The sequence below is a fragment of the Coffea eugenioides genome, chromosome 4 (assembly GCF_003713205.1).
Source record: "Coffea eugenioides isolate CCC68of chromosome 4, Ceug_1.0, whole genome shotgun sequence".
Taxonomy (NCBI): domain Eukaryota; kingdom Viridiplantae; phylum Streptophyta; class Magnoliopsida; order Gentianales; family Rubiaceae; genus Coffea; species Coffea eugenioides.
In genome coordinates, this window is record NC_040038.1 from 11131527 (window position 1) to 11202752 (window position 71226).

General features: G+C 35.5%; 6 protein-coding genes across 11 annotated transcripts in view; 2 read left to right on the plus strand and 4 right to left on the minus strand.

Annotated features, from left to right (window-relative positions):
• The window catches only part of LOC113769014, a 2310-nt gene extending 603 nt beyond the window's left edge, over positions 1 to 1707 (minus strand). Inside the window, exons 1-2 of the mRNA XM_027313504.1 lie at positions 256 to 1707; positions 1 to 123 (exon numbers count right to left, since the gene is read on the minus strand). The exon at positions 1 to 123 is cut by the window's left edge and continues 603 nt beyond it. Of these exons, the coding sequence (XP_027169305.1) occupies positions 1 to 123; positions 256 to 1707 (1575 nt within the window). The remainder of the gene's footprint in view (positions 124 to 255) is intronic.
• A 5745-nt stretch (positions 1708 to 7452) lies between these two features.
• Positions 7453 to 9208, minus strand: LOC113768378. Its single transcript, XM_027312715.1, has 4 exons — positions 8567 to 9208; positions 8268 to 8338; positions 7979 to 8126; positions 7453 to 7842 (listed from the first exon to the last, which is right to left on the minus strand). Exons 1-4 carry the CDS (start codon positions 8675 to 8677, stop codon positions 7687 to 7689), a joined length of 486 nt encoding a protein of 161 aa, XP_027168516.1. The 5' UTR covers positions 8678 to 9208; the 3' UTR covers positions 7453 to 7686.
• Positions 9209 to 11860: 2652 nt separating this feature from the next.
• LOC113768467 (lysine-specific demethylase REF6) lies at positions 11861 to 23322 on the minus strand. Its single transcript, XM_027312839.1, has 7 exons — positions 22091 to 23322; positions 17007 to 17085; positions 16529 to 16596; positions 16267 to 16417; positions 14627 to 15312; positions 13651 to 14367; positions 11861 to 13363 (listed from the first exon to the last, which is right to left on the minus strand). Exons 1-7 carry the CDS (start codon positions 22947 to 22949, stop codon positions 12078 to 12080), a joined length of 3846 nt encoding a protein of 1281 aa, XP_027168640.1. The 5' UTR covers positions 22950 to 23322; the 3' UTR covers positions 11861 to 12077.
• Positions 23323 to 27178: 3856 nt separating this feature from the next.
• Positions 27179 to 35924, minus strand: LOC113768127 (DNA-(apurinic or apyrimidinic site) lyase). The gene is made up of 9 exons (XM_027312372.1): positions 35563 to 35924; positions 34451 to 34543; positions 33628 to 33772; positions 31861 to 32062; positions 30614 to 30692; positions 29708 to 29769; positions 28705 to 28791; positions 28459 to 28562; positions 27179 to 27621 (listed from the first exon to the last, which is right to left on the minus strand). Exons 1-9 carry the CDS (start codon positions 35812 to 35814, stop codon positions 27551 to 27553), a joined length of 1095 nt encoding a protein of 364 aa, XP_027168173.1. The 5' UTR covers positions 35815 to 35924; the 3' UTR covers positions 27179 to 27550.
• Positions 35925 to 38932: 3008 nt separating this feature from the next.
• On the plus strand, positions 38933 to 47904 carry LOC113767453 (exosome complex component RRP45A-like). 5 transcript variants are annotated; one of them, XM_027311555.1, is made up of 10 exons: positions 38933 to 39139; positions 39747 to 39889; positions 41059 to 41268; positions 41786 to 41881; positions 41990 to 42104; positions 44304 to 44384; positions 44488 to 44676; positions 45447 to 45706; positions 46164 to 46222; positions 47161 to 47904. In XM_027311555.1, the coding sequence occupies exons 2-10, from the start codon at positions 39753 to 39755 to the stop codon at positions 47376 to 47378; spliced, it is 1365 nt and encodes a 454-aa protein (XP_027167356.1). In that variant the 5' UTR covers positions 38933 to 39139; positions 39747 to 39752; the 3' UTR covers positions 47379 to 47904. The 5 variants fall into 5 exon arrangements, with proteins under 5 accessions (XP_027167356.1, XP_027167357.1, XP_027167358.1 ...); XM_027311556.1 differs by having other exon boundaries at positions 46164 to 46180; XM_027311557.1 differs by lacking the exon at positions 44304 to 44384.
• Positions 47905 to 48433: 529 nt separating this feature from the next.
• On the plus strand, positions 48434 to 53348 carry LOC113768259 (CBBY-like protein). 2 transcript variants are annotated; one of them, XM_027312537.1, is made up of 8 exons: positions 48435 to 48920; positions 49171 to 49241; positions 49352 to 49510; positions 50842 to 50908; positions 51514 to 51609; positions 51931 to 51977; positions 52137 to 52217; positions 53088 to 53348. In XM_027312537.1, the coding sequence occupies exons 1-8, from the start codon at positions 48564 to 48566 to the stop codon at positions 53209 to 53211; spliced, it is 1002 nt and encodes a 333-aa protein (XP_027168338.1). In that variant the 5' UTR covers positions 48435 to 48563; the 3' UTR covers positions 53212 to 53348. The 2 variants fall into 2 exon arrangements, with proteins under 2 accessions (XP_027168339.1, XP_027168338.1); XM_027312538.1 differs by lacking the exon at positions 51514 to 51609 and having other exon boundaries at positions 48434 to 48920.
• Positions 53349 to 71226: the final 17878 nt, after the last annotated feature.

The following is a 71226-nucleotide window of genomic DNA, read 5'->3' on the forward strand; positions in this document are numbered from 1 at the left end:
TCTCCAGAACAAGTTACTAAGCAGAATATCAGGAAATTGAGCTTTAAAATTACTGCAGATATGCCTACAGCAATGTCTTCCACTAGCAACAGGCACTCTCTCTTCATAAGCTATATTCAGGCCCTGAAATGATCACCAAAACATGCAAACAAGTTACACTAAAAAATACAGAATCATTGACGAGTACATAACTATTCCAGAATCTGGATGCATAACAGAATCAGAATAATGTTCAAGGCTTGTTGTGAAGCTCACCTTTTGCCTGTCACTCATGAAGGTTAGAGGACCATGAAAACCATTTTCTGAAGTAAATGGTCCAAAAAACTCCTCAAAGTAATGAAAAAACCAACTCCAGGTTTCTTTATTTTCAGCTTCAGCCACAGTAAATGCAATAGGAAAAATGCTATTGTTAGCATCTAATGTGACTGCTGTGAGAAGCACACCACCATAAGCACCTTTTAAAAAACATCCATCAAAACCAACAAAAGGTGTACAGCCTTCAACAAATCCACTTCTTTGAGCTTTGAAACTAATAAACATTCTGAGAAATCTAGGCTCAACAAGAAGAGTAGGCCTATCATAATGTATTTTGCAGATACTTTGTGGGTTGTATTTCCTGATCAGCTCTGCATACTTTGGCAATTTGGCGTACGATTCAATGTGATTGCCTTCAATCTCATTTCTTGCTTTAGTTAGTGCTCTATACATCTGCCATTTGCTTGGATGCACACCATACTTAATCATCTCAGCTTCTACCCCTTTGGTGGACATGTTGGGGTGAATTCTCATGACTGGAACTAGTTTCTTGGCAATCCAGTCAGCTGTAGCTTCTGTGTTCTTCCTGTCCATCACACATGTGTGTTCACCTTGATAAGTCTTAATCATAAAGGTCATGGAATCTAAAACTGGTGATGCATGGATTCTCCATTTGCACCCTTCAACACCACAAACAGCAGTGACTCTGCTCTTCTCATTCTTCAGTCTCATAATTGGAAATCCTTTCTGAATTACATAGTCCTTTAAAGCTGCTCTAAATGCATCGACATTAGTAAATAGTTGACCTTTCTTAAACTCTATCTCTACTTTTGGGTTGTACGTCCACAGTTTTGATTTCAAAGCTTGCTGAACAGGGTCAGTTTCTTCTTCATTTTCAGAATAAGGAACTAAGGCACCCTCCTCATTGTCATCAAAATCAGAAAATGACATGTCAGATTCATCACTATCGCTATGAACATCTAAATCTTTCTCATTGTCACTATCCATGCTGTGCAGCCAGCTTGAATCAGAGCTGGAATCACTATATTCACCCTCAGAATCATCAATGGCAACAACACATACCTTGTCCTTTCCTTTTTCTCTTAAGTTCAAATCAGTGTTATGACCATTTTCATTTATCTGATTAGCTTTATAAGATGGAATAACATCCATATCCTGCACATGCACATTAATCATTCTTCCAGACTTATGCATTTCAAACATTTCACGTACACTATCATCATCTGTAATATCAAACATATGATCTGTCTTAGGAATCTGACACCTCATATGTATTAACTTATTCAGATGCCCAGGGACTTCACCGAACACCTTCTCAGCAACATCAAATAGTAGATTAAGGTAACAGTAACCAATTGGATCGATATTTGGATTTCTCACTTGTTTCTCCTCATAGTGAACAACCATATCATAAGTAGAAAAAAGAGCCATCCTAGGTTTCAAAAGTGACAGAAACTTAGCAATGTAAGTAGAAAATAGCAGACAACTGTATCTAGTTTAGACACTTATGTCTACACTGATGACTAGTCATGAACTCAAGACTATTGTAGCATTCACTGAGTTGATACAAGTCTTAAAAGATCGAAAAATAGATCATGATCAAAACATCCATTGATAAACATGTCTAAAATAACATGAATAGCAGAGTACAACAGCTCGTCTAAAACCAGCTACAATATCATCATATTTGGCATTGATCATTACTGACAATAACATCACATTTGTTTCTGATCATTACTAACACATTCAACTCATGATGGAACAACAAACATGCATTCACTGCACTCAGTATTCAAAAACATGATCATACAAGAGCTAAAGTACAAATTTATTTACCTACTCCACTTCAGTTCTTGCAAATTAACTGCAGTTGATGCTCAAAATTGGTTCCTAGCTCACGGTCACATATGTTGTTTATCTCTCACGGACAATCAGCCTCCCATGAACTAAGCCAGAGTTCCAATTTTCTTCTCTTATGTTTCCTTCTCTCAATGGTCAGAATTTTATCTGCAAGGCACACTCTCTTATGCTGCAAGTAGGCAGCTTGTCACCTCAAGAGCAACTTGTAACAAATTGGCGCCAATTCATGGCGCCATCTTCCTCAGCAATTGCCGCCCTGTTCTTGCCTCTAAAACTAGTCTCACACTAAAGCATACTCTTAATCAAAGCTGGACGGAGACTACAGCTTGAGTTAGTTAGTTAGTTAATTAAGAAGTTAATTAACTAATTAGATAATTAGTTAAGCATCTAAAGTTAATTAGTTAATTATCTATTTATGTCAACAGATAATTAGTTAATTAATTAATTAGATTATTAGTTATTTAGTTATTTAGTTAAACTATGCATAAATAGTTAATTTAGTGTAAACTACAATTATCAAAATGACAAACATTTTATTGGGTTTAAGTCATCACATTCTTTGGTAAAATTAAATTTCAGTGAGGGTATGTTAGTAAATTGACCATGAAGAATCTATTAAATTGTGTCCGCCTTTTTTTAGGGAGGTGATTGCTATTTCAAAATTCATAGGGGAGGTCAATGCTATTACCATAAAACTCAGGGGAGGTTTCTGCAATTATCCCTTAAAATATTTTTCCCGATCATTAGTCGTCATTGACCCTTGAACACTGAATCAGAGAAGTACAAAAATTCAGTCACTTCTCTTGAGATTTTGCTACGGATATGTCAACCATTGATTTGACGAGCCATTCACCAAAGCTACTTCAAAAGTTGAATATAGTCTTCTTTCCTTCCAAAAATACAACACAAATTGTCTAAAACATATAATCTCCGTACGTAAGAAGAATGTTATATATGAATTTTTTTTTGTTTTCCTTCTTTTTTAAGTTAAACTGGTTGATTTTTAGCAATTTTTTAGAAGTTTTGTGAGTTTCAAGTCGTCTTTTTTTACTATCTCAATAATAATTATGCATTAGTTTTTCACTCACGGTGTAAAGATTTCTTAAGACGAGTATGTAGCAAACAAAATTTTATAATTTTTTTAAAAGAGATTATGCGCCGCACATGTAAGCTAACTCATCTAAAGAAATCTGATACTGTTAGTGTATAAAATATTAATTTTAAACTATTAATGAATCATCATTTTTTCCATTTTACTTGCATGTTCTGCTTTTCATTTCTCCGCAATATTCCTTCTTTGCATGTGTTTTTTTTTTTTTTGGTAGGATTTTGTGTATGCGTTTGAGTGGAAAAGAGTACCTATGTTATTCTGACACTGAAAACGATTCTCCATCCCTCCAAAAGACCGAAAATTCAAGAAATCCCAAACATGCAACGGCTGGTAAGTTGCTTATATCCTCTAATTATTTTCATCTTAAAATCTTTCCAAATTCACTCGATTGTTTTTCTTTTTTTGTTGGGGGGGGGGGGGTGGGGTGGGGAAGGTGTGTTTCTCTCCTGTGCAGATGCAAATTGATTGTCATCGATCACTTGTAAGATTTCGTGTCAATTTTTCCACGGTAAGTAAATTCAATTTCCATAACACTTACTAGTGTTATATTATCAAATATTGTTTGTGCTAACTTGTTATGTATAAGGGTCAGTTGCAACAATGAAGGGAGACATTTTGGCAGAAAGATTAAGTTAGCATTGTCAACTTATGACCGCAACGAATTTACTGTTCCACTCCCTATACCACTCTCTATCATATTTTTTATTATATTATTTATTCTCTTTCATAAATATCTTATGTTAATTCTTTTTTGTTTTCTCAAAATCCAACAACTATTCATTGAGTAATACACAAAATTTAACAACTCAAAAATGAAAAATCTAAAAAAAAGTTTAAAAAAACGATGAGCAGCTGACACCTCATTTTTCCTTTATTTTTTGTGGGGGAAGGGGTTGGGAAAGAGTTGGACCCACAGTTTGCTTGCACTGTCATTTATTATAGAGCACTTTCGAAATAGAAAAAAAAAAATTTCCTTATGAAATAGATAAGCTTTTTTATTAAGGAGAAGGGTTGGGTTGAGTGATATGGGAGAGGGAGGATAAGTAAGAGATCCTAGGTTCACGACCTCTCACTCACACTAAAAAAAACTAAAAAAAGAAAAGAAAAGAAAGATAAGCTTTTTATTATCTCTTTTGTGCTAAGGAAGCCCAAGGGCCCTTTACAATGGTACCAATTGAGGGATAACAACTTCCATAACATCATAACTGAAGGGAATTACGCCTATTTTCTACTCCATCTCATTCAATCCGAAACGTCAAAAAATACTAGAAGTGTGATATATCTTAAATACTAAAATAATTAATAAATTATAAGTCTAAATACCTCGTAAATAATCTAAAAAATTAAAGAAATTTGAAAAGGATTTCAAATCTTTCGTGAAATCCTTCGTTCCAAATGCAGCCAAAGAGAATTTTTTTTGGGTGGTAGAGACAGCTTATCAGGGGTGAAGCAAGAGCTCTTCAGCACAGAGAGGCAAAAACCTACATTTTCTTTTTAGAATTTAAGGTACTGTGATACTTAATATTTTTCCATGAATATTCTAAGAACTTGATTTTGAATTTGGCAAGAAGTTGCATTCAATTAAATGTCAAGATTTGACTGTAGGCAAGATTACAGTGTAAAAAATACTAGGAGTAGTGATAATATATATACATCTAGAAATGCCACTAAACTAATAATTTATCATAGAAAATAAAAACCAGCAAAATTCACGACCAAAAAAAACATGATTTGCATATGATGGTGGGAGAGGGAGAAGGCAAGAATTTGTCATCCATAACTTGCAAAAGACCATTTTAGTTTCTTTTACTGAATCAATAAATAATGAGAAAACTTTTACAGTTACTGATCGCATGTCAGCTTCCTCAGTAAAAAATTTTAACTCCATTGGGGTGATGATCCTATCCTGCACTTTTGTCTAATGAAATGGGATCCTTAACTGCTCATATTTAGAAGCTTTAGATATCTATTTCCATACCTTTTATAACTTCATGTCATTAGAATATTCATCGGCTTGGGTAATTTATACTTCACCAAGCAACATTTTTTTTTATTGAGTTTTTTCAGGTTTAGATATTAGTCGGACATTTTCTCCAATCACAATTTCTTTAAATATTTGACAATTTCCTAATATGACAACGAAAATAAAAGCCTTAAAAAGAAAAACCAAATTCCAAATTGAAATTACTTATTATTTATCTAAATCTACTAGTGTCTATGAAAAAATTTCAAAAATAATTATGCCTGCATGTCTTTCATCCCTATAATATTATGGACTAGTGTAAATATTACTACTACTAGGTACAGAAATATTATGTGAAATAATTCAGCAATCCAAACACAGGCATGCCTGAGAGTGCAAAAAGACGAACAAGCAGCAAACAAGTAACCTGAATCATAACTGTCTTCGAAACTTAAAAAAAAAAAAAAAAAAATTACAGTATATGGTCCTTTGGTTAACTCAAAACTTGTCGACTCCTAGTTGCTCAATAGATACTCTGTTATTAAGGGGAAGAGATGAGGTAGTACATAAACTTATTGCAGGCAAAGTTGCATCAATCAGACATCTATAGTAAATTCAAAGAATTACCATGTTTTTGCTTGTTATCAGGTCAAAGTTAGTAGGCCAACATCTAATTCAGCTGAATGGATTCATCCCGCAAACATATTAACCTACTCAAGATACTATAGAGCAGATAAGACTTATGAGCAGCAAATTTCATTCTTGTAGTTGTATACCCTGTCTATGAAAAGGTTGCTCAATGATCAGCAAGTATCCAGTTGCAGATCAACATGGAATCACTTAAATTTCGGTCAATGTCTATACAATGTACAAAACCTTAATCCAACCTTCAGCAGAAAAATACAAATAAAGAAGACTAAAGAAGGAATACAAATAAACGATGCCAAAACAGAAAATTAAACAAATTACTCATCATCTTCATTGCCAGCCATATTATGCAAATCAACAAGGTCCATGTAGCACAGTAAATATGCTATGGATGTAGGTGTCTAAACTATCATAGGAAGAATGTAGACATAGGATTGTTAGTACACAAGTACAATCCACTAACAGCACCTGAGAAGGTGCTTAAGATCTCTTCGTCTAAGCTTTATTCTAATCCTACTTTCGAGTAGCAACTTCAAGCATGAGCTTTCGTGGCATTCATGTTCCACTTTCTATTTACAGTCATGAACAAGAAGGGATTATACAAAAGCAAGAATACTGGGAAAAAGATAGTAACATTCAAGGGGATTGCATGTTGATACTGGATGGAAAAAATAGGAAGATAATTTACGGAATCATTCAGGGCGTTTATAGGTCTTCTTTATCAATATCATGGCTGTTTAGAGTTTTAAGGAACACCTAATGTTTGCTGAAACTTAATAGTAGAAAAGAAGATTTAGTCTAGAAATCACTCATTCCAGAATCTGTATTATCCAAAAAGTATAAATTCAAATAGACATTAAGAGAACTCCTCAACATACAAAACAATAAATACTTGACTTATACACCATCTTATATCTTTTTTCCCATATCTTCTGAATCTGGAAAAAATAAAAAGCTATACATTGCAAAAATAAAGAGATAATAATTGCATATGAATTAAAGAAACTAATCGTTACACTAAACTATTCAAGATTCCAAAGAGTAATTACCACCAAGCATCATCCAGATGTTGGCTGAAACTAAAGCTTCAGTTAGAGTTTCAAAAGCCTTGGAGTTAGCTTTTTTGTTAAAACCATCAGTCATGTCTTAGTCAGATATAATAAAGGTGAATATGGCACCAAAAAGTCCTGAAGAGACACAAGTTCTCGATCTCATTGTGTTTCACTAGCCTTCACATGAAATGAAGCCTTTTAGCAACGCATGTAAAGAGTAAACACCATCAAGGTCTCATCTTTACTTCAGATTTGGCAAAGAACAGAGAATAATTAGGTTACTGGATTTCTAATAAGATGGAATTGTTATGCTGGGGAATAAATGTGCCTTCTGGCAGGACTTTCCCCAGACTCCATGTAAAACTGAAATACAAAATGCAGAGAAAGTCAACTACTAGAATGATTCAAGGCAAAGAGCAGGCTGAACATTATGAAGCAATAACAAATAACAATACATTATCACTGCAAAAGAGATTTTCACATACAGCAGCTTAACCAACTGATCTGTAAAGCAAGCTGGAGATAAAATATAAGCACGAATATGAACTTGATCTGATAAATGGTATTCAAAATTTTTCATATTAACATACCTATCTTCTATTCTATATTATTGGAGTTCATAAAAATCCAACAATCAGAGGTGGATAAAGAGAATAAAAACAAGACCAGAACATATATCACTATTAATAGGAAAGGAAAAAAAATAGACTTTAATCTGAATAATGTTTTATTGTCAAATGCTAGCTAGTGCTACTGAACAGTCAAATGCAGAAGATTTATGCCTTAACAGTCAGTTGATCACGCCATGAGATTTTCTTCTTGCCGAGTCCTTTAGCGTCAATAAAGTATTTCCTTGGCATCTTCTCTGTTCTTGATGCCTCTCTAACAACTTGTTCACCTAGTCCTCTTCCTCCCAATGCCTCTTCATATCTCTGTAATAAGAACTAAAGATCCATGAGTTCAAATTACAAACTAAAAGAAGACCGTATCACCACTTGCCATCAACATCTTGTCCACGTTAATTCAATTACCAAAGTCAAACTTTACAAAAGATGGAGAAATATTTACCACTGCCGTTTCACTGGTAGCATGCTTTCTTTCCTCTTCAAGCATTGCTCTTTCTGTATCCACATTTTGCAAGTCAACGAGATCGCTTCCCAGTTCAGCAGGCGTATGTTGACAGTTCAACAAATATCTCCGCTTTCGTCTCAAAAACCTGATTGTCAGACAAGTGAATTATCAGTACACTCTAAGCTTTACACATTTTTTCTCCTCTAACATGATGCACCTCAACAGAGGTACTTAAATAGAAGATGAACGGCACTTTCAAACTTTTAAAAGGCAAAAGAATTCTTACTTGACTATAGCGACAAGGTTGTCTCTCTTCTGCTCTGCAGTCTGAAACTTCCTCTTCTTTGAAACAAATTCCTGTCGAAGATGGCCCCAACAAAAATTATATCCTCATCATGGATGTCAAAAAAAAAGTTCCCAATTGAATTTCAGGCCAGAAGAACCACCAAAACAAATTAAACCTTTAAATTCGAAGTATAGAACAGCATTAATTGAATTAAATTTCCTAACAAAGTAGACAGCAATCCTCAGACATTTATAATTGAAACCGTATAAAATCAATCAAAATTTTTAGAATAAACGAACCTTTTGCAGTTGCAAGTATTCTCTCAAGAGGGCTTGATGCTTGAGCCTTGCCCGATTAGCCTCCTCATCCACACCATTACATTCTTGCAAATTTACGGAAGCCCTTTTCATCTTCAAGTATAACAACCAAAACCCACCCGCCAAATCAAACAAATATCTCAAAAACACCACCAGCCCAGATCAAAAAAATCAGATCTTTATACAAAACAGAGAAAAGGGTTGGCAATAATGTTGAAAAAAATAAGAGGGCTGTTGAGTGGTCGTCAATATGAGAAGCCTAAAAGGAACCCCAAAAGGGAAGAGGGGTATTTGAGAGAAGTTGGAGGGGCATGTGTGGTTGGAGAAGATTAGAAGATGTTTCCTCTTCTCAATGGGATATGTTGCCATAGTTGTGGACTCGTAGAAATAAAAGTAATTTTTATTCTTTTTCTTTTTTGTTTTGGATTTTGTCATGTGTGCAAAATGTGTAGTTTTTTTCTGCAACATAATTTCTAGGCCAGCTGGGCCATTGGAGATAGGGAGAGATAATTTGTTTGCGTTTGTTTCCTTGGAGAGTTGGGAGATCAGATAGATAGGGGGTATCAGGAATGAGAGAAAGTGGTCTTAGATACGGTGCAGAAAAGGCAGGTGATAACTGGCCATTGTTCGTTTATGGCTATGGCCTCACGGGTGGGATTGCAGTTTTCTTGAGTCGTAAAAGGAATGACATGATTGATGGAGGGGGTCTAAGGTGTCTAACACAAATCAACTGGAGAACAAGAGGGGTAAAATAGTAAATGCATTGCACTAAGCAAACATCTAACCTTTTTTTTTTTTTTTTACAAAGATTTTAGATTAGTGGTAAAAACAAGAACAAATTTACCAAACACTCTATCAAAGGATTCCACTTGGATGAATATTTTTTTTGGCTGCATTAATCTTTACTACAACGTCAAAGCGCAAAATATTTTTACACCTGTAACATTAGATACATGCCACATGTACGTTAAAAACATCTGCATGTTAAACTGAGATTATGCGTTATATATTCAAACTTATTGATAAACACAAACTAAATAAGATGAGTTAGAATTTTTTTTCAAAAAAATCCATAGAAAACATGAAAATTTATGAGTGTCAATGGGTAGAAAAGGTGAAAATCATATATTAACTACTGAAATGGTTCAAGCAATAAGACATCATCAAAGTGCCAGCCCATTTAAGACATGGAAGCAGTTAGAGATTTAGAAAAACATTTTCAGTGAAAACCAAAAACAGAAAAAAAAAAAATGCCCTTTGTTGTTGTATTCTGATGTGTTTATGGTAATTACATGTCTATATAATAAGACAGATAGCAGCTTATATCTTATTATGGAAAATTATATACATTACTTTAACATTGAACTTTGGTACTCTGATAAAAAATGGTTTTCAGGATTAGAAGAAAATTATTGAAGAAAAATTGAAAGCACTTGACCTAATAGGGTATAGTGGTAAAATAAGATATTTTAGACTCTAAACCGGGCAATAATTGCAGAGCCAATCATCATATTTCATAGTTTCTCCTCTAATTTTGACTTTTGGTCCCCATTAAGGGTGGGATCAAATGAATAATTAACTACTGGACCCCTAGATAAGAGATAGGGATGGTAAATTAAAAATTGTAAAGCAACCCCTGATTGACCCGTGAATTACTGATTATGAAATGATTCCTTGTTAAAATGCCAAATTGCAAACAATTAGGTCGGTTAGGTAGAGCATACTAACATGAAAAAAAAAATTATAAAGGGTAAGATTGTTAAGATCTTACTAATTATTAAAAATTGTAAAGCAACCCTTGATTGACCTGTGAATTACTAATTATGAAATTATTCCTTATTTAAAATGCTAAATCATAAACAATTAGAACCGTAAGGTAGAGCATAATAACATTAAAAAAAAAAAAGATTATTAAGGGTAAGATTGTTATGTTAACTTTTGTAATCAACAAGAAGTCAACAACAATGTTTGTATTTAAATGTAAATACCCTGGCAAGCTGCAAGTTTAATACCTAAGAAAAAATAATAGGGAAGATAATAATATTTTTAGTGTCTCAGATATTAATAATATTGAGGGGATCATATCACAGGTGACAACTAACTTGAAATTTAATAGTTCAATAAGCTTTGACAGAAGACAAGAATACACAGTTCAATGGGCAAATTCTATCTTATAATGTATCTTCTTCTTTTTTTTTTTCCTATTTTTCTCTCCCCAATCTATCTTAAATTCTTAATACCTAATTTAACTATTATATGAAAGCAGAGGGCCTGTTAGCAATTCTTGCTTTCCAAGGTAACCTTTTACCAAGTAGTACTATTTTGCGCAGGAGAAAATACTCTGTGTATAGTAGTAGCTGGGCCTGATTTTAACTTCTGCAGGCCAGAGTTTGATTATTTATGTGACCACTTAGTCTGCAGACATTTTTCGTACCAAATAAAGAACTTTTTACTATTGATGAGGCAGGCAGAAAAAATTTAACATGGTACGGTCATCCCATTCAATATTCATTGATTTTCGCTTGAAATTAATCTAAATTTTTTTCGGGCTAAATCGATTTTTTAACTGGTATTTTACCTTATACGTTTCACATGAAATAAAAAAATGTTACGATAAATAGTACAATAAACATTTTCCAAATAATGTTTCAGGCAAAGGGAGAAATTTTTTAACCCCAACACCCAAAAGAGAGAGAGAGAGAGAGAGAGAGAGAGAGAGAAATTTCAAAAGCATGTTTTGTCACATGGTTTTGGACCAAAGAAATTTGTTGCTTCATGGCTTTTAACATTTTACTGAAGGAAAATTTCATTCTTGTCTGACCGACAAATGACTAGTACGATAAACACAAATTAAAAGATGGCCCTCCTAATTTTTAAGAGTTTTTGTATTTATATATATTTCTGTATTTGTGTATATCGCTCAAACACATCATATTCAAAACAAAGTTTCAATCCAAGATCAAGAAAATAATGAAGCAAATATGATCAAGAAAATAAATATGATTGCAACCCATAGCCCTTGACCGCATAACCTACTAAAACCATACAGGAAAACTTGATCAGACTTTGATTGGAAGACTGAAACAGTGTTTATGGAGATTGGAATCTGCAGAACACAACTTTCTTAAAACTTTTGTTCTGGATTTGACGATTAAGATACACTTGCAATGTCCGGGACACCTCATCCATGATTCTGTCTACAATCTCTACAATGAAGGAAATAATCAAAAAAAAGTAGTTTAACTTACAGTTAGCCTACAATTTGGAATTGAATCCTTCTCCTTTTCAGAGTTCCATTTGCTGTCAATGCTGAAACAATTGATCTACTTCAGTAAATGGGGGGAGCCAATTGGGAACCCCAAACAAAGCAGACCTAACTGTACCCTAGGAAGAATTACATGGGCATGCTAATCCTCACCTACCCCTATCTGCGTTAATTGGAAAAGATTCTATCAGTCATGTTAAATTACAACATCAAGAATCAGTTAATGCATCAGCTGCCTTTCTTCGAAGAAGAATGACCCGTCTTCCTCTTGTGACGGCTAAAATCTGATACAAATCGAAATGTCTGGTTACAGCCTGGCTCAGCACAGACATAAGGACGAGCACCAGTGTGAACTCTAATGTGCTCCGTCCTAGCCCATGCCCATTTAAATGACATCTTGCAGCCTTTCCAGGGGCACTTCAGCGGGCGATCATCCACGTGAACACGGCGATGCTGCACCAAGTACTTGTGGGAGAAGAACTTCTTACCACAGCCCTTTACTGGGCAAATATTGCGCTTATGTAATACAAGCTCCTGCTTTGAACCAAATCCCATGGTGCAACCTTCCATATCACATGGATACTCAGTCTTCTCATCCTTTACCTTCATCTTGTTAGAGCCAGCAGGACTCTTCTTTGCCTTCAAGCCATTTGGCTGTTTCTTTGCTACTGATTTGGTTTCAAGAGATTTGGCTCCCTGACCTTTACTAGGCTTTTCAGCTCTTTTCCTCAGCCGTGTGCTAGGCCCACCTTCCTGCTCTTCCTCAGTTTCTAAGTTGAACTGTTTCCTGTTCCTCACAACTTTGTTGCCTTTGTTGCTAGACTCAACGTTCTCTTTCTTCCTTTGCGTGTTCCTCCGGTTGCTTTTGCATTGATGTTGAGAATGGTTGACTGGAGAATCTTCGGCAGCTTTATCTCGCTCTTCAACTTTTGCAGATTTAGCTTTTACAGCCGGCCTAATTTCTGCTGCAGTTTTTCTCTTTCTCCCAGTCCTGCAAGTTCTAGCAGTTGTTTCACCAGTCTGCACATGGGTGCTTTCCAAAGGTCTCTCAGGCTTCAAATCAGCCTTCATGCAGGAAGGAATGCTTCTCTCCTGTTCTTCTTCATCTCTTTCAGCAAGGAAAGGGTGAACCTGATTGGACATCCAGACTTTTCCACACCACTTCCCAGCAACAACAGTCTTTTTTGGTTTGCCTGGCCAATTCCCAAGAGAGTCATCCTTTGTTGGGCTATTCACCGGAGAACTTCGGCCAAATGCATTGTATATCACAAAGTTGTATGGCATTTGCTTAGAGTAGAGAGGAGAGCGACTAAGACTGGCACTGTAATAGAGATTAATGCCTAGTTTTACTGCCCAATCCCCATTTCCATGTATTGCTTCTTGACTTTCTAAAGCTGCTTGTATAGTTTCTTCATCTTCTTTTGATGCCTGCCTGAATGAAATATTACTCCAAACATAATGACCCCCCAATTCTTCTGCCATCTTTTTCGCTTGAGCCTCTACATTGGGATAGTCTGCATGGAAGTAATAATAGTAAGAAGAACAAAATTTCAGGAAAAGCACACCAATGAGATGCAAGGTTAGCTAATCTTTTTGACTTCCCAATTTACCACTTTCATTTATTACTTTCTTCTGTCCAAGAGCATAGCATGGCTACCCCTCATCGCAAAGAGATAGTTCAATGTGGCAGACACTAAACGTCAAGGATTTTCTTCCTTTTCTTTTTTAAAGTTGGCGGGAATTATTGTGTTAGAGCGGTACTAGAAAAGCATTTATATTCATCTACAAGACAGATATTCACCTGGATGACAAAGGAGCAAAACATTAACCCCACCAATAGACCGAAGCTGCTTTTCTACCTGTACAGCATGCTGAAGACAGAATACATGCATTCTTGAAGAATCTTCATCAGGTCTTCCGGCAAATGGCAAAGTTTTGTTCTCAAACTCTACTATGGCAGTGGATGTTATAGTCTCAGCCTTGTGGGCTACTGGGGAAGGAGACGAGGCATCTTGTTCTTTGACTTGATGTCTACACCTATCTGCTAAATTATCTATCTCCATCGATGGAAAACTTCGTCTCTTGTACTCAATAGTCCCATCCGGAGGTGGATGTCGTCTACTCTCAGATGTAGATTTTGTAGTTCCTTGTTTGTCAGAAGAGCCAATAATTTGGAGAGGAACCACATCTGCACAACTAAACTCTGAACAGGAGATAGCATTGTTTCTGGATCCTCCTTTGTGAAGTCCAGCATCATGACAATGCAATCCATTTTCTGGCGAGCAATCCTTAGCTTCATTCTGGCAGGCTTCAGTATGATTATTCGCATCAACATCATCCTCATCTGAGTCAGAAGAATTACCATATGTCAAAGCCAATAGACCAAGGGATGAAGTGTCCCTTTGTGCTTCTGTATTTGGAATCAGTCCAACAATTTCATCATCGACTGACTGATACAGACCACCAGATTGCACTGGGACATCAAAGAGTTCATCTGGGTTCCTTTTGTACATCCATCCTGCAATGGAATACATGAAAACTCATCAGTCACAACTGCTGGACAGATTTAACCCACATCTAGACAGAATTCAAAAATGGATAAGTAACAGTTCTAAGTTCACATTTACAAATGGACAGACAGTTGAATGCATTTGCTGCGACATCCCATTCACTAATTTTGATTACTTGATCCACCAAAACAATTACACTTCAAGAAATCAATCTACTCTAGAATAAAAATGGGAAGCCAGTGTCAACATTTTCATTCAGAGGAGTACCTGAACAAGAATCTGACTTAGGCGGAACTTCATCTCCATTAACAACGGTTAAGACATCACTGGTTTCTCCCCAGTCCTTAAATTCGCTCCTATCAGCTGTTATCAGGTAAGTTGCAGTTGCATCTGTTGGTTGAACTATAGCAACACAAGCAAAGCACAATATCCCACAAGTGACGCATGAAAAGAGCCCCTGCTCTGACAACCTATCACCCCGAGAAGCTCTGCCTTTTTCAGTTTCCATGTTCTTGGACTCAGAAGCTAGAGCTGAAAATTCATTACCTCTAACTGAACAAGGAAGCCTCTTATCAAAACAGGAAGGAGAAACAGTTTCCTTCATCGAACAGGATCCTGTCCCTTGCAGGACTCCCCTTTTCCTCTCTTGCACAATACCTTCAGAAAGTAAGCTTTTTGTTGTTTTCATCATGAGGTCTGGACTGCCCAAACTGGGAAACAACCCGGGCTGTACCTGTGACTGCGAACCAGCTTTTGAATTTGAGCTAAAAGAACTGACAACGGAATTTTGAGGAAGAATTACAACTGAAGATCCCTCAGCCAGCATATAAAGTAGATCATTGTTCTGCATCACATCTTGTACAAATAGGTCTTTTACCAACATTTCTCCTTCACCCTTCTTCTTATCCTTTAGCCGTGAACTCCGTGGTTCCATGCGAACCCCCCTTGGTACTCTGCCCCAAAAAAAATTGTTAAAAGCTATAGAAGCATCCAGAGTAGGTCCTTTTCTAGAAATCATGTTTTACACTTGCATAAACTAGTTCTGACAGTTCTGTAAGACAAGATTGATGTTATAAGAGGTGATTTTTTTTTCAATAGAAGACACGTTTACACTATCTTCCATCAAAAAGTTCTGACATTTCTAAATCAACTTTTCATCACAAGAATCTCCCCCCAAAAAATTGCATTGCATGCCCAAACTGGCCAGAAAAATGATGCATTCATATCTTCAAGCAAAATAACTAGCATATATTACCCCGCCCTGGAAATAATTAACAAATTTATACAACCTACTTTTTCTTTTACACAACCCCCCCCCCCCCCCCCCAAACAAAATTTATTCTTGCACTTTCTGGAACCAGTTCAATATCTGAGACTATCAGTATGACTAGAAAATTTCAATATCCACTTTATAGGAAAAATAAAACAAAAGGTAAGATGACTTCGTCCCCAAGGTTGAGGAACAGAAATTGAAGATGTAAATCGCCATAAAGCAGGAAGATGGTCTAGACTTCAGAAAAAACTCAGCAAAAAGGACTGGAAACACGCTAAGAGTAAAGCTAACAGATTTAAGGCACCAAAGAAGCTCACATTATACTGATAATTACCAATAAAAAATAGAATGTGCCCCCACTAAAGAGTGAAATGACAATTTTCATTTATTAGATATGCTCCATCAGTTTCGGCCAAATCTTGGCATGTCATACTTTAAGGAATACTTCCATCCAAACACTGGGCAAATTGTAATTGATTAGTTTATGATGGAAACCTCAAAGAATCCAAAACCTCCGCATTCGAACCCCAGACTAAAATGAGAAGCCACAACCAAAGGAAAGACCATAGGAGAAACTTTCACAAAGCCAAACTACAAGATAGCACAAATTTTTACCCATTACAATAGAACAAACCTTGAACAAGATGAAAGTGCCAGATCATATAACAACTGAAAGTGGGAAACCATTGGAGGACAATTAATTGAAGCCCTACGAATTGCAGCATCTTTTGCAACAGTGAGCCATCCAGGAGTAGCAATATTAGCAGCCTCACCACAGTTAAACCCTATGTTTTAAGAGATGAAATGTATAGGAATACTTAGACATTCTACAATCTTTCCATCCTTCAAGGGGAGATAAGGAGATAAGAGACGAATTAAATGAAGAATTGTATTACCATGACTAAACCCTGAGTGATAGGCCCTTGGAAAAGTAACAACAAATTCTCCAGCATTTTGCACCAACCTAATACAAAACATGGGCAAATAAGCTGCAAAAACCCAACGGTAAAAGAAGCAACTTGTAGTAGAACTTATATTACAAGAGCCTACAATGGTAGCTAGATCTTTTTCAAGGCTTTTGCCACAATAATGTGTAATTAAGTAGAAATTTGCTGTCCCATGCCATCAGAAAATTTGCTTCCATTAGTTACCTCTATTTTGGCATTTCTATTGATGTACTTTTTTCCTTTTAAGCGAGTTACCAGATGCCAATGAACCTATATGTAACTGACATGATTTTATTCCTTTCAGAAGTGGCAGGGTCAAAGTGAAGCTCGAAAGCTAACGGTCAACTATTCCACTCTTAAGGAACCACAGTCCTCAGAGCATTAATGTGAAACAAACATTGTAATCTGTTGTAAGACTAGAACTCACCTGCAGCATGGAACACCCGCATCAATAAGTACCTCAGGTGACATGACTGTGGTCTTCTCACCAAGTGTTGAAAACGTAACTGAAAGAATATATCATAAAACCCTACTTACTTGAATAAGATGTGGGAAAAAGGGGGGAAATTCTAACACACACGTATAGCAATCAAATTACCAATTTAACAAGAAAAGTTATCAGAAACCCAAAAAGACAAGTAAATACTTCTGTACCAACCACAACAGTTAGGAACTTTCTGTGAGAAGCCATCCAAAGTATAAGAAAAACAGAAAGAAAAGGAATTTTGTGGAGATCCATTTTTGCTGGCCTTCAATACTTTTTTAGCTACACCAAGTGAAATTATTCCTAAAAATTTAGATGAAACACTTCACTTAGAGAATTCACAGGGCAAGTTAGTACATATAAGTTGATGAGTCATTTTAGGATCCGTTACAACATAGCCCCTGAGATAAATCATTTGGCATATGGTCTTTCTGTAGCATTCAAATAAACAGACCCCTAAACTTCTGTTAATACTTCCACATGTCATAGCTCCCGTTTGAATAAATTTTTTAGTCCTCACATAACATACAATCACCACAGTTGAAATACCAATCCAACCCAGCCAATCATTAACAGGCAATCAAAACATCCTCCTCCTTTGTGGAGCTTGTACTCTTTAAATTCTAGAAATAGATATTAAATTAGTATCTGGTGTAATGATTTCATAGAAAAAATAAACACTGAAGTAATCCATCTTCAACAATGCATCCAGCTAAATAAGATCAATCTCAAATCCAGCATTTCTGAGTGAACCTTATCAGCTAACATAAATCAGTTCGGACAACCCAAGAAACATCCTCAGACATCTATATGTGCTTGAGCAAGTGTCCTAATCTGATGGTTAAGATTTTTATTCGATGGATCTGTCCATTTACCAATTTTACCTAGTCACTAGCATCCTGCCCTTGTAAGCAACATGATGGTGATTGATTTGGCACTAAAACTTTATCACAGCAATATTGCTGCAATCATAAATTGTTTCACAAAGAAGACTTCGGGCAACACAAATTTTACAAATGGTGGAAGCACAAATTCATTAATTGTGGAAATTTATGTTCGAGATTATGTTCGAGAAAATGCCTAGAGAAAAACTTGAATATAGTGCCAACCTTGAGCTTCGTATGAACCTGTATCGAATAACAAAAATGAAAAGAAAGTTTTATCCTACCTAATTGGAATCTACTTCTATTTTCCTCCAAGAATTTAAATTCAAAGGACATAAACAACAGTAGAATCACAAACAAAAAGCAAACATGAATCAGAATAAATAAAACACAAACACAAAGCATTGAGAAATTTGAATCCTCGAATGCTCGGAATTACTATCAATCCAGAAGTGCACATGAACTATATCTTCTTTTGCAATAAAACTTTCTAGCAGTCATTGTCCTCCAGATGCACAAAACTTGGACTGGGTTTTGTATAACTTCCTAGCTTCAAAGTATGCCCAATAAGCCTTCTCATGCCTTCTTTCAACTCCTTCCATGAGGAGTGTATTCAATACGTTTGATCCAGTCCTTTTACAGATAGATCCTTTTGTGCTCTATGAAGCTTCTCAAAATCTCTCCCAGAATTAAAACCGGAAAAAAAAATAACTCCATTCCTGGATACGTATGCAAACTACTTTAAAGAAACTTCTTTGTGAACTAAATCAGGTATTCTATGATAACCAATAAACACCTTGTGAATTTTCATTCAAACTGAATGCTTAGCTTGACAACCACTACTCGAATCAATAGACCTGGTACCAAGGATCAACCAGCAGATTTCAATTCAACTTCTACAGTAAGTCTAAATTCTGTCAAACACTAGGTTAATTATCAAAACAAGATGGTAATGATGGTTGCAACACAATCAACCCTATGCCTCACAATAAACATTGCGGTTAAGGAGAACATCACAACATTGAATTAAGTTAATCAACAGAACTGTGGAATTTTTAACTGCCTTCTGAGGTGTCCACAACTTTGTGATAGGCTTAGACAACTTTATCATTACATCATGAGGTCCCATGAATTCTGGTTCACAAGTTTGTTCAGGCATCCACTCAAGTTCTCTTTCAATCTCATTCAACTGACACTGCCTCTAAAGCCATCGCATTGAGTAGTGTTTTTGGTATAACAACAACTGACTTGGGGCTGGGCAAAAGGACGCCATTATGCTTTATTCACGACTGGTCTAGGTTTCTAGGTCAAACTACGAGAAAGCCCTGGTTTTACCATTCCTCAGCTCTAAAGAGCACAACAACAGAATTATCAAGTTTAAAAGTGTTGAATCTTATCGTTATGCCAGAGGCGAAAATATAGACCAGCCTTACCCCTAAAAATGCTATCTAGATGGACTACTTATCCTTCTAGATAGCATTTTTAGGGGTAAGACTGGTCTATATTTTTGTCTCTGGCATAGCGATAATATTCAACACTTTTAAATTCTAAATCATTTTTACTACATGTGATCTGCTACATTAATGAAAGCTACCAAGTTACAGCACAACCCCTTATAGTGAGCATGTGAACAGTAAATTCTTTCCAGTAAATATTTCTCCTCCACTAAGGACTAAGACCAAACAGTGTCTTGATTTTTTGTTCTTTTCTCTAGAAGATGGAACCTAATAACTAGGTTGAAGCTTGACTGTTTGTAAACAAAAAAGGCACTGTACGTAGCACAGGGGAGATCCCATCCATCTAACCATTGACAAGAGCATCCCAGTCCCAAAAGTTTCCGAGACAAACAAGATTAGACATTAGCTCTCAGGCCAATACAGATAGCACATGCATCTAGAACAATAATAAATATGTAATAATTATAATCAACAAACTGTACAATACAGTAAGGAGAGATTAGAATTTTCAAAATCAAGTTCAACAAAATTTTCATTCCACGCTATCTAAAGCATCAATTTGTCCATATTATGCTTCTATGCCCAGCAATATTACCCACATTTCACTACAAGCCATATTACTTTATCTTCCCATCTGTCCAATATTTGCATCAGTATTAACAATGATCACTGATATGTTGAGAAGGACAAGCAAATTAAGGATTTCAAAAGGCACAACATTGTGTCCTTTAACATAAAGCTTGGGCCCAAGACAGAGCAAACTACTAGATTATGAGGCTTGTTTATAATTAACTAAGATGGAAGTCATGAGCTCGAAATCAAGATAATGCAAGATTTTCTGGCAGCTTAAGTAGGCATTTTGAAAATTATAGCAACACAAAAATGAGTTCTGAGTTTTCTTTTACAATCTTTCAACTCTTTTCTTTGCTTCTGCTTTTAATTAATACTCGTCCCTCTATTTTCTTTGCTTATTTACTCCACCAATTGTATGAAGAACTTCACCACTTAGCAAATGTAATTTGCCCAATTGATCATGTTTTTAAACATGCGATGGGACCCCCAAGTCCAAAAGATTGGTATCTGAAAAATATAACATTTCTCAACAAAAATTTCGAGAAAAAAGAAACGGCATATTTTATTTTACCACCAATCTACAGGACGAAACCAAGTGAACATGCATTCAGATCAGCCGTTGAAGCATGTCCATCAGTAGAGAGAGAACAATAGTCCTTTTTGTTGAAAGCAACCACTACCCACACTCGTGCACACCCACAGACAACACGCAAGAATGCATCTGATGCTCAGCCTCTGCTGCAATGTCATGCACTTGAATGATACTCACAGATCAAAATATGGCCTTATCCATGAATATCTGTGATGAGAAGAATTATCTATTATCTCCATTGTTCTCCTTGTCTTTAAGATAGTGTCCTACGTCATCATTAGGGAGCAAATGTCATCCATTATAGAACATTGAAAAGTACAAAGAGATTTTGTCAATGACCATTCCCCATTTGGCTGCATTATCTGTCCTTTCTACTCTACTCTTTCTAGAAGTTAGAGTGATAAGTTACAAGTATCCATGTCTTCATTCTATTTTGTAAAATCATGAATTGAAGTTATCTTTGGGTTCCTCTTACGAGATAGTTAAGTCATCATGCAAACATAAGTTTTTATTTGAAGTCAGAATGCCTCTAATGCCAAAATATGGTTCCTGGATGTCTATATTAGCTTAATGGTTGAGTTATTGGGCTCTCATCCTAAAAGAAATGATGTTCTTTAATCCACACATTTAACGGGATCTATGCACCGCGGCTCCCAATAAAAGCTTCACTAATTCCAAAAGCTACAACAGTGTGACAGCAAAGCACCAATTCCTGCAAAAGAATTATTCCAGAGATTCCAATTGTACCTAATCTTACCTTAGCACCCATTTCACTGTACTCAAACTATTTTTCATCATACACACAGCTCAAACTTATTCTTTCACAGATGAGTTATAAGATGCTTTATTTTTTAACCAAATAGTAGCATCAAGAAAAAAACTCCACCAGCCATGTCCAGCTTCTATATGTACCTATGACGATAGCCACTTAATTTAAGTAAAAGAATTATTCACACTGATCCTTCTTATTGATCCACAGTCCAAACCTCAGAATAGCACTTGTCAATCCCATTTTGTCTCAAACTCTAGACAGGGAATCTCTATTACAAGCAATATCTTTGGAGAGAAGTAGTTTAAAAACTCATGCATGAAATTATCAACAGCCTTGCAAATTTAAGCAAGCTACAGCGTCCAACATCGAAAAACAGAGCACGCCATTCGGGCCAGGGGAACCACTTATTTGTAAAAGATCTCAACACTGCAGAATGAAAGTAATAAACCACAATGGACGTGAAGATAACACATTCTAAAGCCATCTAATAAATGCAGCAACAACACAAGGAAACAGGGGAACCAATTAGAAAACATATATGAACAGTCAAATAAGCTATGGATGGGCAATCGATAATTCCAACTTTTCTCAGGTTCATTTCCTAACAGAAGCCAAAGTTCTCGAGTTTATACAAACTTTACTTCCTCAATAAAGAACAGAGTGTAGATGAAACATAAAAGAACAAAGAAGCCAATTTCAACAGAATAACTACTTGAATGTACGTCTACAGCTCTAAATAGAAAACTGACCAAGAGGATTGATCTCTCCCCCATAGCCATGCACCCTGATCACCTCTTCGAACGCTGCAGCAGCATCCCAAGGCACACCATACCATGTCTTCCCTGCACCCGTATGCAGGTAATTCAAGCTATGCAAGTCATGATCCTCCACATGCCAAGCAAACCAACTAAACATCATGGCAACATACACCATAGGCGAAGTCACACCGGGTATTTCCTCCTTCATAAAGGTCAACAGAGACCCTTTAGCCCTAGAAACGCCTCTCATATTCCACTCAGTGTCCCCAACTGTCACATTAGCATTAACATTACTCCCCTCGCCTCCCCCCTCCTTTCCACCCCTTCTCGGGGCAAATGCCGAGCCAGGCATATCATTTGCATACTCTACTGAAAAGGGCTTATCCACAATGGCTTTCCAGTAAAGAGTTTCAATCTCTAATGCAGTCAAACACTTCTTCCTACTCTTTTTCAAGTAATTCCTTTCAAATGCTTTTGCCTTAGCCTCAAATTCTTCCAGGGTATAGTTTTCCCCACTCTGCCACACCGGTTTCTGAACAGGGCGCTGTTTTCTTGGGCAGAATCCGATCTGCTGCTGCCTAGTGGTAAATGTAGGAGAACCAGACCGGGCCACGAGTGATTTGTTAAGGTTAGAAACGGCAGTTTTCTTGTGAGGTGCTGGAACAGGGGGAACAATTTTGCAAATCCCATATTGGGAAGCTTCTTTTTCAATCTTGAAAATGTAAGCAATTGGATCTTGAAATTCAGCTAGGGTTGGGTGATATTCTGGAGCTACAGGTAGGGTTTTAAGCCAAGAAAATACTTCAATATTTCCACTGGCAACTGGGGTTGAAGAAGCTTCTGAAGCCATTGAATTAAATTAACTAAACTAACCAAATGGCAAAATGGGATTTTGTCAACAGCTCAAAAAATGGGTAAAAATGCAATCTTTTTCACACAAAATTACACCAAAAATGGGGAATCTTTACATTTTTGGTGTAAATTTGTGCAGTTGCATGGCTGAAATATGTTAGAGATCTGTCTTGGGGTTCAAAGGGGTAGTAGCATTTTTGGTTGAGGGGTTTATTCTAGAGAGAAAGAGAAAGAAAGAAGGCCAGAAAGAAGGGCAGAGAGCAGCTGTTGAGATTCTCTATTCTCTCATTTTTCTATTAGGATTTGATATCAAATATAAATTCAGTGCCAGCAAGAGAAAGAGGGTGACCTACTGACCTATTCCTTTCCTTTTATTTTTTCCTTTTTTCTTAAAAAATCTTTTTGTGGGGGTTTTTTTTGGGGGTGGGGGGTTTGATTTATTTTGTGCTCTGTTTTTTATGGGGAACAGGGAATGAGAGAACAGGGGAGGGGCTGAGTGAGTAAGAGGCAGAACAGAGGATGAAAAGGTGAAAATGAGAGTGTACAGTGTGTGAGAGAGAGTGGAGTGAAAACATGTGATGTGAGTGGGGTTTTATTAGGGGATGGGGGGTTAGGAGGGGTGCTGAAAATGACAGGAGAGTGTTTTTTGGGTTTATTTACTGTTCTGCCACAAGATTTTGTTTTTATTTGCTGGTTGGACGATGGAGATAGGGCAATGGGTGGTGGAGTCAAGTGAATTTGTGGGGTTGTTCTTTTCTTTCTTTCTTTTTTCATTTTTACTATAGGGTGATGTTCTTTGAAAACTGAACAAGTCTGAAATATACTTTGAGTATATTACAGTTAATCACATGTTAAATGTTGCCTAAAAAAACTAGTCCCATAGTAAAGGTTAGTTGGAGTTTAACTCCTCTAAGAAATTCACCCCCACTACTCAAGCACCATTTGTTGTGTAGTTCTTTCTATTTCTTCTTTGTTCTTTTGTACCAGTTGTGTAGGTGAAAAAACTTAAATTTCTTGCAAATTTAGTCTAAATTGATTCTTTTCTTTTCTTTTTTTGAAATTGATTGTATTATTGATCATAAGTTTTAGTTGTGTCCATGCATAATATAAATATCCAACTAACTTTAAACATGCATTGAAAATTATGGAATGTTTGTTGTATATTTGGTTAAGTTGATCAATTTACATATTAGCTTTGTAATGCGTTATTGCAACTTTTTTCCAAGAAAAGAAACGCGATATATTACCTTGCTGTGAAGAATAAATTGTCATATTTGACCTTTAAAATTAATTCTTTTCCATTTTGAGTGTTATTTAAGGAGAACACTATTCTTTTTAGGAAACATATAACGATTTGATCACGCTATTATGATTAGTCATAAGAAGAATTAGAAATCTTCGCTCTTTTGTTCTTCAAGAATCAGAATAAAGACATTTTCTTTATAACAAAACATTGATTTAAACCCTTTGGTGCTTATGTTCCATGATTGCTATTACCAGTCCCATAGGATATATCCCATTAAATTAGACCCATTTTGCATTCATCAAAAGTACAAAATTGATCATAAATTTTCGAACAAATCTGTTATGTAAAATCTATAATTTCTTCTCTTCTTCTATCCATCACAATTTCATATGATAGCCTTCCACCAAATCGATTACTAAACCACAATTTTGGACTTCTCGTAAACAAGAAAAATTCAGACAAATTGCTGCAAAAATGGATATAGAATCAGAACTGAGTGAAATGTTTTCCTTTTTGCCAGGTTTTCAACATCCAAAGGGGAAGAGAAGTCTATAATTGTACCCCTATAAAAAACTTTAGTGGAGGAAAAGGTAATTTAACCTTTATTTTGGCCGTTCAGACTACAACAAGAGTTTTTTTTCAGGTCAAGGACAATATCTATCCCTGGAAATTGGAATTTACTGCCGGAGGCATAGCCAATCATAAGAAGATGCCCCAATGTGTGGCCCACACTAATTGAATGGCCCCACCAAAGCAGTAGCCCATGCAAGAGCTAAGTCCACTTTGGATGATGCCCCCCGAGTCCAGTTCACCCCTTTGACAACAGTCTTCAGTCTTCACCGAAGTTGACCACATCTTGGGTAACATTTTGCAGTAAATTTAAAGTCTTCCTGCGAAGGTCAAAGGATTAGCAATTAGTACTAATCAGCACTTTACCAACGTAATTGTGGGATCTCGAGTGCTTAGACTTCAGATAAAGCTGCAAACGAATCGAGCCGCTCGCGAGCAGTTTGAATCTGAATTCGAGCTGACCAAGTCGAATTTAAACTCAAATTCGAAGTCAAATTCAAGTTAAAAAATATTAAGTTCGTTAGTTTGCGAGCCGACTTGAGTTCGATTATATATATATTATTTTAATAATAAAATTACATATATATTTTTAATATTTTATTATTATTAAGAAAAATTATTATTTTATTTATTTTTTAAAAATAAAATAATTCTTGTTTTATTTTTTTAAGTTCGAACTTGATATTTTGACCTCATTGAACTTGAGTTCAAATTCGAGATTCGTAAAATTATGTTGTGACTCGACTCGAATAAATTGAAACTCGATTCGATTCGACTCATTTACACCCTCAACTTCAAATTGCCAAGAAGCATCCCTGTTGCCCTTCCCCTCTTCTTATAGCTAAGAAATCCAAGTAATTAGTAATTTAGATGTGACATGATGGGATTGATGGGACAAAATATATTTGATGTGACCTTTATTAAGTTTATCTGACATCCGTCACTCGATGAGAATATGTCAGCTCACCCTGTAAAGATAGGTCGGTTTAAGTAGGTGACTCGAATACCAACGAATTATACCATCTTACCACTATGAATACTCTCTCCTTCAACCTTCTGGCGGTAATTGAATCTGTTCCAAACCTATTAATTGCTCACTTCCGAACTTCTTATCTTCTAATTTCGATTGCTAATTGAATTACACCAGGGGTGATGCCCCGCTCTGCGACCTCGTTTTGTTGCTGGCAGGGTGACCTTCAGGAGACGTTTGCACTAGCACAGGAAAGTCCGATGCGTGCCTGCACAGTATGAATCATCTAGTTTTACACGTTGATATAAACTTCATGCAAGAATTGGCTATGATATGCCAAGAAAATTATGAAATGTTAATTAGAAAAGTTTTTGTAATAGGAAAAATGATTCAATTACACCCGCGATAAGACTTGTACTGCTTAATCGCGTGTTACTTAAATTTCAAAACCTATGCCATAAAATTTTTATACGAGGTTTGAATGTAAAACATAGGGATTAGTATGAGAAAATAGTTATTAATTCGATTCTGATTAAAATATACATAACTTTCAAGCCTTGATCAAGTCCAACTTTAGAATTAACACGTTGCAAAATTTTTCATATAATTGGATATTTGAATTTTATGAAGTATAGTAAAAAACAACAAACCTTAATAATGGAACTCTCAAAAATCAAGGTAAATTAGACAGTATTAGTGGTTTAATGCTGATTTATTACGCTTATGCAAGTTGTCCCATTTCTTAGAGATAGAGGTGGATTTCGTGTTGTGTTTCTTCATGAAAAAACTAAATATTTAAATTTAAAGATTAATCTTTTCTATACAGTCAATATATCATATCATTTGAATTTGAATTTGAACATTAAATTTTGCATATGTAACATGAATCAAGATAGATACATCATTTGATTTTGAATTTGAACATTAAGTTATGCATATATAGTACGAATTGAGACCTACCACTATATATACTGTCAGTATATAAACTTATTTGACATTTTAGTCAATGATCTCGCATAGCAAACAAAAGTTGTTGCTTTTACTCCAAATTTTACCTACTGTAGCAACCTTTGTATTTTAGATTCCTAGCTTTGTACGGCATGAAATGCTGTCTATTAGTTTTTTTCTTATTTCAACTGTTATTCTTTATAGTAAATCTTATACGCACTGATAATATATATATTATCACCATTAGATTTATGACAAATGTGCAAAAGTTGAATTTTAAATTCAAATGTTGCTCAGTTATCGCTCATTCAACGCTAACCGTCAGTGTAAAAAAGATTAATCATATTCTTTAATTAAGCAACTAGGAGCCTAAATTATAATCTTGAAAGGGACAAGATTAGAAGGTTTTTGAAGCACCATTTCGTTATAGATCAAAAAATAAGAAGAATTACCAAAACTCTTACAGCTTAATGGATTGGAGAACTGTTCAAAAGAAGCATCAAATAAGAGAGAACCCTCTATTCTGAATCGTATTGGAAGACTTGATGCTGGTTTTGCTCCATGCACATGCATGCACAGTACTAAGCCACTAAGCTTTTTAATCAACGATGTCTTTAACATTTGAACTCGAAAGAGTGTGGTAAATTGGCTAAAGCACTCGTACAAATTCAGGTTAACGAGACAACTAGACTGCAGATTTAAAGTCTTTTCCTCTCTTTGAAACACGACGAAAAACATGCACGCAGGAACAAGTCATTGGAAAGGTTTCCACCTATCTACAAAGAATGATGCCACTACAAAGTGTCCACACAGGAGCTATTAGTAGCATCAAGAATTTCCTACCATCTTCAACACTAGCTATAACTTAAGTCTCGGACTCACAACTCTTGGCAGAAAGTTCCAGGGATAGTGGGCAGTGGTCACTTCCGTAAAACCCTGCAAGAAACAGTTCTTTGTTAGTACAGATGCCAACGAGTACCTGTAAGCACACAATCCTTCCACCTCTCCATAAGGAGGTTGAACAAAAATAAGCCCAACAAGAATGCTGCATGCACATACACACACACATGCATATACATATATATATATATATGAGAGAGAGAGAGAGAGAGAGCAAGCAGATGTTTAACTTCATTGGAGTTGGTAAAACATGACATGCTAGAAAGCTATAAGATTAATTTCAGCAAACTAAAGCTTTGCTTATTTCCAGCCGGGGGATGGCTGAATGGATCCGTGTTCTTCAGTTTGACAGAAGGCAAACTTTCACAGGTATAATCACAGCCAAGATGACTGAATTCCTAATTTAACTATAATAACAAACAACACCGACTGAAATGTGTAAAGGGCTACAACACCAGTTGCTCACATCCACCACAAGGAGCTGCAGAACACCACAAACACCCCCGGTGCCCCCCCCCCCTCCAACACCACAAAATGATTTTTTACAATAGAAATGAAAAGCATACAACAAATTGAGATGATGTAAAAAGAATAGGAATAATTACATTGGGAATAATAACCTCCTAACCTAATATTTGAGAGATCTTTTTACGAGGACAAATTGAGAAAGCTCAAAAAGTGTTCCACCTAAGAAAGAAACGGGATTCTAAATCCATCTCTAATCACAACAGGACATTACCCATAATATATTTATATATACATATACACACTGATACACTTCAAAAAGTAACTACTAGTGGAAAGACAAGACTGTGTCAGGAAACTACAAGTCATCAAGCTGAAGTAAAGAGAAAATGAGTTAGCATCAAATACCATCTAATTCAATTCCTTGCCCATGCATCTCACATGAGACGATTCTATCCTTAAGTTTCTCTGAAACAATGAAATAGTCAATTCTCATCCTTTTTCCACGGTACCTGCAAGAATTGAGGACATAACCCAAAGCATAAATATCAACAGATTACTTTAGTGACTGTCAAAATGATGCATTCTCTAGAAAATCAGTTTTTAAAGAACAACTGCAAGAATAATGGATTACTAGATAGCAGCACATCTCACTTTCCAACAGGGTGCCCTGACCATGAAAAGCCATGCTCCATGTCCTTCTCCTTATGCAAGTGCCTGTAGGCATCTACTAGCTTTCCCCTAGAACCACACAATTTTACCGAATCAATGAATTCTAAGCATGAAATACTCTCATAAAGTGATAAAAAAATGTGTGTCAAAGCACATGTAAGTTTACGGATTATGATATTTTTTATTCACCCAATCAACTAACACCACTTAAAACTTGTCTCAGAAAAAGGGAAAAAAAAAGGTTTTTTTCCCAGATGGAATGGCACATGTAGTTTCCCAAACCTGGGGGAACTATGGTATTTTTTCCCAATAAATTGGTCTAATAAAAATGCAATTAGCTCTAGTTCTTGTTCTCAAATCAATTAGGATGCATTCTACAGGAACATCTACCTTCATCTTACGATCCCAGACAAAAACAAAAGGACTACCAGATCATTCATGAGAAAACTTCATTTAACTATGGCTAAATTACCAACCATGGAACAACTTAAAAATCCAAGACATGAAATAATGAGATTACATACCAGACCTGGACCCCTACACTGCAGTTCTTGAGCACCTTGGAAAGCAGACTAAATTTTCAATTGTGTGTCAACATGTTTTGGAGTTCGCCACTCAGGAAAATGAATTCCATATATGAGCTTACACTCCAACTTGGACACAAATTTCAAACATATGAGAATCAATTCTAGCAAAGACAAGTGGTAATGAAGTAAAAGAGGCAACAAATGGTTGGAATTGTATCACCAACTAATTATTCAACACTAGGAATCCATACAACTAGTTCTAACGGAAGAAAAAGAAGACAAAGTCTTGGACTTCTTGGGAACTTGTAACACAAATTGACTAACTGGCAAATAGCATTGACTCATGAAAACAACTAATATTTGTCTATCTTGGTGCCATCTTTTTACATTTTTAACTACAGGAATACTGCATGAGTTGATAGTCCTATAGAAAAATGTTTATCACAAGATTTGCTTACTCTTTCAATATAGCACCAAATCGCTTCCTTTCAGACAATGTAAATCCAGGCTGCCCAGAATCCTGTGCCATAATTCAGAAAGTCATAGAGGTACTCACAGTTGCTGGTGTTGTAAAGAACATCTAAAATTTTATTCAGTTTTACTTTTATGAACATATCAACAAAGTATTGAGCTTATATGTGTCTACTAAGAGATATGAGAGATTAAAAAGAAAAATGACTAAACATCATGGAAATGCTTCAACAACTTAAGAAACCAGTAATAGATGTCATGAGCCACATATTTGTCCAGCTGGCATCCTTTATCACTTCCAATCACCTATCTAGATTAAGGGTCTCCCATGTACACTTGCTGTGAGAGGCAGTCTAAAGGACACAAAGATTGATCTTAAATAATTTTAGTTGGGTCTTGTTATTTAATCATCCTGATCTCCAGAAACATGTCTATCCAAATGCTGTAAGAGATAAAACAATAAAATTCCACCACTACTTTTTTTTTATCATGCTAACTCAAATACATTTTGATTTGTTGTTCTCTACTCCGCATTGGCCTAAATGCATTCTAATTAGTTAGGCAGTCATTTAACTCAATCAGACAAATGGAATACTGGATGCATAGATAATTGTCCAAATTGTGATGATAGTCGAAGTTGCACACTTGCTGATAAATGAATTGATACTTCCCTTACAAAGAATACTACGTGAGAGTTATTACTTTTTAGTATATCTGTATGTAGTGAAGTTACAGATGGAAAAATTATAAGAATTAATTTCAAATAAAATGATAGAAATGCATATTGTAAGAATAGATATACGTATACATATGGTTTCTTATCATACTTGTGCATGTGTGAACCAGAGATGGCGATGTAGTTTTAAAATGTAAAAAGCCCCTAAGGTAATCACCTCTTTATTTGGGGGGACATAACCGTTAAGCTTTGCTGCGCTGAAAAATTCTGGATGGCTCACATCTATATCCTCATGACTGTGAGATGACAAATGGAAAGAAGACCATTATCCAAAAAGATTCAAAAAGTCAAAAGTAGTCGGCCAGTAAAATGGATATGCTATTCCACAGGAAATATTACTATTCCATGGGATATGAAAAGATGCCTATCATAAAAATTGGGCTTGCATTCTATGGTCCGTGTAAAGCAAATTTGCTTCAATAATAGACAATGAATGTATTGCACCTTAGTCAGATTCAACCAGATGTAGAAATTGATGCTGAATTTCAATATTATTACCTATTACTGTAGGAGTCTCCTCATGAGACACAAAAATGCGACACCTTCAGTTCACTGGTCCTTATGGAAAGACAGAACAAATCAGATATATTAACTCCCTGTATACTGTTTGTTTTTAGTAGCTTCAAAACACCTGCAGTTGTGGAGCATCATTGATCCTAATAACTACAGATTCTGATCAAGAAGGTTCACTAAGATTTGCCACACAAAATAGACATTTGTGGGTGATTTATTAAGGTTGCGGGTGATTTTTTAAGGTCTCATATGCAAATCAGACATTTCTGGGTGGTTATTATTTGAGAAGTGATAGTGAGAGCCAGAAAAAACAAGCCTTTTGTTTCAAAATAATAAGGGTGTGGATAAGCAGACAAGGTATCAGAAACCACTCGTAAAATTAACATGCTTGAAACATCACAAGTAAAATGTGCTCCACAACTTCAGTCTCAAACAAAGCTAGTATTTAGCACCAGCACATCCTATAGTAATCCTAGAACTGCGATCTGGATTGTGATCAATTAATCCTCTACATTATGCTTCTATAAGTCCCTACAACAGGCTTATAGCAAGAAAAATTGCATAAAATGATTTATTTACATAACTAAAGGGGTAGACTGAAGAATATTTTTCTTCGCAAGAACATAAATTAAAAATAAAAGCAACCTCAACATGAAGCAATTACTCTCACAATCCAACGGCCAAAATTTCCAGCAAAAAAGTCAATATAATATTTTCAACGGGGAACTTGCTAATGATTACATACTTAAAAAAGGGCAGGAATTAAAATAATGGAACAATGTACCAAATGAAAACAAAGGATATAGAGCACTGGTGATTCTTTGTCATATGTTTCTTTTGTAATCCCATTAAGTACCAGTTTAAAGATTTTAGCAAGCAAAAGGCAGGTACCTGACATTGAGGTCACCACACCAGATAAGAGGTTTGTCTGAGTTTTGCAAAACAAACTCTAGCATCCTCTTATCCCATTTTCTTCTCCTATGAAAAGAAGTTTCCTCATCTTTCCAACCATTGTTCGGCACATAGGTATTAAGAAACCGGAATGACTCAAATTCAGCCAAAATTACCCGACCTTCTGGTTCATGCTTTGAACCTAGCAATAAAGAAAAATGTAAATTCCCTTTGCTTCTTGCCACATATTCAATATAGTAAATTACTAAAGCAAACAGCAAATCCTGTAGAATATCAGTTTACTGAAATTTCACAAAATTTTTTCTATAGAGTAAACAAGTCCCAAGTAATCTTTCCTTGGCACTTCAGGCAATTCCATATTGTCAAACTTTCAAAAAAAGCTAAAGTATTATTAATAAAATTTTGAGAAAGTTAATGAATAGAAGCCCAAGGCGGGTGGTCTAGAAGCAATTTTTTTCCCTAGGTAGGTTAGCCATAAAAAAGTAGTTAAGATTTCCTACCAGAGCCACCCACATCAGTCAGCAGAAGCCAATTAAAGATTATTGATGGTGAACTGGAATGTTTGGTAACAAAATACCAAACGTTAGGGAACAGGTTTTAAGTGCAGGAGGTTCTAACAAAAGGTTTCAGTAATTGAAAACTGATACGAATGAACTTGCATTAATAAATTACTTCAATGACAGATTCAGCCACATCCTAATAGCATCTGGAAAGCATTCCAGGCATTGGTAAGTGGGGATGAGTTTAAATTAATGAAAGCATCCCAGGTTGGCAAGAGTTAAAATCTGACAATTAATCATCTGAATATCCTACAAAGTTTTTGTAACCAATACAAAATCGAAGCAACAAAACAACTCAGACCTAAGGTATCAGGAATATATATACATACAAAAGTAAGAATTCTTCCCTGTTAGCCAATACAAGGATTTATCATCTACATATGCATAAAGGTTGAGACTTGGACAACCAGGAGTCAGAGGTACTCATGTTAACCTCGAACTTCAACTAAACTATCCCTTACCCCTTTATCTATTAAATAAAGAAAGATACAGATCATAAGAAGTGACTGATACTGAAATTGCAAGAATTTCAAAGAATGCCAAGTGTAGAGTAAAGCAAAAATTCTGAATGGCAAGTCAAAACTTTATCCACCAGAATAATATCAAGAAAGGGAAAAGTTTACAAGCAAAAACAAGGATGTTTTGGAACGCTTTTGTTAATGTTCGTTCTTCAATTGCAACAGGTTAAGAATGGTAAGCCTAACTGATTTTAACACTAGCAGAAATTAGTTCCAGTTAAACAGATTTGACATGAAATGATTGGTCAAGTTTTGACAAAACCAAAAAATTTAAGAGCAGAATAGGAAAATTCAAATGCAAATACTCTACAGCAGTTTGTTAACATTTTATTCTTAAAGAGTGGGGCTTACTTCTATTAAAACTACTCAAAGATGAAAGGCATGGAATCTACAAAAATCAAGTAGATTTTTGAAAAAACATACCTAGTTCATCTTCAAAAAATAATTGGAAAAGTTGAAACGAGTGACTTTTAAATTGGTTTACTCAACCACAAACCAAGAAAAAAACCTGATCATTTTGGTACAAAAACTTACCAAAACCAACTTAAGATTTCTTGAATGTAGTGGCTACGTGCATTCAGAGGTTAGAACCATGTAATTTGCATCACTTCCACATAGGTAAAAGTTTCTCAATAAGGAGAAAAAGATAGATCAATATGCCACTATACCTGTTCGATCAAGTGAGAAAGAGACCTTCTGTGGTTTGAAGCACTTTTTAATAAGTAATGCAGTACCAGCATACTTAAAATCTGAAAGAGACCACCAAACTGCATAATTTCGAAAAGGTGAACTTGATAGGCCACGCATCATAACCTACAAAATCACAGACCAACAGAGACTTGATTTGATAATACTGTAAATAGACAATTTCATCTTGCAGACTAACTGGAACAGGGTCATTATTGTTAATCATATCACTGTCAGATCTCAGAGAATTTAGCAGAAAATCAGACATTTAGCCACTCTGCTGATGCCAGGGACACCACTTGTCTGTCCCTCAAAAGAATAAGTTCCAGTGTATCAGATCAATAAACTCTTTTTCAAATGGTAAACATCACAAGTTGGTAAGATATAGTCATGATACATCAATTGAGATCCTCAGGGAGTTCCTAATATGAGAACAAAATGTAAAGCAATTGAATCCAACTCCATTTCTTTAAGATCCCTTATCTTGGACAAGCTTTGGAACCTGAACTTATCCACAAAAGTTCAGTTCTTAAGCACTAAAGGTAACAAAAGCTCTAGCATAACCACATAATATGGCAGAATGTCGTGTTAAGCATTTTGATCAATCTTCTTTATCTAATATTTTCATGGAACCTAATACCAATAGTTGAAATTGATTTAACTTCAGACAAGATTGGAGCTTAACCTCAAATTCATATTGTCCAACTCCACTTCAGGAAAACTTTTCATCCCGAACACTACATGTTGTATATAGTTACATTATGGGAAATAATGCAAGCATAATGGTACAACTGAACACTGTACCTGCTTTTCTTCACGTGAAGAGCTCGTGTCATCTTTCAACTCTCTAGGATTTTTAGGTGTTCCCTTGGAGCCGGCTGCAGGCATCCTTACTTCCTATTATCACCATGACAATGAAAACTTTTACTAAGTCCCACAGTGACCAACTCCACATCAGATAATAATGATGTGTCAAAGATGGAATGTGATAGAGAGACAAATACTGATGAACCACGTACAGAGATCCATAAGAGAAGATAAAAAGGGTCCAGCATAAATTTAGGAAAAATATATGAGGAGTCAGGGTGTGCTTCTGTCTATCAGAATTTGAATATGCATGACCAAGATGATAGACTTCACTAATCCTTAAACATACTTGACAACTCACGGTTGATCCAAAGGTAGCAATAAGAATCTTTTTTTTTTTCTCTCTTTGTGAATATGAGTGAAGCCGATAGAACAGAAGAAGAAAATGGAAATAAATAACAATGTGGATCGACTGTTATCAAACAAGCAGCACAATTCACTTAATTAAGGAACAATTTTGCAAGACGACCGTCTGTTAGCCTGAAAATATAAACAGTCAATACACTCAAATGCTCCCCAGGTTGTTAAACGCATTAACAATTACGTGACCATCTAACATCCCTAACTCCTTCGCCGCCCCCCCCCCCCCAAAAAAAAAACCAACCCAAAAAAACAAGAAAGAAAAAGAACGAAACAAGAATCAACGTTGCACTTAATAATCTGCCAAAATTAAGAAAAGACAAGGTACTCGACCATGCTCGCTCAGTAAAAAACAATAAGAACTCATCAAGCATATTGACATCAATTAACAACAAATTATTGCGGTCTTATTAACAGTGTAACTTGTTTTTCTTTTTTTTTTTTCCCTTTTTTTACCAGAAAATATCTATTAAAACCCATTTCGCATACCTAAAATAACAGACCAAAAAATTAAAACCTCTCTTCCATGAACACATGCATAAGCCAAAAAAATCAAAGCTTCAGTTCCAAATGCACAAGTAATTCCTCCACTATTCATTTAGCACAAAATTCAGGTACAAACTAATGATTCTGAAGGAAACCAAAAAATTTGGCAACAGCTAAAAAATAGAGAAAAAGCAGCAGGTCACCTGTATGGCGATGATATCAGGGTCAAGATTCTCCACGAATTTACTGAACTCAGGCCAGTCATTCTTCGCTCTCAAAAGAAAGCTATTAGCATTCCACGTCAAGAACTTTAAAGGCTCCTTTTTGTCGCCATTCTCTGAAGAGATTTCTGCAGTTTCTTCACCATCATTAACTGAGGAAAAAGGGGAAGAAGCAGAGACATTGGCTTTCTTGGAAGAGCCATCTTTTTCCACTGGTTTAAAAAATCTCTTCATCTCTGAAAAGGGTCGAATTCTCTACTCAAAAACTCGAATCCTAGCTGTTTTTTGGTCCTTTTTAAGGAGTTCTACACTATATGACGAGCAGAGACTGGACTGTACAAACGTATACGATTATGTTAGTACTTTTTTGGTAGTGAATAGTGGTACCGTACTATATTGGGGCGAATGGGGGAAAGAATACAACTTTGGGTAATACAAATATTGCCCCTGGAATTGTCTTCTATTGTGCATATTGTCCCCTGAAAGTTTTTTTTTTTTTTTAAACTTTGAAGAGCTAAATAACTCCTTACAAAGAAACTAAATATAGGTGAGAAACCCTTCATTACATCAAAATTCAACAAACTTCTAATCCTATCAGTGGGATAGACGACTGTTAAATCCCTAGATTTTGGCTTAAGTTTGCTCTAGTTGAATTTGTGTGGACATATTTCATTGAAATTAATCACATTTTATATACTATTATCATTGAATAAATTTGGAAATGATAATATAGGCTCGAATTCTCATGGTTTGAATATCCAATGAATACCTTTCTTAATATCTAGTTTTAAATTAAATTTTAAAAAATAATAAATGAATTCAGTGGTAATATAAATACAACCTAATTACTATTTTTAAAACACAAAATCAACATTCAATAATTGTTGGGTAAAATAATTATGAATTAATAGAAAGGATGAAATATCATCAAGTAATTTTATTTGTTTGAAAGGAAAAAATGCACTTTTTATTCCCAATGTTTAAGGTGTTAATCAATTTCGTCGATAAAGTTTCATACAAAACACATTTCATCATCATAATTTTGTAATTTTGACCAATTTTGTCCCTAAAGTTCATATAGAACACATTTCGTCCTCATAGTTTTATAATTCCTACCAATTAAGGACAATTAAAGGATTGTTAATCAATTTAGACATAATATCATCAGATGTCCCATTAATAATTGTATTATTAATACTTAATTCAATTATTGATTAAATTATAGAAATAACAATAAGTGTTTTTTGGATAGGAGACTATCTCTTTTTTTTCCTTTAAATTGTGATATGTTATATTTGAGACTAAATAAATAGATTGAAAGATAAATAGATGATTGAAAAACATAGACATAATGCAACAAAACAAAATTTTGCAAATAAATGAAAATCCAAACCATTCATTCTTTTACATTAATATTTTTCTCCAATTAGTTATAATGGGTTTGTTTGATATTTTTCTTCAATTGGCTATATTGGGATTGTTTCTTTCCCACTGATTTCATTTTCTTTGGATCTTTTTGTTCGATTGTGATTAAGAAGACAGTAATGGTACTTAAAAATTTCTTAGTTTTTTTTTTTACTAAAATGAGAAAGTGAATTAAGAAAAGATTTTTTGAGTTTTTTGTTGATCCATTTTTTTCTTTTTACTAATGGGCATGATGTGATCAAGTGGCGCTATCCCATTTAAATTGCCTGACAATCTACCAACTATCCTCAATTAGCCAAATTTAGGAAACGATGAGGATGAAATGTGTTTGCATAAAACTTGAAGGATGAAATTAATCAAAATTATAAAATTATAAGGATGAAATATGCTTTACATGAAACATTAAGGATGAAATTGATTAACACCTTAAATATTAGGGATAAAAAGCGTATTTTTCCCTTGTTTGAAATTTGTCTATACTTAAGGTTTCATATGCTTAAACCTCACTTACCCTCATTTTTTTTTATTTAAAAGTTTGTACAAATTACTTTGAGCTTGACATGTCACGGACCTCTAGATAGAGAGGGGTGCCACGAAAAACACAATTTTAGAATCTTTTTTACACCTAAATTAATTATTGAAAGATGTTTTAAAAAAACTAGCAATTTAAGTTGTTTTGAAATTTTTTATAAGTAATACAATATTATAAAGGGTAAAAAACAAAAAAACCCCCTGTGGTAAGTCTAATACACAGAAAAGCCCCCTATGGTTTCAAAATATACAACACGATACCTCATGCTTTGAACTAAATTGTAAAGGTGACGGAATCCGTTAAATTTAACGGAAATGACTTATTGGAACCTAAAAAAAAAATTTTATACTTAATTTTTATCAAATATACCTATTCTACCCCTTAACCCTCAATTCTCTCTATTTAGAGAATAAAACAAATGATCTTTTTGAGCTGTCTTTTGCTTAATTATATCAGGGTATTTTGGTCATTTTGTCCATTTCCGTTAACTTTAACGGATATTTTGGTCATTTTGTCCATTTCCGTTAACTTTAACGGATTCCGTCACCTTTACAATTTAGTTCAAAGCATGAGGGGTCGTGTTGTATATTTTGAAACCATGGGGGCCTTTTCTGTGTATTAGGTTTACCACAGGGGGCTTTTTTGTTTTTTACCCTATTATAAAACGTAAAACAATCTGGGTTTGGGGGCATATGTAGAATAGAAACTAGTAGAGAGGTACGCGAGTCGAGTCATAATCGAGTAGCTCGGTCAACGGTTTTGCTTGAAATCGGTCAACCCGAGTTCGAGCCGAGTCTCGAGCTACTCGATTGTCATTCGAGTCGAGTTTCGAGCCAATATTTTGAGGCTCGAGACTTGTCGAGCTACTCGTCGAGCGGGGGGTATTTAAATAATATATTTATAATTTAAATAATATATATGTATTATAATTATAAAATGATCATTATGAGTATAAGTTTTACGGAATTTACAATAAACTCTTCTTTATAATAAAATTTCATAATGACAAAAAAGTAATAACATAATTGGTCGAGTCGAGTCAAAAAGCTTGATTAGGTTCGACTTGATAAGGCTTGACTAAAAGTCGACCCTTATCGAGTCGAGTCTCGAGTTTAAAGCGAGTTCCTCGAGTCAAGTTTCGAATATCGATTTTTTGTACTCGGTCGAGTTCGAACCTAGGTATATATGAATCGAGTCGAGATCAAGTATAGCAATACTCGAGTTTAACTTGGCTCGATTACATCTCTAGAAACTAGTAACCGTAGAAGAAATTATTTGCACTTTGGGGGCCTAAATAACAGTTTGGTCAGACATGGGGAGCTAAATTGATAATATCCCCATGTCCCCAATTTTCTGGCATTCCCTGTCGTTAACTTGCTGCCTTAAACCCTAACTTCTAAAACCCCTTCCCAACGGACAACTACCCACCCCCTTCTTTCTCGCCGGTGGCCTCCGCCCCTGCCCTTCCACCGCAGCTCAGCCTCGCCCACCACCGGACACTGCTACTGAACTTCAACTTCTTCCATAATCGACTCTAGGAAGCAATCAGCACTAAGCTCTTCATAGCAAAGCTGAAGAATTCATCCTTATTCTAGTTGTCTAGTGAGTGCCATTCTTATTCTTTGACAATTTTTATGCATTTACACATTCGAATGTGTCTAAATATTTCTTTTTCGCAATTCAGAACGTAAATTGGGAGCCAAAATGGCACCTTTATTAATAATAAATAGTAGTAGTGAGAAATGGCGGCAGCAACCCTCTTCAGTTCATGGCATTTTCTGTTAATGGTGTATTTTTATGTTAATTTCATACTTTTGTAAAATTGAGCTGGGGAAAATAAGTTGGTTGGGGCTTTGCTGGATGAGTAAATTCGTGTTTCATATATATGTTGAGTTGCGTTTTTGGATATATCATACACTCCTGACTTGTTTCTTTCATTGCACAAGATCGAGCATTTAGGTCTCCTAGGATTATACAATGAATCTGTGGGATTGGTTTTTTCATTTTTTTTTTTTACATGTAAGCCCATTTGTGAACGTAGTATTTTAGTTGATTTTAAGGTTTAGTTATACAAATACTTGATTATCTGCTTCTTATTTGTCGGCATGTCAGTGTCTTTGTTGGTTTCCGGGCTAAATTTACACCTAGCCAGTAATGAATTAAGTTCCGTTTTTCATGGTATGATATGTTTCCTGGGTAATTTGCACAGTGAAAGATGGAGCAGAGATTAGCTAATACGTGGCGGATGACGGTGAATGAGAAGAAATTCATTGAGACTGCCTTGCATTCTGACCTTAGAATAGATGGTCGGCGGCCATTCGATTATAGAGAGCTTACGGTCAAGTTTGGTAGGTGAGAATCATTTAAAAAAGTGCAATATTAAGATTGAATGGGTGCCTTTTGCTCATTACTGCACATCATCCTGCATAATTCATAGAATAAGAACTCATGATGTTCTATTTCTTTCTAATGATTGGATTCAGCTGTTAGAACCAGTTGATTTTCCAACTTCTCGCCCCCTACATTAAAGTCATTCATCTTCTATTGGTCCTCGAATTTTTTTATCTCCTCTTGAATCATCCTGCTGGCTTTGGATTGTTTCTGGTTTTAGCTATTTACCTTATTTGGTGGTTCGGACACATCAGAAGGTGAAGCAAAAGACACAGGATAAATGAAATGAGTGGGAGAAGTATCGTGACTTCCTTTAACTTCGCTCTTCCCTTTTATTTGTGTTGTACTTAAAGCTTTTCTGAGGATGATAGTGGAATAATTAAAATTGAAGTCACACTATGAACCATTTAATCGATTGAGTTCCAAAAGTATAATGGTTACTTCTTCCAAAGAAAACTAGAGTCTTTTTTGTGTTCCATAATACACCTGAGTGTTTTATCTTTGCTATGAGTAACAATGATGAAATGAACAAGCTTTGATCCAGACACTATTCCAACGTGTGCGTCCTTCTTTGTATTCTCTTTTCTGAGAAAAGATCATTGATGTTTTAGCCTTGGGGTCAAGCTAAATATGTAGAAAATGAAAGGAAAGGTGGTGATATGTAGTATTAGAACTTCCAACAATTTTCCTATCAGTATTGTTTTTCCTGTTGATTGTATAGTAAATTGTGCCAGTTTTCTGCATTTCAATTGGACTATAGAAGTATTATAAGTAAAGATGCATTACCAGTTTTCATAATCTGTTTACCCAATTTGGTTAGTTTGTCCGGTATTCTACTACTTTTAGCATTTGATTGTGTAATATTTACAACACCTGATGCCGTGATAGAATTACAGGTTCTTTTATGTTCAATGATTGACTTATTTCCATATTTAAATGACATTTTTTTAAGGGCATAATGGTTTACAGATATATAAAATTTGGAGTTTTTGAGGTATTCGTACAAGTTTTTAAAACCTTATGCATATAAGTTTTGTGTTCTATCTACTATGTGTGGCGTATACTTGCCCTAACTTTTAATAGAATGTGTGAGAACAGATTGTTTTGACTCTGAAGTTTACCAAATGCAGAGAAGATGGCTCATCAGAGGTGCAGCTGGGCCTGACACATGTCATGGGATTCGTGAGTTCCCAACTGGTGCAACCTTATCGAGATAGGCCGAATGAAGGAACCCTTTCAGTCTACACAGAATTGTCACCCATGGCTGACCCTTCTTTTGAGGCGGGTCGTCCTACAGAATCTGCTGTAGAATTGGGGCGTGTGATAGACCGTGGATTAAGGTGAACTCTCCTTTCCTTTAATTGTCTAGCATCCCAAGGAGACTTGGTTCACTGAGAATTAATGATCTTTTTTGGCTAGGAAGTATCTGCTAAGCAGGTTTGTAGAAGCGTTGTGATATTGACTTGTAAATTGTGGAATATAATTCATCTCATGACTTGACAGCGGTGGAGAAACCAATTTTACCTCAATTAAGGAAAACTGTTAGAGAATAAATCATCTCTAATCATTTGCGTCAGCAAATATCAGATACCAAATGTTTTCTTGGTTTTCTAATACCTGTATCTAGCCTTGGTTTTCATTTTTCCAATCTGTAAATCTTAAGGTCATAAGTTGTGTTCACCTTGCAATTGAATGAGCATTTCAAGTGATATTGAAATTATAGAAATATTGAGACTTTTGAAATCTACTCCCCTTTCGAGTTCTTAAATGTCTTTATTATATGGATCAGAGCATTGTGCAAATTTAATATTTGATGTGGATTTCTTTATACTCAATTTTGTTTGAACGACATTGCAGAGAGAGCAGGGCTGTAGATACAGAATCGCTGTGTGTTGTTTCTGGGAAGTTTGTGTGGTCAATTCGTATCGATCTGCATATTTTAGACAATGGAGGGTAAGCTGTAAAGATATGCTATTCCAGTATGACAAAATAGTCCATCTCTTTCTATTGGAATTTCATTGGTCATTCATAACTTTTGGGTTTTCCTTTCTCGTGCAACAGAAATCTTGTTGATGCTGCCAATATTGCTGCTTTAGCTGCTCTCTTGACATTCCGGAGACCTGAATGTTCACTAGGAGGAGAAGATGGTCAGGAAGTCATAGTACATCCACCCGAGGTACAGCTATGTTTTTTCTTCCTTAATTTCCAATCTCCTTCTGATGTGATTGAATTGGATAATTGGCTAACAAGTGAAGTTTGTACTCTATCCCAGAAAGACTGTACCATGCTATAATTATTTTGACATTATGTGGTATCATCATGGAAAGTGAAAGTCTTGTTTGTGGTAGAGATTAATCATTTTTTATTCTTTTGTTGGAGATGAAGTTTAGGCTTGGCCTTGCTTTTTTATTATTACTTTTTATTTCCCTTCTTCCCCCCTGTTTTTAGACACTGCATGATGTTGGTTTGCAAATGATGCAGATTAAGAAGTCTTGAACCTTTCAATTTCTTTGCACTATTCATATTCAAAGTGAAAACAGTATCAATTTAGTCTGTCACAAAAGTTTGCAAATGCACTGTTAGATTTCTATTCCTTTTAAATTTTCTCAGATTTCTATTGCTCAAAAAAGCTTTATACTTTCAAATTGGTACAGAATGAGTTTTTCCTTGCTGTTTTTATATTTCTTATGAATGCACTTCCTATATTTGCTTTCTATATTTTACTAGCAATTCATTTGTAGGATTGTAGACTATGCTATAGTGCCTTGGTCATGCATCCAACTAGCATGCTAATGTTGAGCTGTCTTTTCTGTGCTACTTTGCTTTTCTTTTGGTCACTGATTCAGCTGGTCAAGTGTTGGAGATGTAAACCGATTTGCACCAACTATCATCTTGTCACAAAATGCTTTACTGCTGGAATAAAGATGCCATATTTATCTTCAAACTGTTGTACCGTGGTGTCTCATTGTGTCTCTTTGAACGGTTTAATTGTGATGTGCTTATATTCATGTCTACCGGATTTGGTCTGAACGTTAACCATTTGATGTTTGTTCAGATGCCATTATTTTTCCTGTGTTGTTCTGGGAAGTTGAGTGGCTTAACCAACCTTCTCGGGGATGTCGGTTTCTTTGCCACTTTTCTTTTTTCTTCTGATCAATCATTGTGTTTTCTAGCAGTGATCATCTTTTATTTGCTAATATAGACTAAAGTTTTTGGTGATTACATTGAATAGTTGCTAGGCAATGGACAAAATAATAAGTTCTTATTGTTGTGTGCATGTGCGCTTTGCTTCAATATAGAGCGTGGTACGCTTTGTACCAGTGAAGCTATATGATGGAACCTGTCAGAACTTCATATGTATATTGATGTCTTCTAGGATTGAACTGGTTCATCCCTTCATTGTTTTCTATTTCCCGTTGTTTGAGTTTATGCATGGATTCATTTTTAGAAGCTATATTTTGCCTGACGTGCTTGTACCCAATTTCACTCCCAATCATGGCGAACCACTCATTTTTCTGAGAGAAAGTGAAAGCAAGAGAGAAGCTTAGTTTCTGGCCTGGTCTGCCTGCCATTAGTTGCTGGTGCTTTGCAGATAGTTACTTTAGGTTTTTGTTGATGCTACACAAATATAGTGTCCCTATATTATTGAATCTGTTCTCCACCCCCAGGGCCCCCCCTCCCCCCTCACCCCCTCAAAAAAAAAAAACGTAGGTGCACATGCTTGGATCCTAATATTGTTTCTATTGTTGCTAAAATTATGAATTTAACTCAGCAGCCATTTGCTTAAGAATCTGTTGGAAAGATTAATTGGAAAGCTTTCTGATATAGTTCTTTAACCGGCTGAAATACATAAGAATAGCAGTTGCTTTATAAGATCCATGAGATACTTGTAATCAGAAATCCAATGCAGTCAAAATGCAATCTGGGGTAGTGGTGTCCATTTTTCATGTCCTTTACTTTTCTCTTTGCTTTTATGCTATCAAGGTATGCTGATTTGGTTTCAATGGCTGAAAAGATGTCTGCCTTGCAAATTTTGACATGTAGACTGTGCTGCAGCTGCATTTCTGAGCATTTTCTAATCTATTTGACTGCTGAGAAGGATAGAACATAGAAGAAGTTGGATAAACAAGCTATCTTCATTGAATCCCTTATTCTGTTACTGTTTGTAATGTGATTTTGCATTTTATATTTCTGTTTTTTCTTTTTCAAAAATATGTTGTCCTGAGGACTGGAAATCAGAAGCTTTCATAGTTAGAAATTCAGGAAAAATGTGCTAGAGCAAAGCTCATACATTACCTTCAAAATGAGCTCCTATTTCTTGTGCCTAGAGATTAAACTTCTGTTGTTTGAAATAGTATTATTCTCTGTTTGACAGGTAAGGGAGCCACTTCCTTTGATTATACATCATCTACCTATTGCAATAACCTTTGCATTCATCGGTGATGAAAATACGGTGGTAGGAAAAATGAATACCTTATTGGTTTTATAAATGTTTTCCTTTTTAATGATTCTATTTTCGTATAAAGTTCATCTCTTGCTAATACATCAGATGCTGCTAGGTAATAGACCCCACACATTTTGAAGAGGGTGTTATGGGAGGAAGATTGACTGCTACGCTTAATGCTAATGGGGATGTATGTGCTATACAAAAGGCTGGGGGTGATGGTGTCATGCAGAGTGTCATCATGCAGTGCTTGCGCATTGCTTCGGTGAAGGCAGCGGATATTACAGCAAAGATAAGGAAAGCTGTAAGATAGTCTTTTCCAAATTGTCTTGACCATGAAATTATACGACTTTCATCTATAGATACTTTTACAACTTTGCAAGGGCTGTGGGCTTATTTTTCTAGTAATTGTTGTCTGCTGTTTTCCAGTCCCCTTTTTCTCCTTGTTGCGATTAATTCTACTTCCAACTTTAACAGGAAAGAGGCACTTAGTTGCCTATATGGTTGGCTTTGATTGAAGCTGTTATAATATGAGGATTTGATGTTATGAGCAGAGGAGAAATTTTAGCCGCATTCATCCGCTTGTCTGCCTCATTCCTTTCTTTATATCCTCTCTCTCTCTCCTTTTGTTACTCAGCTGACTGCAACAAGTGTGTTATCATACGATGGTTTAGGCCTTGATCATGTTGTAGAAACTTCTTCATTTCTTGTTTATTGAGTTTTTTTCCTCCTTGCATAACACTTTCTCAGCTGTTGGTTTTCTTTTTTTCCCCCTCTTTTTGTCCTGCAGCCATTATTAACTTCCCATTTTATTTGTAATGTAGTATTTGATACCCTTCTGTGATTGGGAATTTATATCACCACTTTCTGAAGCATCTTTTTGCTAATATTTTTTTGTTCTGTGTGTTACGTGGCTTTGGGTGTATGTAGTTGTAGTCTACCATGGTGCATTGTTTCTTTTTGCTAGATATGTCCCTAAATTGTTTGGTAGCTATGGATTATTGTGATTATGACCTGTGCCTTTGAGCATGAGAAGGTGTTTTTCTTGCAACCTAATTTTGACTTCCTCTGCAGGTTGACTCATATAACACGGAAAGAGCACTAAGCAAGATCAGGCGGCAGCCTGCTAGTGTGGCTGTACAAGTTACTGAACCTAATCAGATAGAAGTTAAGGACTTCTTAAGCAAACATAAGGAGAAATTGATGTTGAAGTCAGAAGAGGGTGGGGCAAGTCACAGTGATGACATGGAAATTGAAGCCCAATCATCTGAACAAGATAAAAGTAGAAGGAGAGATAGCACCTCAAAGAGTTTTGTCGGTGGTCCCTTGAGTTGGTAAACAGTTAACCATCCACACTTCATAAGTTCTGTACATTGGTTTCATTAGGAAATTGTCTCTTAAAGTACTTCTTTCTAGACATCACTTGAACTTGCAAATGAATGTAGGGTGGGATACATTGACATCCATATGTAAGCTATGGTTTTAGTATAGTTACTCTTGTATCAAGTTTGATTGTGAGCGCAGGCATTATCAATCAGGCCATGTTGTGGCTGCAAAAACCATGTTGTTTCCGGAGGGAATTTGTTGTAAATATCGGAATGATCTGGAGAATTCTTGCTATTTTAAAAATTATTTCCTATTCTTGATGTTGACCCTAAAGTTTTGGCCCTGTGCATGTTTTCTCATTCATACTTCAAATGTTTCATCACTGGCTAAAGCTGTGTGTCTGTATTTACAGAAGCATCTGCTAGACTTCTATAACAATTGGTTTCTTCTTTTTGATTCCTGCAGGGATCCCTACTCAAAAGGTGTAGATTTTGAGGAATTGCAAGCCTCTATTGCTTCACGTGGTACTTGTATCTTTTCTTAGTACTGATTGAACTCTTTTATTGGTGGATGAGCACCCCTAATCATTGTGTGTCATAACAAGTCTCAGCACATCAAAAGCTCCAAAATAGGGGAGTTTGATGTGCATTATACGACTAGACAGATAAATTGCACCAAAAGATCTCATGAAACCTTCAACATCTGCAGGAACCTTTATAGTTCAGCAGAAGTATGTATTAGTCACTTAGCCACCTTCTTTTTTGTCAACTAGGACTAGCTCATATCATTTAACATGATACTCTACTGCTGTGACTAATCAGGATCATCGTAAAATTTACTAGATCTTCAACACATGGACAGAAAGGAATACTTAAAACCCTTCCTTGTGAGAAAGCAATAGCCTTCCTACTGAGAAAGCAGAAGAAAGTCCTAATATTATGCCACTGTATGCATACTAAAATTCATTTCATATAACAACACTTGGAATGGTTAAACATCATTAGCAAAATTTGAGCTGAGCATCTGCCATTTCAATTCACAATGAAATTCCATTCCTTTGTTTTGTTAGATCTGTTAATGGCTTTCTTCTCTTGAACTGAACACCAAACCTACCACAAAGAACCTATTGTCAGGGCCTGATAATCTTCACAGTACAGGCACAAGTTTTTCAACTCGGCCATTATCATATTGTTTCAAAAATTGAATTAAAGGGAGAAAAAAAAATGGGGTTAAGAGATCAATTGAGATATAGTATCTCCACATACTTCTCGTGTTGAGGTTGTAAGAAGTGGGGAAGCTTCTGTATTGTAACTGAACTGAGGTTGAGGAAATTGCTTGTTTTTTATAAGACTGCAGGCAATGGTGCTTCAGGATCCTGCAGCTGTGTTGCATTTGGTGTTCCTTATGCTTAACAGCTAAATGGTCGAGACTGTTATATTAATGTAGCTTATCTGATGCACAGTGAAGGTGGCACCTGTAGAGAAGCTAGAGAAATCAAGGTCTGATGAGCCATACAAAGGAGAATCACCTAAATTACTTGCTGACAGCAGTACCTCCCTTTTGTCAGATGAAAAGGCTGCAACTGGACTACAAATAGAAAAAGAGAAGACTTTGAAAGATGCTGTGAAGCCTAAGCACAAGAGAAAAAAGAAGGCATCAACGAACACAGATGCAAGTTAGCTTCATCTAGATTATGAACGCTTATAGAAAGGAACATCAGCAGCTTGAACAATTGTTTTCTGCTACTTCTCGAAGTCATTGGAGGAACAACATGACTTTCAGCTGTCAGTATGAAAATGGATACTCAAAGATACTGCGTGATGCTCCTGGTTGGTTGAATGTAATTGAAGCACCAAGGAGCTGTCCATTCTGCCAATTCTCGCACATGGCTTTAGCTTTGTACTCCAACTCGGATGTTCATTTAACCAAGTTGGTGGACTTATTGTAAAGATCTCCAATGATTCTGCAGCTGGAGTTGCTGGGTGACATATTTTGCTCAACAGTTTACTAATCCTTGTGGCATTGTAGATGATGTTGGGAAACAGAGGTCAAACATTAATCCTTGTTCTTGGTTCCTCTCTGTCTAGATTGATATGAGTAGAATTTGTAGCCAGAGAGCAGAAAAGCATGAATTTTGTATTCTTTTGAAGTGATGACTATCATTTTCTTTGTTGGCTATATTAGTATCGCATGCTTGGTTCATTTCCTGATTGCTAGTGCTGTTTCTTGCTGTTGCTTCTCGTGACCAAGGTGAATTTTCTTTTTGATTCGATGTAATGCATAAATGTGTTTGTACAATTGCTCTGGACATCTAATTTCAGTATTAATTTGGTTGCGAAATTGCAATCAAACTTAGATCAGGACTAGAGTTTTCTAGAGTTTTTTCCTTTTGTTTTTATTCTTTTTTAAGAAATAAGATAACTTTTTTATCCCTCATCTTCTTGTTTCCCAATGTTAAAAGAAAAACCAAGTTATTTGATAATGTTCTGAACAATTACCAATTGTTCAAGCATAATTGGGAACTTTTCTTCCAATTTTCTTTGAAGGTATTTTTTTGAAATTTGCTTTTGCAACCTTTGAAGTTTTGCTAGATGGGCTTCTGAAAATCTATAGAAGATAAAAATCTACCAAAATGAGAAAATTAAACTTTTTTTTTTATCATCTTTGGATACGAAGAGGAAAGTTGCATAAAAACTTTGTCCCTGAAATAGGGAACCCAAGAAACTCTTTAAGAATACAACACCCTACATGTGTGGTTAAGCTTCCTTGGCAGTGGCCTAAGAAAACCGTTATGTTCCAACCAACCAACCAACCAAAGGGAATCTAAAAAGTTCCGTACAAAGAAGAACAAGACTCAAGATTTCAATGGCGGCAACTGCTACAATCTCTCATTCTTCCTTGATCACTCTCTACTCTAACAGCCAACTTAACACATCTTCAGTCTTGAAGAACACATTCTTGTCATCTACATCACTAGTCTATTCTTCTTCAAGTACAATAAGCATTAATAGTTGTAACACAAAACTTTGTGGTGCTGTTACTTTGAAAAGCAGAAATGGAAGAGGTGGGATTAGAGGTGGGCGGTTGGTTTGCTTGGTTGCTTCATCTTCATCTGCACCTTCAGTTAATCTTCCCAAAGCACTGATGTTTGATTGTGATGGGGTGCTTGTTGACACTGAGAAAGATGGCCACAGGATTTCTTTCAATGACACCTTTGCTGAAGTAAAATTCCCTTTTCTCTCCTTTCGTGTATAGATATTCAGTATGATATTATACTTTTTTTTTTTAAAGTTACAAATGGTAACCATTCACTCAGATGTTCAGTTTTATTTTTTTGGGTCAAGTCCTATATAAGAACTTTTCTTGATTTTTTTTTTCTTTTCTGAATTTTAGATATCTGATGTTAAACTTAAGTGGCTTTGGGCAAATTCTATCTTGGGGGATTCTCAATCTGTTTACTTTGAATGAACAGAAAGAATTAGGTGTAACCTGGGATGTGGACTTGTACGGTGAATTGCTCAAAATTGGGGGTGGAAAAGAAAGGTAAGATAATTATCTTTTTTGTCTCAATTTATGAGTGACTCTAGTGTATATTTGCTGAATGGACTGAATTTTGGATTAGAATCTTTTTTGGGTTGATTGTGTTTTATTAGGATGACTGCCTATTTTAACAAAGTGGGTTGGCCAGAAAAGGCACCAAAGAGTGAAGAAGAAAGAAAAGAATTCATAGCCTCACTTCATAAGCGAAAAACAGAGTTGTTCATGGCACTTATTGAGAAAAAAATGCTACCTCTTCGGCCTGGTGTAGCGAAGTAAGTCACTATTATTTGATTGTCCTTTTGTCATTCCATTTGCACTTTTATACGCAATGTTTTCATAGCAGCTTGGAAGTGGTCTGATGGGTTCAGCAAGGTACCGAGTTCCTTTGTGCACTTTGAAAACTTGTAATTTACAAAAAACATGAATGTCTTAGTGCACGTACTGAAAGTGAATAGTGGGGTAAATTAAGCTTCTCAATCGTGGAATCCAATCATTAGCTTAAATCAAGAAATGCGATCTATATTTGATCATAATGTACTAGCAGCTGCAATGACATTTGATCTCTTGTTAAGTCAAGCTAGACAGATAAGGAAGAAATGACATATCATATCTTGGACATGATCTTCTGCATTAGAATTTCTTCTTTTCATTCATAATTGCGTTATGATCAAATTGTGAATATGGAAAAGTCCTCCGCATGGTTTCCCTGGATTCTCTACCATTGGTGTGTGTTCAATTAGTTTAACAGTCTTGTGAAAAGCTAACAACAAAATGCAGCTTACTCCATCTAGATATATCAAATTCAGAGCATGGAAATGCTGTTGATTATACGGTTGTTCTTACAACTTTATTTGGATGATTATGTTGACTTCAAGAAACAATTTGAAGGTGAAGAATGGCTTGGCGAACATTTTTATTCTGGTTCTTAGTCAAACATGGATAAAGAGATAATTGTATTTTTAGCATTGATGAGGTGATTATGCTTTGTTAGATAACTTGTCTGAAGAACTTAAGGCCATTAGGCCAGATTTCAGGATTCCGGTAGTCATAGAAGTAGTGGTTAGACAGTAGTTAGAGGATCAATGTACATATACTAAGAGACAAATTTGGCAGAAGCAGGAGGCTCTTAATTGAAGCGGCAGGGTGTAGAGGCCGAGTAGAGGAGTGCCTACGAAGCGTACATGCGAGAGTTTTAGAAGGGGAAAGAACTCTAATAAAATTAGTGGTTTTTTAGTTGCATTTATGGTTCTACTCACCGACACTTTTGGCAGAAAAAATGGTATCAGTTTCTTACTTCTGATTTCATGAGGATAAATGAAACATATGTTTGGCTATGCAGGTTGCGTGAAAATTCATAGAATAGGAGGTAATTAACTTGTTATTCCTGGAGAGAGTTGCAGATCTTATACACAAGGAACTGGTTTTTGACTAACTCCATTAGGGAAAAGTTCATTAGTTTGTTGAAAGTAGTTTCTATCTGGAGTACCCGTGGTTGTTCCATGTCACGGATATGAGAATAACATGACTACTGATTTGGGCCTTCGATGCCCAGTGTACAATCACCATCCCAACTGCTAGAATTTCTCTATTTAATTTTTTACAGGTTGATTGATCAGGCTTTGGACAATGGAGTCAAAGTTGCTGTCTGCAGCACATCTAATGAGAAGGCGGTAAGCTTCATCAGGTCTCAGGGTTTGATTAATGTTGGATGTTCTTCCAATTTTGAGAACTTTACGTTATAAGATATAGGTTTATGCTTGTTTGTTTAAACAAAAAAAAAAAAAAACACTTAAAGAGTCTTTCTATCTTTATGTTTTACTTTTATATGTCTTCAGGACCCGTCTCTTGGACAACTTATGTTAAATTAAAAGACAAAAAACCTAGCACTTTAATTTGATCAATTATGTTCATGATTCATGCTTCTTTTTTTTATCCCTATTGATTATCAGTATAGTTCTTTTGATTGCTTTGAATATTTTGGAAGTTAAAAGTCTGTAATTCTGCTTAAGGTTGTTGAGCTTGCTCATTGAAACACTACTATGTTTATGCTACTATATAAGGGAGCGATGGAAAGTAGACCACGTGTACATGTTGATTAAACATTGAAATGAAATTATGTGATTTCATGTCACTGCTATAGTTTCTTTCTTGTTAGGACCCAAGCGTTGATGAAACATTGAAATGAAATTATGTGATTTCAGGTCACTGCTATAGTTTCATTCTTGTTAGGACCCAAGCGTTGATGAAACATTGAAATGAAATTATGTGATTTCAGGTCACTGCTATAGTTTCATTCTTGTTAGGACCCAAGCGAGCAGAGCAAATCCAGATATATGCCGGAGATGTTGTTCCGCGCAAGAAACCTGATCCAGTGATTTACTGTTCCTTTTGCTCTTACTTTCTACTAAGATGGCTGGTGATGAATTAAAAATTCCTTATACTTCTTTACAAAAAGCCTTAAAAATTTGGAAGTGGAGCAGTTATAGCTACAAAGCAGCTGCTTGGATTTTCTCAAGTGAAGCGAAAAGAATGATATACCTTTGTTTTGCTTCCTGCAAGCATGACACTAAGATTTTCCTGAGAAAATATTAAACCATATGGCGCTTTGATGATCACGATTGCAATTTGATTTTCTAGAGAACAATGAGGATAAAGATGTTAATATTGGTGCTCTGTTGTTCTTTCTTTTCAGGCCATTTATCTGTTAGCTTCCAGCACTCTGGGTGTTGACCCTTCAAGGTATTGCATATGCAATAGAGTATGATGGCATGGATGACCTAGCTGAATGTGAAGATTCTGAGATTCAAACTTGTTGAACAAAGCTTAAATGTGCTTTTAATTGGTGACAGGCTTTACTTTTAATTGTCGGAACGATGACTTGCTTCTCATTGTTTACAGTTGCGTTGTGATAGAAGACAGTGCCATAGGTCTTGCTGCTGCAAAAGCTGCTGGGATGAAGTGTATTGTAACAAAGAGCGGGTAAGTCTGATATCTTATGAACAACAAATAGCTCGTCATAGGATTGAAAATCTCTCTTTTGGCAGTTAAGGGCAAGAGAACATTACCATGTATATATCAGTAGCTTGATGTTGATCTCAATATGAATGCATTTGCCGGAGCGCCTATTACACCAATGCACCCTTATAGAACAAATTTCAATGTTTACGCTGCTAATAATTTATTGTTAGTTCAGAAATAAACGAAATTTTCAACTCTCAAGGTTAATGCTTTGAGAGTGTAAGCCATGGGAAGAGAAGGGTTGTCATTTATCCCAAGCAATAGAAGGAAAGAACAGAAAGAAAAAGTTTCTCAAAACAATATGACTTATTTGCAATGCAAGAAGGAAATAGGTAGTAAAAAAATAATGGCTTTGGTCTATCTTATTGTCCTGTTGTGTAAGTACTTATTAAGCCCGTGAGGCAGTCTGGCTAACGCTTGAAGAAAGCATCAAGAGACTGGTTTTTACTTGTATCTTTCAAGTGCTCTAAGGTAATGATCTTAGACCCCTGCAGCAGCAGTCCCAAAATTACTTGCTGTTTTATTTGGGAAGGTCGTTTTATTTAAGTTATCAGCTATAAAATATGATGCATGATCTTGTAACGCAATTTTGCTCCTATCTGGTTTTTATCTAGGAGCAACACTTGATTACCTATCAACTCGCCTATCAATGTGATCAGTCTCAAACTTTATAACTTCATAACAATGGACAGGCAGAATCATATTATTAGTATCTTTGAAGTCTCAGTGATCTAACTTTTCATGGCATGAATGATCCTGAGTTGGTCGTTTCTTCATTCTTTGATCTGATAAACGAATATCAATAATTTGATCAATCTTTCCTTTGTGCAGGTACACAGCTGAGGAGGATTTCTTAAATGCTGATGCAGTTTTTGATTGCATTGGAGATCCTCCAGAAGAAAGATTTGACTTATCATTTTGTGGAAGCCTTCTGGAGAAACAATATGTTAGTTAGAATCATTTTGTTAAATGAGATCAACTTCAGCATACCACCATTGTATGTTATATAACTTCCCTGGACAAATCCAGCTGGAATCCAGAAATTCAACTGTCTTCCTTGAAATTTTCGAAAACTTTCACAATTAAGAACTAGTGATCTTGACTCCAAAATCCAAATTAGAAATGGGAATAAACTGTTGTAAGTCCTTAAAGGCATCAACATTTTTCACCAAAACCATTCATGACCACCATAGTTTGAAATGGCAGATTGACCTCATTTAACAAATGTTATCTTTAATGTTTTACTTATCATCCTATGATGAATAGAATGGAATGAATTGGACCAAGAAAAAGATTAATCTCTTTCAATTCTGACTCCACTGTAAAGATGTAGATAATTTCATTCCACAGATGCTAAACTTAAGCGTCCTAGGATTGCACCTCTAAATTATGGTTATTTCTTCTAATGCAGCAAATGCTGTTTTTGGAGGTGTTCGTGAAAAATTTTACTATAATGGCTCATGTGAAAATTTTTTACTGTAGATGGTTAAGTGTTTTCTGGAATTTTTTTTGAAGGCATTTTTGAGAATTACTTTGGAATATTTTTCGGATTAGAAATTTTTTGAAATATTTTTTTAAAAATGGAACACCGCCCACCACCACCCTCGATCACCACAATGAGGGTGGGTACCCGTGAGAAAAGAATGATGCAGGATTGGGGCGGGGCCAGGTCCCATCCCTCGCCCTGCTCTCCACCTATATTTTGATATATATATATATATATATATATATATATATATATATATATATAATATGTGTATGTTTTTATACGTATAACATGAAATAAATGCTATGTTATTGTTATTATATAAACATATTGTATGAAATAAGTAACATATTATGTTGTTATGATACAATAATGTAATATTTTGATTAAAAACTTCAAAAGAATGATTAAAACTATTATTAGATGTATATAAATTAAAAAGTTAAATCAAATAATAATAATAATAATAATAATAATAATAATAATAATAATAATGAGAGTAGGGCGATTCAGGGCACCCGTGGGTGTAGTGGGGTAAGGCGGGGTTTGGGGGACAAAGCAAGTGGGTGCACGTGTCCGAAAACCGTCGGTTGACAGTTTGAAATTTTTGTAGTGGGTGGAAGAAGAAAATATGGTAGAATTTGTTTTGTTAAATTTTTAAAATTTTTGTGTAAGTTGTATTTGAGATTGTGTCTGCTTTTGGAGTTTTATTGTAAACTCCACAAACAAACTTATATATATATGTTTTATTTAAAGAAAAAAAATGGCAATCCATTTAGAGTCAAAACTTTTAGCTGTAGCAATTTCCCTATTTGAAGACCATGTAAGTCCATTTTAAAATGACATGATTTTTTTTAACTCAACTTGTTTTTTATTTTTATTTTTACCAAAGTACCTTGATATGCACAAAAGATTGTCCTAACTCTGGAATATATTTGCCCAAAAAAAAAGAAAGAATTAAACTAATGACTAATGTTTAAGGCTGAGGCGCATTAATACTGAACTCGGCAAGCTCAAAATCTGTCTAGTTGTGTCTAGAAATTTTGGACATCAACAATGTGAATCTCAACTTGTCTCGATTGTTGCCAAGATATTTTAGAAAAAAATGCAAAATGAATCTGAAACAAAAGTTTCAGTGACTATACGTTTGAGACAAATTGTACTTAACAAAAGTTTGGACAGTGGGTCATTGAATTCTGAAGTTATCTGAATGTGCATGATGGGCCAACAAATACCACCATTTTCTAATTTTTACAGAATTTTTTGAAGTCTAGCCGTTCCAACAGCACGTGGGTCTTTTAGAATGTACATTACAATCAGATGGATAAATTCACTTAAGCATGGTGGTAGATTTATTTAGGTGTGGCGTTACAGTAGCACTTCCATGGATTGACTGTCATTATCTTACAGGCTGGATACTTATCATAATATCTGTATCACAGTAGCTTGAATACAAGTTTAAGAAACAAGCTTCACAACTCCATCCGATTTTTCATATCAGTCTACTTAAGCCATTTTATCAGGAATCGCACGATTGGTCAAAGAACTTGTCAATGAAGACACCTGCGGGCATGAGAGACGAGTACGACAAAGTTGCCGAGGAGATTGTGGCCAATCATACTGTCTGACACAAGAATCGAGCACCATCAAAGGAGTACTTGGTGCGATGGTGTGGGCTACCGAAGTCCGAGATCAGTTGGGAGCTGGCCGAGAAGCTATGGCAACTTGAGGAGCTCATATAGGCGTATGAAACTAGTTAAGACATTAGGCACGATGCCTCGTTCAAGTGGGGGAGGATGACATGGATCGCACACAAACCACGCGCACCCGCCTCGAGCCGGCCAGACAAGGAGGTTTTGCCAAACAATATTAGGAGTGTGTAGAGAGACTTAAAGATGTCCGGAATGTTTTAGGCCCTTCGAGGTGCTTGTGGAATAGCCTAGAACTTGTACATAAGAGTTTTATATTATATAGAAGATTCTAGAAACTAAATGTAGAAAGACTTAGTACAGAATTTTCTAGAAACTTGTATAGTTTTTTTGGCTTGCCTATGAATAGGCTAAGTCCCATTATTTGTAAAGCATCTTGTACAAGTGTTTTCAAGAGTAACACGAGTTTTCCTTAGCCTCCAACACTTCTCCTATTTGCTCACTATTTTTAGCTTCCGCATAATTTCGTGCACTTAGAGGTTAGATTGAACTAGCGAGGCGTTCATAGCTCAAGATTTGAACAACAGCTAGTGCCGCACGGTGCGAGTGCTTATAGCATTTTTCTTAAACTTGTATTCAAGCTACTGTGATAAGGATATTGTGATAAGTATCCAACCTGTGAGATAATGATAGTTAATCAATACAAGGAAAAGTCATAACACATGAATACATCAATAAGTTATGATAGTTTTGATACATCTCAATACCGGAGGAAAAGTCAAGCCAAACCAAAAACAACTAAAACAGTTGAACGCTCTAGCCAAGCAAAAAAAAAAAAAAAAAAAACTAAGACAATTGAACTCCTTCATCTACTGAAGCCAATGTTTTAAAACTCGGACCGGTGAGTGACCCGGTTGAGTTGTCGGTTCCGATTTTTCCCAGTTCAACTGACCAGGTCAACGATTCAATATTTTTATATTTATTTTTTAAAATTACAAATTCTAAGAAATAACCATCAATGACCCCATCTGTAGTAGTAATACGATCTACGGTGACAAGTGTATAACATCAACATCCCAAGTTTATCCTTATGATTTACAAAGAATAATCACATTAAACAATTTTGTAGAAATCAGCCATTAATTGTCCTCTTCACCAAAACCAAAAAAAAAAAAAAAGAATTTAAGTACATAGAAATAAATTTCAAATTTTTTGAGGAGAGGTTTCAAACTCCCCAAAACACAAACGAAGAAATAAGAAAAGAGCGAAAAAAACCAATATCTAATTGAGAATTGCCTTTGATCGAAGTTGGAGGTGCATCTCCACCACCACCACATTGAACACCACCAGATCTTGTGAGATTGGTCTTGGAACGCAACAGTGATTGACAAAAAACTTTGATTTTTGATACCTAAGCATATAGTGTAGATCTTCTTTTAAGTATCTTTTGCCGCTAATGATAATGTAGCTAATTTTCTTCTTGATCTTGTTCAAGAAGACAGAGAAAAATTTTGATGTTGGATTCTACAGTTTTTGCCTTGAATGACGTGAATGAAACCAAGATAAGAGATTGAGGTTTAAAAGATGAAGATATAATTTTTGGACTTATCCTAGATGCTTTAGACTTCAATAAGATAAAGATAAGGTTGTGGAATTTGGATGATGCTGGAAGCCTGGTAACGGAGGAGTGGTATTCTCAATTATGTTGGTGGACGTTTGGTGTGGAAGAGTAAATCGAGAAGCAAATGTATTAATTATTTAGTAAAGTGGGCCATATTGATAAGAAAACTTAAAACCAGACTTTTACGTTTCAACAAGGTTTTACCGATTTAACGGTTTTGACCGGTTCTTTAACATCCTCCGGGTTTAGCATACAACCAGACAACCAGTATTGGCAGTTCACGGTCGAACCGGCCGGTCCGGTCCGGTCTTAAAAAACACTGACTGATGCTGCTTCTCTTTCCCTTCCTTCTCCTTGGACCAATGTTTTTAAACTCGGACCGGCCAGTGAACTGGAGAGGGGCCGGTTCACAGTTCGACCGGTCCGACTGGTCGGACACCGGCCAGTTCAATGGTTCACTGTTTTTTTTTTTTTTGCAACTTTAATGATAAGTACTTCATAGGTCTTCACTCTACAGTTTACACTGGAACTTGATGGCTAATGTACAATCTAACATGGTTATTAATAATTTAAGTCCCTAAAATACATTCATCAATATAACTTAAAACTAAATTTAAGTTGAAATAATAATAAATTTTTTAAAAATTATACATGAAACTTGAAATGATAAATATAACTAAAATATCATAATTCACCGCAAGTTTTCATAAATTCATTACAAACATAAATATATATAGCTCAAATGTTCACCAATTATCACAAACAAAAACACATAAATAAATAAAATAAATGTTGACATTCTTTCACAATTCTAAAAAAGTCCATAAAAGAGTTCAATTCATATTCAAGGCAAACAATTTGAATAACAAACTTCCATCATTGGCATGACAAGGCAACAACACCCCCTTCACAATTTCTTCAATTTAACCTGAAAAAGTTAAAAAGTTTATTACAAAAAATATAAATCTAATTGGTGAAACTGAAAAAAAAGCCCAAAAATTTTGAAAAACAAAGATACAACCAAACACAAAAAAAATCAAGTGCTACGGTTGCATACGATTTCTTTATTTTGCATATGGTTGCATAGTATGAATCATAAATCATAAATTAGTTGCATATGGTTATCGTCACAAACAACATCAATGGAACAAAAAAGGGCATTCCAAAGATTAATTCCAGAAAAATACAAAATTAAAAAACCAAACATGTCTAATTTTATTAATTTGATACTTCATCCAAAAAATAACTTCACCAAACATGACTACAAAATAATTTATAACTCATAGTTTCATCCTTAACTAATCAAACAAAAAATAAAACATCAATTAGGGATAAGGAAAATGATGAAAATTGGGGAAAAAAAGAAGAAAATATGACAAACCCCACTAAAGATAATATAGAAAACAAAAATCAAGAAAAGACAAAAATTAAACTTACCAAGATGGAAAAGCTCTGGAGTCTCGTCTAAAGATAATAGTGTGATGATCTTGTCATGGATATTTGGATGTGGAAGGATTATGAAGAAAAAATAAAAAAAAAATCAATAGATTAACTAGAAAAGCCGAGAAACGGAGGAAGTCAGGAAGTGAAGCCAAGGAGAAATGTGCCGCTGCACTTTGCTAGCTTGCTATGTGTTTTCTTAATGCTAGGGTTTTTTTTATTTAATCTGATTTTATTTTTTGGTTAAGTTAAATAAAATTCTACACAACTAGAGCATGTCCCTCGGTTGTATATTAGTGGTAAGCATACCTTAATGCGGTCATGGAGACCCGAGTTCGAATCCTACCAGCCTCCATTCTTGTTATTATTTTGAATTTGAGGTCATATTGTTTGCAAATTTAAGAACCGCCGGTTCACGGTTCATACGGGTTTTAACGGTTCGTCCGGAAATTTAAGAACCGCCGGTTCACGGTTCATACGGGTTTTAACGGTTCGTCCGGTTTCTAGCGGTTCTTCATTAGCTTCCGGGTTTGATGCTGGACCGGACCGGACCGGTGATGCTGCGGTTCTGAAAACATTGCCTTGGACTGTTCTTTCTTGGACTGTTCTTTCTTGGACTGTTCTTTCCCTTCATCTTCCTTTTCCCTTTTTTTTTTACTAGTTGCATGCAAAAGGCAGGTTTCAAGGAGCATCGTCCCAGATCATTGCCCAGCTTCGATTTAACATAGCTCCAAGTCACTTTATCACAAAAATCACCCATGTCGCGACAAATATTTACCAACTTGTAAGCCAGCATATTGTGTTCTCGATGTACGAGACGCAACACAATTTCGTCCTTCTCTTTGCCATAAACACACATTCTTGCAAGAGGCTGAAAGTGGACTAGGTTCAACGCGATGAGGCCACTGCACGTATTGCTTACCTCCAAGCAATCTATGCAAATGATGAGGCCTCCATAATGCCAGTATTCTTCATTCTTAGACACGTGCATCGCGACGATAGCTACAACCTTCATTTCTTCGACTCCTGACTTTGGTTTATTTTTATCAAAGATTGGTATGCGAAAGCAATATACAGAATCTAATCTACTCAAAGGGTAGTAGATTAGGAGTCCATCTCCAACTATACCAATATAACGTTGTCTTGGCACTTGTGGATCCTTCTTTCATTCAAAACAAACCAAAGAAGCATCCATGTATACAGTTGGGAACTCATACCCTATGCCAAGCGGATTAGGCAATCGAGTGATTGGCAGATGTTTGGTCTCCTTCACCAGCCCATCATCCTTAGCCACTATCTTGAATCCCTTCGATCTCATGTAGACAAGCAGGTGGGGCCATTGTTTGGAAGGGGTGATCATAAAAAGGGTCATGTACTGCTTCTTCGTGATATACATAAGGCCCACCTTTAAAGGATGGCATGCAATTATGCAAGGAAGTCTTCCACCAATATGTGAAATTCGTCACAATTTGAACCAACTTGCCATACTTCTACAATCAAATACTAAAAATCAAACTTTAAACTTTAAACCCAAACATAAACAAAAACAACAAACATGTTCTGAATTAGATTTTGAGAGGAAAGAATTACGAAGAATCTGTAAGAAAAAAGGGAAGAAAGAGAGGGAGAATAGAGATGAGAATAATAAAGGAAGAAAGGAATTTTATTTATCAACAATCAGCAATAATTCCTAGCAACAGTGATTTGACCTCTTTAAACAAAGATACAGTCTTGTCATGCTAATAATTGTCATGCTAGTAATTGCCTTACTAGACTAATCAACCCAATTGTAACTTAGAAGAAAAAGATACAGCATTGTCATGCTAATAACTGCCTTACCAGACCCAATTGTAACTTAGAAGATACAACACTGATAATTGTAACTAACTTCAGGCATGTAGACTTAATATTGTAACTTCTACTGATAATTGTAACCTATGTTTTTTGATTCAGACCAGGTATCGATTCAACTGAACTCGAGGGTCAGGGATCAATGGGTTTGATTGGATTCAACCGGAGGTCGAATTGGATGACGTCATAAACACATATTAATGATATATAATTAAAATAATATATAAAAATTCCCTTTAAATTGGTGGTTTACAACTTTATATACATATTTGATGAGTTTGGATTTAGTCCAAAAGAAATGCAATTAAAAATTATAGGTAAATTTGTAGTTTAAAAAATATAATGGATGAATTTTGTACTTCTTAAAATAATATAGGGTCAAAATGAAATTTTTAGTTTATCCTGGGACCTTTTCTTCCTCCTATTCACCATAACTCTTTTCTTGTCCTTTATCCCCACAATAACTCTTTTCCTCCCATTCCTTCTTCTTCCGCTCCAGTAATATTCTTTCTATTTCTTTGTCTTTTCCTCAAGTCTCCACGCTGCCTGCAGCCACTTCATTTGTTATCTTTCTTTCATTGCCAATCTTACGGCTATTTCATCTTTTCGTTTTCTTGATTTTTTTTACCTTTGCAAATTTGATTTTGTTAGTTTTTTCTTGTCAAACTCAGAAAATATCAAACTTTTCATCTTTTTTTTTTCTAATTTCTCTTTTCTTTATGTTTCTCCTTTCTGCAATTTTCTTTGTCTTTTTTTTTCATTTATTGACATGAGATCTATGAGATCTTATTTAAAAATTAATTATAAGGGCTGGTTTTGATTGAGTCCATGCCAGCTAATGATATGTGGGAAGAACTGGAAGAAAGCTATGTTGCTGAGAATTGAACTCACAGGCGGGTAAAAAAAGCTTAGAAGAAAAGGAAAAATGGAAAAGCCCGATTTCAGAGGTTGTACCGGTTCCCAGTTGAACCCCAATTTTGACCGAGTTTTGGCCAATCGAGTTTTAAAGACAACTTGGACCGAATGCCTGCCCGATTCTCGATTCAATGGGTCCAACCGATTAGTTCGATCCGAATTTAAAAACATGGATTGTAACTAACAACCACTGATGTTGTTGTGGCATGTAGATTTATTCAATCATTCTATTTACAATTGCTAGCAATTAATTGCAAGTCGTAACAAAACACATTGTTTCCTTTGCAACGCCTCGCCTATCCCTGCGATGTGCATAGCCCATAGCCACTACACGGACAACAACCATTAGGTTCGACAAAAACCATTTGATTAGACCATTAGACTTTAGACCATTGCACTTGACAAACCAAATTATAAAGATAAAGATAATATGGTAAAGGACAAAGACTTACCTTTGTAAAAGGTAATATCAGATCCCTACCCTCGCACTATCAAAAAATGTAATTCAAAATATTAGGATACTTCAGCATACATAATTTAGTCGTTAGATTGGCAATATACAAATTATAAGGATCATTATAACTCACCCCATTGCTTTCAGATTTGGAGAATGAGGCGAACTTAATATTTCAAGGGCTATCAATTTCTAGAAAACACAAAAACATAGAAAATTAACTTCTCTAGGAGGCATGGAAGCACTAACACTAAAGTGACAAGAAAAATCAAGAAAAAGAACACATAAAAGAACAGAAGCACAATCATATGCCTTCCAAATATATAAACCACATGTCAATCCAAACAATTTAAAAAGTCGCACAACTTAATCCAAACAAATTAAGGAAAAAAACTAAATAATCACCTTAGTAGGACCATTAATTGAACGCGGAAGGCTGGGCTTTGCTGGACTTGTGCAATACTACAATTCCAAACATCATAAATACGCTCGTTACACATACATCTAAATAATATATAAGCAAAAGTAAACAAAAGGCTTTACAGCCTTTACAAGATTCAAAACTCCAAATCACACTAGAACTCACTTAATTAAACATTAACTACTAAGAATTAACCCTAATTCGATCCTACTAACCCCTAACACGGCTCACTGTGGTCAACATGGCCCTTAGCCATTTATTTAACCAAATCAATGACTCAAGTGACTTAATCAAACGCTGGAAATAACTTCACGATTTGCAATAATGGGAACAAATAGCATCACTAAAACAAACTTCAGTTTTAACTTAAGAAAATGATTAAGTGACATCAAACTTTCTCCAAACAACTTGAATGGCTTCGTTGCTAGCTAGATTCTGTATCATTCCCCTCCTCTTGAAAGCAATTTGCCCACAAATCGATACACGAATTGTTACAAGAGGAGTTACATGCCATCGGGTCAACCTTGTGATGATCACAATAAAAAATTTCATCCAACGCAAAAACCATCACTTGCAAAGATTGAAAGGACATCTTTTCGCACCTTGAATCCCACGAACCAGCCTCAATGCATGCTCAACCAAATCTGGTTTAACACAGGAAAATAAACAACAAGTGACGGTATGTGTAAAAGGATCTGAAAACTTATCACTTGTATCCAAAAGATAAGGATTTTCAAATATCCCATGAAGCCGAACTCCTCATGCTCGAATAAACTTGCAAGATACAAAAACTGATTTGGTGAAGTTGAACCATTACAAGGACCAACTACAAGTCAAAGATAGTAGTTGTAATGATCATTGAAGAACTCGCTCCTTAAACGAACTCTTGGTACACAATCAGCTCCAATGTCTACACAAGCAAGGCACCAAAGATTAGCAATCAGCTCACAAAAAAATAAAAAATAAGAAAAATAGTTTAATTAAAATAATGAAGCAACTTATGAATTTAAAAGACATATGGGTATGCACGTTAATATGATTATGCGTGTGCTTAAAAAGATAAAAAGAAGAGAAAAACTAATATTAGAATTTAAGTGCCGTTACATGCCCAACAATGTCTAACAGGCTTCTAGTACCGATGGCTTTCCTAAAAGTGCAAAAGGCTATTAGAAATGATATTTGTCTTTAAAATAAATTGTGTAATATGTTATTTTTGAAATCCATTTCATAATTCATAAAGTTCGGGGAATAATAAAATTTTATTGAAAGATTTCAAATAATTTTTTTTTTGGAGAAATAAAATAAGAACAAAAGTTTAATATATAATATAAGAAGGATTAGCTACTACACGTGCTGTGGGCTAATGATGATTACACTTTGCTTGCACACATGAGGTCTTCCGTTTGATCCACCATTCCAACATCTTCTAAAAATTTTTTCCACAACAACATGCTAGACTTGAGTTCCTTACAAAATCGGCTAATTCATCAGGTTGACCGGTTGAACCACTGATTCATTGACAAGTCAACGGATCTATTACTTAAACGATTCAATTAAAATCCTAGCTCAACTCAATAATCTATTGACCGATTGAACCGTCGGATCAGGTCGGTTTAATAACTATGGTTAGTGGTTATCCTATATTGCATTATGCATTTATTTACAATTTATCAAGGGTAGAACTTCTCTATGGTTTCTGAACTAGGTGGTTATGTTAGCAAGTTCGTAAAAAAAATCTGCCACTTAGACTTCCAAAACAAATTGAGCATAACTCTTGCAGCAGCTGCCAATGCTTGCAACAACGCTTCATTCTCTTCCTTTTCCCCTCTCTTCCTACTTTATCTTTTTCCTCGTTTCCTCTCAAAACTCTCCCGCTGCCCGTATTTCATCCTTTCGTTCTTTCCCTTCCGTTTTGCTATATAATTTTTCACGATTTTTATATTTGGTGCTGGCAGTTAGATGTGGTGCAAGCGATTGGAAATTTTGGCCGTTGCTGTTTTTGCATCACAATTTGAGCCCTCATTGCCATGTTTGCGAGTACTATGCTTTGCTTATGTTGTAGTCATTCATTCCAGTTATGGCTTTTGTTCTACTTCACAAGTCACCAATAGTGACGCAAAACTCGTCAATTTAGATTCCATAGTAGTATTGTGAAACTTTCTCTATTTCAATTGTTTTGCAAAATTATGTCTCTTATTTTCTGCTTTGTTATGAATATAGCTCGATATAACTTGCTAATTATGAATTAGCAATAGAAACGAGCTAAGTTAATAGTTGTGCAATGTGTATGGCCTGCCTAGTTTGTTTGCTTGGAGCAAGTGTGTTATTATATATTATAATTATCTCATCTACTTACGCATGCATCTTGTATACAATTTTGCATCAAATGGTGTCGATACTTTCCACTTTTCCAATTTCATTTGAGTGCTTGAAACATCCCTTGAACAGCAAAATGAACTAAAAGTAAAAAAAAATAAACTAAACTAATTTCATTTTCTCTCTCCCTCACTTGATAGCTATCACAAAGTGAGTTCGTCTTAGTTCGATTTACTTTCTGAATTAATTTCTTAAAAACCTGTTGTGTAGAAAGTCGGATTTAATTACAGTCAAGATAGAAGAATATATGTGACAGCTAGCAGCTGGAGGTGGCAAAATAGGCGGGATGGACGGGATTTGCTTGGGTTTGAAATGGAACCGAATCATATGGGTTTGGGTCTAATCTTACCCATATGTGTTTTGGAACTAAATTAGGCGGGATCACTTTGGGAAGGGTTTACATTGATCCGTCCAATACCCAAATCTATTTTCTATATTTTTTCCTTTAATTCTTTTTTTATTTTTTATATAACTTTAATATTTTTGTTATTAAATTTCTTTTGATCTTATTGTGAATTTATATTTTCCTAAATTCATTTTACACTCTAAAATGATTAACAGTTACTTCAAAAAGACATAACATTTTGGTAAGAATGAACATATCTTCTCCCTGGATTAAACCAAAAGATTGAACGTTTTGGAGTATTCATACATGAAGTTAACGTTTTCACTTCCTCAAAAAGCATGAAAACAAAAAGGCAAAGGAAAATAGCTAACAAGAAAATATACATGCAAGTGCCTTATACTCAAGATTCCCACCAAAATTGGATTAACAAATAAAGGAAAAGATAGATATACAACCATATTTCAACAGATATCAAGATAGCCAAACACCGAGGCTGTTGAATATTTATCCTTATCACTGTCTAAGGATGGCAGGTCTAAACTAACTGAAATATTGAAAATTCTTGGATAAATGAAATTTGTTGGGAAGATATTTGGGCCCAATGGGTATCCAAGTATTTTCCAACATACCCCATCAATTAATGGTAGGTACTATTGGAATATGTCTCATTTTAAATCCAATATCAAATTACAATACTCGTTCCGTCCAAAGTTCATTTGGGTATGGGTAGCCCAATAGGACTTGGGACAAATTGTCACCTCTACTAGCAGCTGAATTTTAGACTCACTACTAAGAGTGTAGGCACGTAGGAGTTAATATGCATCAGATGCTTGGAGAGCAATGTAATGATTTTGGGACATGATTTAGCAACAATATTGTTCTTTTTCTTCAGGCATAGATAACTCTTCTGGCTATCAATGCTCAAGGATGTCACCAACCAAACCAACTTTGCTTGCTGACGGAACCAACTAAACGAGACAAACAAAAGACCTAAGTACAATGCATTCGAGACACTGAACATGCATGCTCAATACGAAGATCTATGCAATCTTATGTTTTCCAAAATTTTACTAGCCCAGATCTCTTCAGAACTAGATAATGTGATTTGCAAATACTGGAATTTCTAATCCTTTTTCGTATACATATTGTGAATATATAGCCTCACGCATTTGTGTAACACCCCAATTTAACTAGTATAACCAAAAAAAAAAAACATAGGGCTTAAACATAAAGAATCTCATAGTCCGTTAACTTTAGAATATCCAATTAGAAATAAATGTAACAACCACTTAAAGATTCCACTTGGAAATTCGATAGACCAATGACTCAAAAAGGACTTATACATACCGTCTGCTTTTATTTCAATACAACAAATCAGTCTACTGCTTTACAAAAGAACATACATCTACACAGAAATCAATATTTCCGGCACTCAAAACCAAACTCAAACAGCAATATCAGGTATTAATTAATATTCATATCACCAAAAAAGAAGCTGTTAGAGAATGAAACACAATTAAGAGAGAGCAAAATTTAATTGTTATCTCTTATTGGGTGATCTATAGGCAAAGATGTCACCTACTTTGTTCGTTGATTAGTTTCATCTGATTCAGTTGTCTTGTAGTTGTTCATCTAACATTTTCTTAATCACTGTTTGTTTTGAGGAACTAGGAGGGGCAGGAAAGAAAATGATAGAAAGACAAAGGTTCTAATGTTCGGATTGATTTTTGAGGAGGGAAACGAAAGAGTAGAGAGGAAAAGGGAGGAATAAAGTGTAGTTATTTTTTGTCACTTTTCCATCCAAAAAGCAGGAACGTAGGGAAAGGAAATCAAAATTATTGAAACTTTTAAAATTTTCTAAAAAAAAAACTGTGTTTACAGATAAGATTTTTAAAAATGTAATTAATGTGTAATAGATTTCTTTCCTTCCTAAACTTAAGTAATATTTTCAATGTTTCCCCTTTTCTATAGGATGTATGTGTAATTACTTTTGTTTGATGTTGTGATTAAATAAGAGAAATACTAGTATTTCAACTAACGATGTTACCTAGACTATTTTCATCAGGTTTTCACTTTACATGAATCATATGGAGCTTATGTAGATATTTTGAAACATTATGGGATCATGTAATAATTGTTGAATCCAGGAGATATGTGTAATTTACCCCAACTAAACTAGCTAAAGTTTAGTCGTAGGTCAAAAATTCTTATCCAAGATGGAGCTTGAGAAATAAATGTTATAAATGGCAAAGAGTGAATTTTCCGTGTATCACTTTAAATGTGTGTCCCCGTATATGTTTGAGTGACAAGAGATTGTACATAAAACATTGGCAAAATGGCCAATTTCGTCCCAAAATTTTTTTTACTGTCAATTTCATCCCTACTTAATTTTTTTAGCCAATTTAATCCCTATACTTATTTATCGGTTTCAATTGAGGAACGCCGCGGTGGCGCCATCTTGTAATTTCGATCAAGCTTTTAATTGAGCAGCTAAACAGGGGTATTTCGGGTACTTCATTGATAGGGCTGTAAGATATGAAGTAAAAACCGAAATAAAACTTTACTAGCACATTTTTATCACTGAGAAAAATTCAAACCGAAAACCTCAACTTTTTCTTGCAAAAACCCAGAACTTTAGTGAATGATGTGTTGAACAAAATCGACTGAAATCATAATGAATAAGGAAATGTAATAGCGCAGGAAGTCAAAGAATGGAGGCAGCAAGTGACAAAAGGCGTGAAAGAAGAAATTTTGAGAAAGAGGAGTCAAGCAAATTGAGTAAGTTGAACCACTTAAATCTCTTTGATTTGTTATGTTAATAGGTTAATGAAGTTTGATGTGGGTTTGTCTTGTTGTGAACAGCATGTATTGTACTTTAATAGCAAGATCGATTGAAATGTCGTGGGAAAAGGGCTTAGTTTTCTGTTTTTTTATTTTTTTTGAAAAGGGGTTCATGTGGTCCATGACTGTAAAATTAATGTCCTGTTGCTTTCATGTTTCTCAAAAGGCAGACAATGACTGTAAATTACAAATTATGGTAGCAATTTATTATTTGTTTGGAAAATAAACTAGGTGATGACTCGGATATATTCAATCTATATGTCTATTATGGTAGGGCATACATTGAAGAACCAGAAGCAAAATATGTGGGGGGTACCATGGAGCATTTTGATGGGGTTTTGGCCTCCAAGATTAACATAGCTTCTGTGTTAGGCTTTGATCATTTACTTGGATATGATGAAAACGCAAGTTACAGATATAGAATCCCTACCATAGATGGAAGACTGAGACTTAATTAGACAAATAGATAGTGAACAAGATGTCATGGACATGGCTGTTATAGGTAAACAAATTGGAAAAGTTGAACTTTACGTTGTCCATGAGTTTCATATTAGATCTATGGAACCTAGCAAGAACAGGGAAGTTTTCGAGAGTGAAGGTGAGAATGAAAAAGAAGATCTGCTATATGTGGACATCACATTTGATGAATTCCTTGGGAATGAAGAACTTTCAATTGACGTAACTAAAGTAGATTGGGGGGAAATAAAAAAAGGGTAAACGGAGAGGTGCTATTGTGATTGAAGAGGATGAAGGTGCAAATGATGAAAATGAACCAGAATTAGAGTCAACGGATGGTGGTGAAAGCTTTCATGATAGTGACTGATTTTAGGGAAGATGAGGATGACATAATATACAAGAATTGTTCAACTACTGTTGATATGTCAATTGATGGTCAGAGGAGCGTAGATGATGCTAGTTATGGAGGGAAAAATATCATCCTAACTGGCGAAAAGAAGAAAGGATATGTGTAGCCACAAAAAGCAAAAGCAAAAGGAAAAGGAACTCTTGCTGCTGACCATGACTGTGATATTTATGATGGTGACCAGATTCCTATCCAAGAGGAATTTGATTCCATCAACACAGAAGAGTTGAATAGTTGCTCTAGTAGCTCCGATGAAAATACCTCAAGAATGAAGGTGAAATCTGTAAGGTTCAAGCCAGAAATTGATATGAAGGACCCCAAATTCTTTGTTGGTTTACTGTTTGACACTAAGAAGATATTTAAAAGAGCTGTTGAATTTTATTCTGTGAAGTGGAGCAAGGAGCATGGTTGGCAAAAGAATGATAAGAATAGGATCAGAGCAAAATGCAAGAGAGAGAAATGCAACTGGTTTGCTTATGCTGCAAAAGAACCAGATTGCGATGCATTCGTGATAAGAACGATGGGGCCAGAACATCAATGTGGTAGAACTTTCTATCACAAATATACAAATTCAGGTTTTTTGGCTAGGCATTACGTGGAGTTTCTGCGGATAAATAGGAAAGTTATGGTTGGTGCATTTAAGGACAAGGTACATGAAGAACTGAACGTGAACATCACAAAAGATCAGGCTTGCAAGACCTTTGGAAAAGCCAAAATTCTGATCCAAGGAAAATATAAGTAGCAATACACAAGAATTTGGGACTATTGTAAGGAATTGTTGAGCTCAAATCCTGATTCGACAGTGCATGTAGAGACAGAGGCTGAAGAATTTACCGGAAAAGAGAGATTCAAAAGACTATACATTGTTTTGCAGCCTTGAAAAAAGGCTTTAAAGAAGGTTGTCGGCCTGTACTTGGTGTGGATAGGTGCCATCTAAGAGGACCATATCCGAGAGTACTTTTGACAGTTGTTGGGATAGATGCTAATGATTGCATCTATGCTGTTGCATATGCAGTGGTTGAGACCGAGAACAAGAGATCTTGGACATAATTCATTGAGTTCTTAAAGTTTGATCTCAAAATCCACGACAAAAAACAGTGGATATTTATTAGTGATAGGCAAAAGGTATAATGATTAATTACAGAATTTTTTTGTTGGAAAACTACTTTATAATGACTAATTAGTGAATTTTTTCATATTTTTATCTAATAGGGTTTGGATTCCGCCATCCAAGATATTCTTCCTGGAGTGGAGCATAGACACTGTGTTAGACATTTACACAATAACTTCAAGAAGGTCCATCCCGAGGAAATACTTAAGAGTATGTTTTGGGTTTGTGCAAGATCCGCGTATGTCAATAAATTTGAAGCTAAAATGGATGTGTTGAGGCAGTATGATGAGAAAGCACACAATTGGTTAGTGGACAACACATCACTATACCATTGGTCTAGATCACATTTTAGGACCACAACGAAATATGATATTCTTCTTAATAATTTGTGTAAGAGTTTTAATTCTGTTATATTAGAAGCAAGAGAAAAGCCCATCCTTGATATGCTTGAAAATATTAGGATATACCTAACGGAAAGACTTAGGACAAAAAGGGAGTGAATGAGAAAAAGAAATGATATTATTTGTCCAAAAGTTCAAAAAAAACTTGAAAAGGCAAAGGATAATGCTAGATCAAATATAGTTAGGTGGTCTGATGATAACAGGTTTGAGATGACACATATGTATGGGATCACGTTTGTTGTTGACTTAAAGGCGAAGACACGTATATGCAGAAAATGGGAACTCACTGGTTTACCGTGCTCTCATGTTATAGGCTGCATTGCTTTGACTGGAGCCGAGCTTGAAAGTCTAGTGCGTCCATATTACCCAAGGGATGCATATCTAAAGGCTTACGAGCCAGTTATGGGCCAATTAATGGACCTAATAATTGGAAAAGATCTAAGAAGGTCCCTATGTATGCACCTAAGAAACTAAAACTTCCCAGTAGGCCTAAGAAGGCAAGGAGGAGAGAGTCGGATAAGCTACGAAGTGATTCCAAAGGGTGCACAAGACTGTCTAGAAGGGGTATTACACGTATGACTTGCTCTTTTTGTCATCAAAAGGGTCACACTAAAAGAAGATGTCAGCTTAGCATGGAAGGAGTGGATAGCAATGAAAGAATACCACCTATGAATAGTAATAGGCGTGGAAAATGTAAGAAACTTGGACACAATGCAAGAACTTGCCCATTGAATGTCAAGGGAAAAGACGAAACTCACGTTAAAACTGGTATGGTTGAACTCCTATTTTCTTTCATATTGCACTGTTTTAGTTTGCAGCTACTAATCTCGAATGTTGTTGCAGCTCCTTCTGTAATTGGAAATACTAGCTTGCCACGTGATAATGAGACATTCCAAGACTCTGCTACATTGCAAGAATCAACAACATGTATTCTTTGCTTTTAAGTTTTTTTAGTACTCCTGTTATTGTTGCTGGCTGTTGTTACGGCTCCTTATTATTGGAAGGTGTTGCAGCTATTTATTTTTCCACCTGTGTTGCAGCTTCTTATTTTTGTTTGTTTGGTTATTTTGATGAATATATCTGAAATTTGTCATGTTTTTATAATGCAAGTTGATCAAGTGCTTGAAGAAATTGATGTTCAACCTACTGCTCCAACTGAAAGCTCTCAGCGGCTGTGTAGGACCATGTGTTGTTTT

What these genes read in the sequence shown, in the direction of transcription:
- LOC113768378 (XM_027312715.1), bottom strand. Translation starts at nt 8,677, where the DNA reads ATGAAAAGGGCTTCCGTAAATTTGCAAGAATGTAATGGTGTGGATGAG. An exon ending in AATACTTGCAACTGCAAAAG is followed by an intron (nt 8,339 to 8,566) that starts GTTCGTTTATTC and finishes CATCTTCGACAG; the next exon opens with GAATTTGTTTCAAAGAAGAG. An exon ending in CTACCAGTGAAACGGCAGTG is followed by an intron (nt 7,843 to 7,978) that starts GTAAATATTTCT and finishes TTCTTATTACAG; the next exon opens with AGATATGAAGAGGCATTGGG.
- LOC113768467 (XM_027312839.1), bottom strand. Translation starts at nt 22,949, where the DNA reads ATGGCTTCAGAAGCTTCTTCAACCCCAGTTGCCAGTGGAAATATTGAA. An exon ending in GGGAGAGATCAATCCTCTTG is followed by an intron (nt 17,086 to 22,090) that starts GTCAGTTTTCTA and finishes ATATTCTTTCAG; the next exon opens with TTACGTTTTCAACACTTGGT. An exon ending in GCGGGTGTTCCATGCTGCAG is followed by an intron (nt 16,597 to 17,006) that starts GTGAGTTCTAGT and finishes GTTTTGTATTAG; the next exon opens with GTTGGTGCAAAATGCTGGAG.
- LOC113768127 (XM_027312372.1), bottom strand. Translation starts at nt 35,814, where the DNA reads ATGAAGAGATTTTTTAAACCAGTGGAAAAAGATGGCTCTTCCAAGAAA. An exon ending in ATGTCCCCCCAAATAAAGAG is followed by an intron (nt 29,770 to 30,613) that starts GTGATTACCTTA and finishes ATTATGGCACAG; the next exon opens with GATTCTGGGCAGCCTGGATT. An exon ending in GCAAGGAATTGAATTAGATG is followed by an intron (nt 27,622 to 28,458) that starts GTATTTGATGCT and finishes TGTTTCTTGCAG; the next exon opens with GGTTTTACGGAAGTGACCAC.
- LOC113767453 (XM_027311555.1), top strand. Translation starts at nt 39,753, where the DNA reads ATGGAGCAGAGATTAGCTAATACGTGGCGGATGACGGTGAATGAGAAG. An exon ending in GTGATAGACCGTGGATTAAG is followed by an intron (nt 41,269 to 41,785) that starts GTGAACTCTCCT and finishes ACGACATTGCAG; the next exon opens with AGAGAGCAGGGCTGTAGATA. An exon ending in GTCGGTGGTCCCTTGAGTTG is followed by an intron (nt 45,707 to 46,163) that starts GTAAACAGTTAA and finishes TGATTCCTGCAG; the next exon opens with GGATCCCTACTCAAAAGGTG.
- LOC113768259 (XM_027312537.1), top strand. Translation starts at nt 48,564, where the DNA reads ATGGCGGCAACTGCTACAATCTCTCATTCTTCCTTGATCACTCTCTAC. An exon ending in CTTCGGCCTGGTGTAGCGAA is followed by an intron (nt 49,511 to 50,841) that starts GTAAGTCACTAT and finishes AATTTTTTACAG; the next exon opens with GTTGATTGATCAGGCTTTGG. An exon ending in CGCGCAAGAAACCTGATCCA is followed by an intron (nt 51,610 to 51,930) that starts GTGATTTACTGT and finishes CTTTCTTTTCAG; the next exon opens with GCCATTTATCTGTTAGCTTC.